Source organism: Perognathus longimembris, chromosome 12, assembly GCF_023159225.1.
Source record: "Perognathus longimembris pacificus isolate PPM17 chromosome 12, ASM2315922v1, whole genome shotgun sequence".
NCBI classification, from domain to species: Eukaryota; Metazoa; Chordata; class Mammalia; order Rodentia; family Heteromyidae; genus Perognathus; species Perognathus longimembris.
This window is the reverse complement of record NC_063172.1, coordinates 49116678-49181021: the sequence shown is the minus strand read 5'-3', so window position 1 is coordinate 49181021 and position 64344 is coordinate 49116678. Positions and strand designations below refer to the sequence as shown.

The 64344-nt window shown below is 37.6% G+C and overlaps 1 protein-coding gene across 2 annotated transcripts; it reads left to right on the top strand.

Annotated features, from left to right (window-relative positions):
- Positions 1-3624: 3624 nt before the first annotated feature.
- On the top strand, positions 3625-16196 carry Gdap1 (ganglioside induced differentiation associated protein 1). 2 transcript variants are annotated; one of them, XM_048358784.1, is made up of 6 exons: positions 3625-3741; positions 4412-4604; positions 10785-10958; positions 12216-12310; positions 13248-13362; positions 14982-16196. In XM_048358784.1, exons 1-6 carry the CDS (start codon positions 3625-3627, stop codon positions 15362-15364), a joined length of 1077 nt encoding a protein of 358 aa, XP_048214741.1. In that variant the 3' UTR covers positions 15365-16196. The 2 variants fall into 2 exon arrangements, with proteins under 2 accessions (XP_048214741.1, XP_048214742.1); XM_048358785.1 differs by lacking the exon at positions 10785-10958.
- Positions 16197-64344: the final 48148 nt, after the last annotated feature.

Genomic DNA, 64344 nt, shown 5'->3' with positions numbered 1-64344 from the left:
AACCAGTGGTTAGGCATCATGGGGTTTTGCCTATGTAATTTGTACAGGTGTTTCTAAAACATTTATTTACTATTTTTTCCAGTTTAAAAGACACTATTAAGTCAGTCTTTTGACTGTCGAACAATATTCTTTTCAACAAAATTTATAGATGGGGCCAAGCATCTGTGGTTTATGAATGTAATCCTACTTCCCAGGAAGCTGAGATCTGAAGATTTCAGTCTGAAGCCAGTCTGATCAGACAATCTATGAGAGTCTTATCATGAATTATTCCCCCCCCATTCCAGAAATGGTGGTATGACTCAAGTAGTAGAGTATTAGCTTTGAAAAAACCTAAGAGATGGCATCCAGAGCCTGAGTATCAGCACACGAATTAATTATACATGGGGAACTAAAAGTCTGAAGATTGTTAGTCAATTAAACTTTCTGTGTACTGATGCAACCTGAAGGGTTTATTGGACCACCACTCCAAGAGCTAATGATTTAGTAGAATCTGCAAGTCTAATAGGGGACACACCCTGAGAACCATTATGGTAAACTGAATATGGAAGACACATTGATTGAAGGTTTGATAAACAACTTAGTAGACTCAAAAACCATCTTTCATCTCATTCAAATGACAGCTTTGTAACTACATGAGAATATAAACAAGAGCTGTGTTTGTATTCAAGGTAAAAAAATTAAGAATAATTTGTAAATAAGAATCCCTTGTTCTTGGAAGTGCACAGTATCTCTTCATTCCCATAAGTCTTGGTCTCCACTATGGGTCACAGAATCCTTTTGGCAGAGGATACCTTTTCTAACACTAAGCTTTGGGGAACAGCTACCTTGTTCACAGCAGACCTGTGTTTTTAGCATATCTTGATCACAGTACACTTATTTTTCAGATTTATGAGAGGGTGAAGTCATAAAGAGGGTGAACTCACCCTCTTCCTTCTGATGTGAATCCTATTTACAAATCTTGTGTAATTCACATAGATTAGATTACTAGCATATGCCAGGAGAGAGTGGGCAAACCAGTTCCTGGGTGTGTAGTTAGTATTAACATAGCTACTATTAGGGGAAACTGGAGATAATTCTATCTTTCTATGTGTATAAAAAGATATATATTGTTTATATTTTGTAAAATATGCTGTTGAACTTGCTTACTTCATTAAGTATCACCATTTTGTGCCCCGCCCCTCCTCAATTTGTCAAGGAAGAAAAATAACAGGGGACAGTTTTCTTAAAAAATAGAGACCTCTTGTGGTCATTCATAGAAGTACTTTGAAAAGAGAACTTTCTGCTTTGTTAGATTTCAAGATTTCTGACATGTAAGAGAAAAGACTGACTCTTCAATAAATGGTACTGGGAAAGTTTTATGTTCACATGTAGAGGACAGAAACTAACTACACCACTACTTTCTCTATCTGTACAAAAATCAATTCAAAATGGATCAAAGATCTTACTGTAAGACCAGAAATCTTGAAACTACTAAAGACTCCAGAAGATATAGCAATAGGCATTATTTTTTGAATAGGATTTCATTTTCTCAGGAAATAAGAACAAAAATTGACAAAAAATTTAAAAATCTACAAAATTAAAAAAATCTTAAAGCAACCACAAAAACCCTGGCAAAAACAACTTTATCTGAAAAATAACTAAAGCAAAGAAAGGGCCAGAGATACGGCTCAAGTGCTGGAGTGCTTGGCTAACAAATGTGAGGCCCTGTGTTGAAATCCCGGTACTACCAAAATAAGAATGAATGAATGCATGAATATTTAATCTCTCTCTCTCTCTCTCTCTCTCTCTCTCTCTCTCTCTCTCTCTCTCTGTCTGTCTGTGTGTGTGTGTGTGTGTGTGTGTGTGTGTGTGTGTGTGTGTGTATCCCCATATGGCAGCTTAAATTCAGGGCCTAGATACTGTCCCTTAGCTTTTCAACCAAGGTTGACACTCTACCACTTGAGCTACACTGCCACTTCTAGCATTTTTGGTGGTTATTTGGAGATAAGAGTTACATGGACTTTCTGGCCTAGGCTGGCTTTGAATCATTGTCCTTAAATCTCAGCTATCTGAATAGCTAGGATCACAAGTATAAACCATGGGTGTTTAGCTAAAACACTTAGAAAATTACAAACAGGAGTAGGCACCTTGTAAGGTTTTGTGTCTTCCAGGAATCCCCTCTACTTGGACTGGTTATTATTCCATCCTTTCTCATAGTATATCTTATGTTGGCTCCAAGACAATTCTGTTATGGACAGCTGTCTATTTACTCTGCTATCTCTGCCACAGCACTTACATCTTGGTTTCCCTGCACATTTTTGTATTTCAAGGATGCACCAAACTATCTGGTAGATAGATATTCAGATATTTGCTGAATGAATTATGAGAGCATTTATCTGATGTACACACACACTTTTACTAAAATAAATTTTTATCAGTTTGTTATTATGTCAAATTTTCAGAGGTATATATGATAGTATCTAAATTTTGTATGAAATTATGATCCTGACAATGCTTGTAGACTGTTTTAAAGAAACTGAGCTTGTCACTGACATTGACTGCTGCAATGGGATAGCTGTTTTGAATGTTTAATATTTTATTTGTGTAATCAGTTCTTACAAAAACCTTATGAGGCCAGGTGCTGATGGCTTACATCTGTAATCCTTGCTATTCAGGGGCTGAGATTGAGGATCAGGGCTTGAAGCCAGCCTGGAGAGGAAAACATGGCGAGACTTCTAGCTTCAATTAACCAGCAAAAGTCCAGAAGTGGAGCTGTGACCCAAATGGTAGAGCACCAACCTTGAGCAAACAAGCAAAGAGACAGTGCCCAGGCCCTAAGTTCAAACCCTAGTACAGGAACAAAAGAAAAACCGTATCCCTAATATATGAATAAAATTATTTCTACTTTTAAAGTAGAGAGAAATGGAAAACCCAGAGCAGAACCTAGATATTTCTGCTATACAATTCTTTAACAACTAGGCCGTTTTACACCGCCAGCGTTTATTGGTTATTTATTAGATCTATTTTTTTCTCCAGTACTCATTGGTCCTTATCCAATTACTCTGCCCACCAGAAGTTCCTTTCCTTTTCCTTCCTTCCTTCCTTCCTTCCTTCCTTCCTTCCTTCCTTCCTTCCTTCCTTCCTTCCTTCCTTCCTTCCTTCCTTCCTTCCTTCCTTCCTTCCTTCCTTCCTCCCTTCCTCCCTTCCTCCCTTCCTCCCTTCCTCCCTCCTTCCCTCCCTCCCTCCCCTCCCCTCCCCTCCTCTCCTCTTCTCTTCCCCCAAAGACCTGATCATCGTGGGAAATTCTTTCCTTTAGATCCAAGCAACTTCCACAGCTTATGGGTACTTTGCTACGATTACCTTTCCCCACCACAATAACTGGACACACTAATTTCTAGATTATTTGAACTTCAGAGCGCACAGCACCACCACGCCGCCCCGCCCAGTTCTTTGCAGCCTGCCTCCCTCCGCAGCTTTGTCACCGGTGGAACTACACTTCCCAGAGGCCCGTTTGCCCGCCGATCCCGTCTCTCCCTCCGCGGGTGGCGTGGGGTACCACCCCAGGACGCTGGCGGAGTGGTTAGCGGGGACGCGCAGGGCACGCAGGGCGCACAGGTGAGACCTCCCGCGCCCGGGCATCCCGACATGGCGGGCCTGCAGGACGAGCAGAGAGCCGGCACGCCCTTGATGGCGGAAGGCAAGGCTGATGGCGAAGTTAAGCTCATTCTGTATCACTGGACGCATTCCTTCAGCTCTCAAAAGGTAAAGGCCTCGGCCGGAAGTGTGGGCTGGGGAGGTGGGGTGGGATTGGGAGGAGGGTGGGGTCGGATTTCAGCACCAGGACAGCTCCTAGGACTCTTCCAAGGCGACGCCAGGCCTCCTGCGGACTAACCTGGATCCTCCCTCCTTCCAGGGCCAGGGATGCCACCAGATGGGGAGCAGAGATACTCCTCAGTCTGAGATGGAAGGACTGTGACCCCCCTGGCACTGCCACTAGGGATTGCGACCCCCCCCACCCCAAAAAAGAGCACCACTCTCAGCTTTTTGGCCTACTTGCCCACTAGAGACCTGGAAGTTCAAGCACCTTCGTTTGAACACCTGATCTGTGTTCCTTTTGCTCACGTTCGTTCTCTCCGACAGGGCCCAGTGTCCCTGTCCATTAGGCTCTTGTCTAGGCAGTACCCATGATTAGCTCGCAGACACAAAGACAGTAGTGAAAATGGGGGAGGGTGACCGTGTAATGAATGTGCCCAGAATTATCTTCATTACTTCCTTTGTGTTCCTCTTTCAAGGAAGGAGACATACAAATATATCCTACTTATTTGTTACCGTAGGGACAGGAATCATTGAAAAGGATGTTCAAAACATTCATCACCCACCCCATTTGACTGAAAGCTTTCCTGCGCTGAGTAACCCGTGTGAACTCTTCCAGGTTCGCTTGGTAATTGCTGAAAAGGCATTGAAGTGCGAGGAGCATGATGTAAGTCTGCCACTGAGTGAGCACAATGAGCCTTGGTTTATGCGTTTGAACTCAACTGGAGAAGTGCCTGTCCTTATCCACGGGGAAAACATAATTTGTGAGGCTACTCAGATCATTGATTATCTTGAACAGACTTTCCTGGATGGTAATGTTAAGGCTATTTGTCATTTATTGGACTTACTTTCAACATAAATATTCCTGCTCTCTCACTTTCTCTCTCCTCATTCCCAGTTTTTCCTCTGTGTGCCCCCCCTCTCTTTCCTTTTTTAATGGTTTTAAGATGGTGACTTTAGTGCTTTGAAAATCTTTTCCATTTCCATAAGCACACAGGTATAAGTCAGTAACATAAATTTTACATAAGCTATTATAATTCTGCTTAAAAGAATTTTATGTGAAGTACAAATGTTAATGGTGAAACTAACCTCAATTCACTTGCAAAAAGTTCTGAAAGTTTGTGTAGTGATGATTTGTTAGTTTTAAAAATTAAATTCATGACATTGATTCTAAATCTATGCCAAAATTAATTTAATCTAACAGGTCCGAAGGTTTCATTTTAAAAACAGCAACGACATAAAAAGAGAAATAAATCTTAGACAGGGAAGATAGTGTTAGTGTGACTTCTTTGCCCTAGTTACTTTTATATAGTTTGGAGTTTTGAATTTTTCTATGGAATTATAGGGATTAATGTTTATCAGTAACTTATGTGTCAGGCATTTTATAATTTCAGTTCCAGTCAGGCCTTAAAAGAACTCATTTGAAACAAGTATGGTAGACAAGTGTTCCTGTTCTGTATATGCAGAAAGAAAACTAGAGGGTTGTCCAAGGTAACATGACTATTTAATGGTAGCATCTTTGATATCCAAAACCATACACTACATCAACTGTTTTGTATGACAACACCTTTAGGTGAACTGTAGTAGTAGTGAACTGGCCAAGTTCACACAACTTATCACTGATAAACTTTACGGGAGCTCACAAGCCTTCTGGCTTTCACTTGAGTCCTTTTCCAAAAAGGAGGCCACATGAGATCCAGTTACTTTTCTTCTGTCACTATGTGCTAACATTCAGTTGAAGGTTGAAACCAGAATACAACCCCACAAAGGAGGAAGCCAAGGAAGGAAATTACTAGTCCAAAAATTACCTGAAGTTCCTAGAAAGAGAAGAAAGTATATTAGCAACCGCTATTCTTTATGGGAACATGCCACTATTCTTACTCTAAGTGTTAGTGCCCTAGAAGTGTGGATTTTGATTGGAAATATTAACTAAAGCTGGCCTTGGCCTAAACCAAATGGCATATGAAATTAGCCTTCACCACTACTTGTTCTCCCTCAAGTTTACATGTGAGCACTAGACTGAAAATGGCAGCTTATTGATTCAAAATAATTTTTCTCAATCTTGAACTTTTGGAAATGGATAAGTCTGTTAATAATCATCTGTGTTGGGATAAGTGATTTTAATAATATGAACAAAAAGTAATTGTGAAAAAATCATATTCAAAGTGGAAATCATATTTAAGTCATCTGGTGCATTGCTTGGGTGAATTCTGTCTTTGTTGCTCTTCTAGTCTACCTTCTCCTTTTCTCCTTACTCTGTTTTACATTTTAAAAATTTAACAATAATTAATTAAAAAATTCAGCAATAGGGCTGGGAATGTGACTTAGTGGTAGAGTGCTTACCTAGCATGCAGCAAGCCCTGGGTTCAATTCCTCAGCACCACATAAACAGAAAAAAGCCAGAAGTGGCACTGTGGCTCAAGAGGTAGAGTGCTAACCTTGAGCAAAAAGAAGCCAGGGACAGTGCTCAGGCCCTGAGTTCAAGTCCCAGGACTGGCAAAAAAATAAATAAATTCAGCAATATAAAGTAATGTTTTGCAATAGATAATGCTACTGATGATTAGATTTTCTTAGGCTTTCTCTAAAGTACATTCAGTTTATTAAATGTCATATTTAAACAACTGGACTAAATATTTTCTTAAGTTACTGTTGATTGAATTAGAGGACAAGTCATTGTGGCTAAGTGATAGAATGGAAATATAGAAATGGGAAAAAATCAATAAAAATCAATAAAAAATCAATCAAGAATCCTATCTATTAATCTACAGCCACTACCTGTTGAATACCTTGGGTGATTACATTTCTCTATTTGTCTTTTGGGTTAGGTGATTAAGTTTTATTTGTTGTAGAGATAAAACACATCAAACCAGCTCATATTTCATTTTTTCTCAAGGAAGTAATTATCCAATTGGAAAGGAATAAAAAAATTAAGAATAAGGGACCTGTAGTTTATGGTAGATATGAAGATGGCTAGAGAATGTCATATAAATTAAGGGCAGTCAAGTATATAGGTCAAGATAAAGTTTTCCTCAGAGCACTGAAATAAAAAAAAAAGCCAAAAGTATTACCACAATTATAATTCAGATAGTTAATTTTTATCCTTAAGAACCCATGGGCAGCTGGGTGCTGGTGGCTCATGCTTGTTATCCTAGCCATTCAGGCAGCTGAGACCGGAGACTCCAAGTTAGAAGTTAGCCCAAGCAGGAAAGTCCAAGAGACTCTTATCTCCAACCAATCACCAAAATAGCTGTCTCAAGTTGTAGAATGCTATCTTCAAGCAAAAAGCTCAAGGGATAGCACCCAGGCCCTGAGTTCAAGCCCCAAGACTGGCACAAAAAATATAAAATAAAATAAGAAAAAGAACTTGTGGGCAGCCAGGCGCCAGTGGTGCATGCTTGTAATTCAAGCTACTCAGGAGGATGATATCTAAGGATTGTAATTTGAAGCCAACTTGGGCAAGAAAGTTTGTGAAACTCTTACTTCCAACAAACCCCCAAAATGCTGGAAGTGGAGCTGTGGCTTAAGTAGTAGAGCAGTAGTCTTGAGCAGAAAAGCTCAGGGACAGTACTTAGGCCCTCAGTTCAAGTCCCAGATTAGTACACACACAAACACACACACACACACACGCACACACACACACACACACACCCCACCACCACCACCATCAATAACAACAACAACAACAAAACAAAATCAATCAACCAAACTAAAAACAACCTCATGGACTGTATGAGCCAGAGTCATACAAGAGCTAGACAAATGTGATTGTCAAAGAAGGGGAAAGACAAATCCCCCTAAGTCCTTGCTGTCTGAAGTGTGCCTCCTCTCCAGCAGCATTGGCACCACCTGCAAGTGTGTTGCAAATGCAGAACTTTAGACCCCACAACAAAAATAGTGAGAGTCTTTGTTTCAGTAAGGGCTATAAGTGATTTATATGTACATTATACTTTGAAGATATGAAGAATATGCTATAAACTACGATGTTTAAGCATTGCTATAAATTACTATCTTTGAGTCTGGCAGAATTCTAGAATGGATTACCAATTTAATTTTAAAAATCCTTTCCAACTGGAGAAATAATCTTAAGTGAAAGAAGAAAGAATGAAATATAATAAGAAGACTTGGTTGAATTTGTCTTTGCAACTCATAAAATTTGCCAAGGGTTTTGTGTATATATATATATGTATATATATATACATTCATTAGAAAGAAACACAATATTTTTATTGTTGAAGAATGCTATATACATGGGTGTATGAGTATAAATATATACAAATCTGTCTGTTTATGTATCAGCCATAGATCTAGGTATAGTGTATCTTGACTTAAGTAGAACATTTGAGATTGTTTTACCTGATACCTTTGTGAAATAAAGGAGCAAATATGGCTAGAAAATAGTAATGTGTATTGGAGATGAATGCATTACCATAATAAAGAATATTTATTTATAGATTTCTTATTGCGCCTGTAGCCATAGTCTGTCTTTTACATGTAATAATTTTAGCATACTCCAATGTGGGAATTTTGTGTTACAGATTCAGCTAGATTAAGAACAGCGAGGGACCTGACAGAAAGTTACCAATAATAAATGAAAGCTTGTGTGATCTAAAGTTGTTTTACAAGCATCAGTTCTATTCAGGAGTAGTTCTAGACCTCTGCATTCTAAGCTAGTCAGAACTTTTAGCATTTTGTCTGGCAATGGATGGAATTTTAAGGAATGTTGCCAATTTAGAATGATAGTGGATGGGTTTAAGGATATGAAATGTTGCTCACAGTTATGGTCCTTCCTTCCTTCCTTCCTTCCTTCCTTCCTTCCTTCCTTCCTTCCTTCCTTCCTTCCTTCCTTCCTTCCTTCCTTCCTTCCTTCCTTCCTTTCCTTTCCACCTTCTTCTTTCTTTTTCTCCCTCCTTCTCTTCTTCTCTCCCTCCCTCCTTTCCTTTCTTTTCTCTCTCTGTCTCTGTCTCTGTCCCCCCCACCCCCCTCTCTCATGCAGGTACTGGGGCTTGAATTCAGGTCTTTGAGCTCTCAGTCAAGGCTGGCATTCTATCATTTGAACCACACTTCCACTTTTGACTTTTGGATGATTAATTGGAACTAAGAGTTTCTTGGCTTTTTCTGCCTAGGCTGGCTTCGAGCCATGATCCTCAGATCTCAGCCTCTTGAGTAGCTAGCATGACAAGTATGAACTATAGGTGCCCAGCTATGATAGTATTTTCTAGTCTAAAATTATTTTGATCATTATTTTAATATACTTTCCTTTGCAATTTTTTATGCTTTTAAGGAGATTATTATTTTGAGAGGAGGTCAGTGGCACACACAGGGTAAGCATTTAGAATTTCAGAGCTTCAGGTCTGTTCTCATGGAAATGATTACTGTGAATTGCTTGGGGCCTTGGTGGTAGTGTAGTATTGAGGCCCTACAAAGTCTGTCTAAGCTGCCAGTTAAGACCTGTGATGGAAAGAGGCTGGGTTTGACCTGTTTAGATTTCATGTGGGTCTGAAATGAAATGTGCTTGGCAGAGGAGCAGTGTTGCTGATGCTTGTTCTGACAGTGTTCAGCCTTGGACTCTCCAGCAGAGAATGAGACATATGCCTACTAGTTTGAGGAGTTAATTCATTTTCTTCTTTCTTTGAGAGTCAGAAATAGCCTGCTGGCTTACAAATCTTGTTCTTGGTCTGGCCTGAGAAGATCTTGCATAAATGCTCTGCAAATGGCATCCAATTCTCAGTTGTCAATGTTTACGAATAAGTCTGGGGTGCCCCAAAGGATTCTGAATTATATAAATCACTTCAGCTAAGGAATAAATGAATAAAGAATGTTAAGTTTGTTCCTTTAAAAAAAATAAGGCAGTTGGCACTTTTCAGGAATGGTTTCAGGGCCAGAGTGGGGAATGATTTGGAGAGGATATAACCTTAACCTCTGGGTCTTGTTTTTCACTCATTCTTTTGAACAGTTTCTGAAATGTAAATCCTTGAAGATGTTTTGGGGGTGCAAGAAAACAGAGCATTACATTAGGAGTCAGGTGACTTAGTTCTGGTGCTGCCTCTAATTAGCTGTGGGATCTTGGGAGAATCTTTTAGCCTCCATATTGTCATATGTCATTAAGTACTACAGAGCTTCTCCAGCTCATGTATTCTGTAACTGGAAATTTGGAGATTAATTCTGAGCTATTGAACACCTACTATATATCAATCATTGTATTAAGCCAAGTACAATGTAGAGCCCTTTGCCTATGAGGAATTTACAGTCTTGATTTTATCTAATAAGTGAGTTACTTAGCTAAAACTTATTTTCTGGAGATAAATTATTAGAAATACCTAGAGAAAATAAAACTGTAGTATTTTGGCTTTGAACCCTGATCCTCAGATATCATCAACTTGAGGGGGAAAATAAAACCTGTAGTATTTGAGCAGAGGCATTCCATAGTCTATATAAATTGTGTTTTCATATGAGGTAAGGTTATCCTCCATGTTGGAAGGCACATAGAAAAGAGTCATCCCTGATTGTCTCCCCATAATGAGTATCCACTTAACCTTTATTGAAAGCACAAAATAAGTAACCATTGCTCCTTGTCCTGAACATGTATGTGAGGAAACAAAGATGCAGCTGTTTGCAAGGTCATAGGGGTGAAAGCAGGGTAGGTACAGTGTATTATCACATAGGGAGGAGGCACACCTGAGACTTCAAGTGTTGGCAGTGTAGGAGGTCAGGGTGTGTATAAGGAGGAAATGAGATAAAGAACTGGACATCGAGGGTTGAACAGAATTTCTAAGTGAAGTGAGAAGCTGTTGGTGGGATCATGATTTATGCTCTAGTCTGGTGCGTCAGGCCACATTCCGAATGGTGGTCAGTGTCTAGGTTGGTCAAGCAGGTATGTTTTAAATATACCGATAGAATGGTTAATGGTGAGTGCTTAGGGTTTTTCCTCTGGCATGTTAACATCTCAGTTGTAACTTTTTATCCAATGTTTGTGTTTGTGTTTGTTATTTTAGAAAGAACACCCAGGTTAATGCCTGATAAAGAAAGCATGTATTACCCACGAGTGCAGCATTACCGGGAGCTGCTTGACTCTTTGCCCATGGATGCCTATACACATGGCTGCATTTTACATCCTGAGCTGACAGTGGATTCCATGATCCCAGCTTATGCAACCACAAGGATTCGCAGTATGTAAACATGTTGAAGGTGGCAGTTCTATCTGAGGCACCTTTCAATTCATTCTTGAAAACTAACATGTTTGTTTCTTTTTTCTTTCTTCCTCTTTCTTTCTTTCTCTCTCTCTTTCTTTCTCTCTTTCTCTCTTCTCTTTCTCGCTTTCTCTTTCTCTCTCTTGTTCTCTCGTTCTCTTTCTCCCTCTTTCTCTCTCTCTCTCTTTCTCTGTTTCTCTTTCTCTCTTTCTCTCTCTCTTTCTCTCTTTCTTTCTTTCTTTCTTTTCTTTCTTTCTTTCTTTCTTTCTTTCTTTCTTTCTTTCTTTCTTTCTTTCTTTCTTTCTTTCTTTCTTTCTTTCTTTCTTTCTTTCTTTCTTTCTTTCTTTCTTTCTTTTCTTTCTTTCTTTCTTTGTGCTGGGGCTTGAACTCAGAGCCTGGGCACTGTCCTTGAGCTTCTTTTGCTCAAGCTAGCATTCTACCACTTGAGCCATATCACTACTTCTGGCTTTTTCTGTTTATGTGGTACTAAGAATTTGAACTCGGGGCTTCATACATGCACTCTACCACTAAGCCACATTCCCAGCCCGAGAACTAGCATATTTCAAGATCATTGAGAGAAGACAGGGAATTGAGTTATGGAGTTCTCTCCATGGGTGTATGTGTTGGCAGTCAGATGAATCTGCACTTCAGTCATTCAGTAGGACATCAGTTTAATTTATCAGCTCTTGCATTGGAGGACAAAGTGTAGAGAAAATGAGAAGGGTGGTCTGTGGCAGAGAACATGATCTGCTCTCATGACAGAGAGCCAGAAAAATTAGAATCTGCTTGGGATTATGGACAACTGAGTTCACTTTTCTGGTCCTTAATTGTTGTTTCCTTTTATGAGGGAGATGGATGAGGGGGTGTTTAGCCATCACCTCTGCATTAGTGAAGAAGATTTATTGAGAATGAGTAGAGACACCTGGCGTTTCCCCTCCTTCTCAAGATGACAATATGCTAGGGTCAACACCTGAGAAATGCAGCAGAAGGAGGTGTCTTTGTAGTGCAGGTGTGTGGGGCTGTGAAGTCTAGAGAAGGTGACAGTGGTTAGACTCTGGGGTGTTTGAGTAGATACACCCAATCTCAAGATGCATTGATCAAGATGCAACTGCTCAAGATGCATTTTATTCATAAACTTCCCTGTTATACCACAAAGCCTTTGTACAACTAAGGATAAAAAATAAAAATAAAAAGGGACAGAGTACTATCCCATTTCAAATATGTTTTTATTATCAGGTCAAATTGGTAATACAGAGTCTGAACTGAAGAAACTTGCTGAAGAAAACCCTGATTTACAAGAGGCATACATTGCCAAACAGAAACGGCTTAAAGTAAGTGACCAGGGTGTCCTCAACTGACATCCACTATTATTAAATGCGATTAAATGCTGTTTTTGTAAAACAAGAATGTGTTTATAGGAAATCTTCTATTAAATGTTGCATTTCACCAGCGCATATTACCTTCGGCTTATGATACTCTGTTTTTAGAAAGAATTTCCTTTATTATATTTGGTAGCCAAACCTAGTGATGATTGCCTGAGAAGTAGATTGAGTGTGATAGTTGCCATGGAAAGTGATAAAATGCAAGAGGGAATCAATGAAATGTTTTAAGAATCTGTCATATTAGCTAGTCCATCATTGTAAAGCCTCATTTGGCCTGTGTCCCTTATGTATTATTCTGACTTGATCTTTTTAATATGGAGCAATGGTTATAGTTTGCCTTTGGCTTTTGTTGACTTCTTTCTTCATAGCCAGATAACACACAAGAGCTTCTCCCATATCACAGGGAGCTAACAGAAACACTCCAACCTTCTTTCCATTTCCATCTCCTTTTACCTCTTCTTAGCTAAGTGAACGCCTCAGAAGAAATGCCTGCATACAGCCATTTTCCCCACTCTCAACTCTCTTCCTTCCAACCTCTATCTTGCTCCCTACTTTTAAGTTATTTACTAAATTAATGCTACTCAAATACCTTTCACAAAAGGAGCTATTTCATGTCCCTCATGTTCTTTGCCCTTCTTGGTCATTTGCTTTTCTGGGAGTTGCTGCCGAGCATTGGGTCTGCTACTGGGATGTTTTTACAGCTGGATATTTCCCCTTATCTTGCTCTGAGTTTACCAAGTTATTCTGTTTGTTTCAATGTTCTCAAATTAGGAAGCTCCAATTGTAGAAGAATTTGTATGTTTTGTGCTAAGTAGATTGTTGTAATAGGGATAAGTATATATTTAGCTTTTTTCTTCTTTTTTTTCTTTTTGGTGTGGTTAATTAGTCGAAGCTCCTGGATCACGACAATGTCAAATATTTGAAGAAAATTCTAGATGAGTTGGAGAAGGTCTTGGATCAGGTTGAAACTGAGTTGCAAAGAAGAAATGAGGAAACTCCAGGTAGATTCTTATTCTGAATCCTTGCTGATTTCAACAATAGAAGTGTTCAGAACATTCTTAGATCTCACCAAACATGCTCTGTAATTTTTTTTAAAATTGTTGTTTTTATTCATGGATGGTTCTAATTATGATAGCAATGGTGCTACTGAACTCAGGACAACTCAGATGTTGAGTTGTCACTCAGTTTGCATCTTTGTAAAATATAACATTTTTTTTTAACTGCACCATTTAAATGATGACTGGGACATACCTACCTAACCTGTGTTACAAATGTGCAATCATAGTAGTTTGGCTGAATAACCTGAGTATTTTCTCGACTGCTTTCCTTAGTTTTCCTAACAAAGACAAGCTGCAGTATACAATGGCGACCTGCATGTGTTATGTAGGTTGGCTGGTGAGCGTTGGTATATTGCACTTGTAGCCTTCAGGATAAAGCCAGGTGTTTACACTGGACCATTTGTTCTCTGGTAACAGAGCTGAAGATCCTGTTACACATGCTTCGCAGTAGGAACTTCCTTCTGCTTTAAGTAGGTATAACCAGCCCTCAGTTTCCATGAGCAATGGGTTTCAGGAGCCCCTGAGGATACCAACAACCATGGATGCTCAAGTCCTTTATGTAAATAGTGTATAGTATTTCCATGGAACCCATATATGTCCTCCTGTTTCTTGAACTTATCTCTAGATGACTTATGTGTAAAATAGGTGCTATACAATAGTTGTTACACTGTACTGGCAAGAAATAATCTTTGCATGCTCAGCAGAAATGCTTTTTCCCCCCCTAATATTTTTGCTCCATGGATACAGGACGTGTGCGGGTGGGGGTGGGCTTACTATAACTGTGACATAGCCACTGAGGGACGTTTCAGGCTTAATTTCATGCATTTGCCTAAGGCTTATCTGTTACTTACCTAAATTAACAGGTATTACTTACTGATCTGTTAACTCCTTTGCCTACAAGAGGCTTTCCTCTTCTGAATCCTTCACACAATGATAGAAAGGATTTGAGGCCAAGTGATGTTGATTTCATATGAGGGCTTATGTGATTGACAAGTGTTCCTTAGCCCAGAACACATTTGCTTGGACTTGGGTTGTGTGTGTCTGTGTATGTGTGTGTGTGGTTATTGGAGCTTGAAGTCAGAGCCTGGTCACTGTCTCTTAGCTTTTTTTGCTCTGGTGCCACATGAGCCACAGCTCCAGTTTTGGCTTTTTGATGGTTAATTGGAGTCTCACAGACTTCCTCGTCTGGGCTGGCTTTGAACTGTGATCATCAGATCTCAGCATCCTGAGTAGCTAGGGTTACAGGCAAGAACCACTAGCACCTGGCCCTGGACTTTGGTTTTTATATTTTATTTATTTTTATTGTAAAGGTGATGTACAGAGGGGTTACATTTCTATAGGGCAGGTAATAAGTACTGTACATTTCTTTTTTGAACAGTGTCATGGACTTTTTCTTTTAAAGCATAAAGTTACTCAGCAAGTGTGTATAATAAGTGTTAAGAGCATGGACTTCATCTTTCCCTCCAATCACACTTGCTCTTTAGTCTGAGACTACAGATCCCAGTTGGAGTCTGTCTTTGTAGTCCTTGCCCCTAATTCTCTGTGTCCTTTTCTCCGATTAGAAGAGGGCAGGCAGCCTTGGCTCTGTGGAGAATCGTTCACACTGGCAGATGTCTCACTTGCTGTCACACTGCATCGACTGAAGTTCCTTGGGTTTGCGAGGAGAAATTGGGGAAATGGAAAACGACCGAACTTGGAAACCTATTATGAGCGTGTCTTGAAGAGAAAAACGTTTAACAAGGTTCTAGGACATGTCAACAATATATTAATCTCAGCAGTGCTGCCAACAGCATTCCGGGTGGCCAAAAAAAGGGCCCCAAAAGTTCTTGGCACCACCCTTGTGGTTGGTTTGCTTGCGGGAATGGGATATCTTGCTTTTGTGCTGTTCAGAAAGAGACTGGGCAGCATGCTTTTAGCACTTAGACCTAGACGACATTATTTCTAGGCTTGCTGGCATTTGGCGGTGGCAGCCCATCCAGTCATGTAGCTTCACTGTGTCTACTCCTCCTGACCTCATGAAGAATGATCCTGGGCAATAAGTGGAAAGCATAATTTACTTTACTCTCTGGATAGTTTATGTGAGAAGAGGAGATTATGAAATGGTTTTGTGGGCTGGTCAGATAACTTATTTATAAGCCTGAACTAATCCATCCTTAAAACGTGTAAACTCAAGAAATGTCAATACTGACAGGTAGAGAATAGACCTTTAGCCCAAATGTTGGTTAAGGTTAGTTAACTTATTATTTTTTTGACAGAGGCCCATTATGATTAGGCAGTAGTAATGTGACTGCCTAGAGCTCCTCACCTGAGACTCCCTGGAAGTACTGAGGGCGAGTAGGGATAGTGTTTTCCCTGGGAGCCCAGAAGTCATCTTTGTGGTGTTTGGGTAGCAACAGGACATAGCACTGCTTCGTTTTACCACTCCCAGTGGATCGGAAAGTTGCTGAGGGCAGGCTTCTCACACACAGCATTGTATTTGACCTTAAGTACTTGTGAATCTCACTCACTGATTTAGTAAGATTACATGATTACACACTTGAGCATGAGATGCCCATTGGAACATGTCTGTCTGGCATTTATGTGTATATCTTATGTGACATTAAGATTGTCCCTCACAGTCCCCAATTTGATGGCACCCGTGAGCTATTATTCCTGTGGACCGCCATGTTCAGTCTGGGGACCTTGGCTTCTGCAGCCTTCTTAGGCACAAAAATGACATGTGGAGGAATGTCCTAGGTGATTAGCTGGGCTGGTGTATGTTTTGATTTTATTTTTTATTTGGGGAGACTGGTGCATTCACACACACACACACACACACACACACACACACACACACATACACACACACACACACACACACACTGTTGTGCAGGCCTTGTGCCTATTTATCATCCACAAAAGCCTTAAGTCAAAGAGGAACAGAAAGCTTTAACCTTAGTCCTGAGCCATTAATTTGGGGTTGATGGTGGATGAAACACTTGTAGTTAATGATGTCCATTTGCAATCATCCATGTATGTGCAGATGTTTTGGGAGGAGTGCCACATGCTGTCAGGTAGAGTTAGTCTTAGTGTTTCCTAGGAGTAGCCATGGGACCACAATGTATGATCTGTTCTCAGGAAAATGCCTTGTGTTAAGAGGGAGGCAGTTTCTCTGGAGCTAGCTGTCAAGGCACTGAGTGCTAGCACAGAAATGATGAGCTGAGATGCTGGGTATAACCTAAGGTGGCCTAGACTCTTACATATGGGCTGTGCTGATAGACAAAGAATGTACTGACTGTTTGTGAAAAGAAAACATCTTTAAGTAGTTGTGCAAAGGAGTTGCATTTTAACAAAGCGGGTTTATGAATACACTGCATCTTGACCAATGCCACCTTTTCAATATTCTCACCCAAACCTCCCAAACCACCCCCCCCCACTTTTCTTAATTTTGCAGGATACACATTGAATTCTTGACCACATTCCCCCATCCTTCTTTCCTTCTTTCATCTACTACTTTCCCCTTGTCCTCACCCCACCCCTTTCAAGTACCTGTTTCCTGGTGTTTATTTTATTGAATTTTGATTTTGCTTTTAAAATGAATTAAACTATTTGCGTTCTCCCTTAAATCTACTGCATTTCAGTTAATAGGTTTGCATGCAACCCAAAATATTATATAGTTATTACTAGAAATAGTTACACCTAGGAAACATGATCTTTTTAATGGTAAAACAATTCTATAAGAACATCTTGATTCTGTCATTCCATCTCATAACCTAGTTGTATTAGAAAATCTTGATGAGCTTGTGTGCTAAAATTTAGTAATACCCCAAGAACTGATGCCAACAATAGTGAATATACTTTCATATTTTTATCATGTCTGAATTTTAACATCAGTGTATCATTAAACCTAGTGTCTGACCTGCTTCTTGCTGGGATATTTCACATCCATGAATTCTGAAAAGATCCACAAAATTGATCACTCAGTAGTTTTATGGTGTTTCAGAATTTCTTATGTTGCTCTTTAAAGATAAGAACTGAAGAGAGATGCGCAGACACAAAATTTGGATTTTTAAATAAAAATCTACAAAGTATATTTACCAGTGACAAGAATACCGATTGGCTTTTCTTTCAGTATGTATTACTGAAGTCACAGAGAAATATCTGTGCTATTCTTGTGCAGTTTCATTGGAGATAGACTTGTGTCAACCTAAAAAATTTCATAACTTGTATTTATTGCTCCTTAAAATGTGTGTCACTCTAGGGACATAATAACCACTAGATGTCGCTGCTCACCCAGAGGTCTGAGATTTGGTGTCAGGTTTGGCAAGCCTGAAATGTTTCAAGTAAAGGAAAACATGAATGACCTTAGCTTCTGTATCAAGGGCATCTGCATAGAGGTTATCCATGTGTGAAAAAGCCTGAGGGAAATGTGATATTGATTGCTAATGTGTTCTAATTGGTAATTGCACCCTTGATGTCAAGAGCTGAACAAACACCAGTAGGTAAATAACCACTTTTATGTATTTTCTTTTTTGCAATTATTAGTGACTGTCAATGTACTACTCATTTTTACAAAGTTTGTATAAATATAACAGTTAGAATATGCCTGAAGAACTAATATTAGCCATGCTGGCTATGTATGTTTTAACTTATACTTTATTTTTACTGTGATATATGCCCTTTGAATCTCAAATAATTATAAATCATCTGCTTGGTGTTTAGTAATTATTGCTATTGATACTGAGTTGTAGATTTTTGGTGTTACTGAATATCACAGGGAGATCAAGATGCTATTCTGTCTGTAAGATCAATAAAAGTTATTGAAAAATGAATAATGAACCATAAGACAGAGTACTGATTTTGTCCCATTTTTTGAAAGATGCACATATGTTATTTAAAACCAAAGTATCTTGTGGTAATCAGAAAGGATAAAATAAGCAGAACTTTGGAACTGAAGAAACACAGTTATAGCACGTGTATTTTACTTGTATTTAAGTTACTGACTTAGCTCATTTAAATATGCACCATTTTATGATTAAAATGAATGACAGCCTAAAGAATAACATTGATCCTGGCTACGAATGGAGGTCTTCTGCAGACAGTAAGTGAGAACATGTACATAAACACTAGGAATAGCATCTGTGCAATCATTTTATTACATGTTTATATAACATTTCATATGTTACTCTTTCTGTTGCTTCAACTCCACTGTGTCTTGTGCTCTTGTTTGGCTTTTTCCCTCAAGGCTGCTGTTCTCACTTGAACCTGATCTCCTCCTCTGGCTTTTTGTTGGTTAATTGAAGAGAAGAGTTTTTTGGACTTTTCTGTCCTGGTCTGGCTTTGAACCTAGATCCTCAGATCTCAGCCTCCTGAGTAGCTAGGATTATGGGTGGGAGCCACCTGTGACTAGCCATATATGATTCCTCTCCTCTCCTCTTATCTCCTCTTTCTCTTCCTCCTCCTCCTCTCTCTCCTTTTGTCTCCCTCCCTTCCTTCTTTTCTTCTTTATTCTTTCTTTCATAGTACTAGAGTTTGAATATGGCCTTGCACTTGATAGGAAATCATTCTACCCCTTGAGTCATGCCCTCAGACTGCCTTTGTTTTTGTAACTTTTCAAATAGACCTAGGATTTTTGCACTGGCTGATCTCGACTGCAAGCCTCCTATTTATATTCTGCATAGCTAGGATGACAGGTGCATGCCACTATGCCCTGCTTTTTATTGGTTTAGATAGGGTCTTGCAAGCATTTCCCTAGGCTGTCCTTGAACTTTGAACCTCTCCACCTCCTACTCCCCAGAAAGTAGCATTACAGATAGGAGCTACCACACTTAGCTTGTTTTTGCTTTTGCTTTTCAGGCAGGGTTGTGCTATGTTGCCAAGGCTGGCCACATAATCCTTGTGCCTCAGTCTCCTGAAAGCTGGGATTACAGTCATGCAGAACCATGTCTGGCTCATTTATATTTTGACACAGCTAGCATCCTTTTATAAATATGCTATTTGTGTTTGCAGCTTTTGTAATACTAACCATCATTCTAATTACCAAAGAAGCAGTATGTTATTTTTGTTTTACCCTGAACTATGCAAAGTAAATGGAAGTCTAATTGACCTAGACTCCCCTGTGTTTTCAAACAAAACAGACAAGAATACTTAATGCCTGTGGAAAATCAAATGAATATATAACTTTAGTTTCTTAGGGGAAAGAAGTTCCCACTGTGGTAAAGACATAAAGGTCAAATTAATACAATAAATAAATCATTATTTAGACACAACCTTAAATGTAATGTCAAGTATTTTCTTATCTCAACTTCGATTGGAATGCTTTATTTTTCTCACACTTCAAAATGTTATGTTTCACTAGATAGTAAAGGAGATTTCAAGCTAAGAGAGGAAATGTAATTTCTAGTGTGAGGATGATGGTTTGGTTTTAATCATTCATAACATTATGAAAATGAAGGGAGAGGGAGAAAACTGATTCTATGGACAAGAAAGCAGTGCACTGATGAAAGCTATATCCTTTATTCCTTACAAATGGGCCGACGTTTGGACTTTTTTCTCAGGAGCAAGAAAGGACTGGGAGATAGAAGAGAAAGTAATGAGGTAAGGCAGGCTTCCAGGTACAGAACAACAAAGCCACAAAGAGATTTGGACAAAGCACACCTATGATGGGCCTTGATGAACTCTTTAATTTCAACAGGATGGCGCATCTCATCCAGGTATCTTTCATAAAGCTCTTTGGTGAGAGTTACACATATCCTTCTGCTTTTTTACTTTCTTCATTACTTATACATTGGATCCCTGATACACACACACACACACACACACACACACACACACACACACACGCTGCTATTGAGCTGCCTTCATGCAAGAAAACAATAGTAAGGGTGAAAATATACAGAAGTTAGAGAAAGAGAATACAAAGTGTTGAGTTTCCATGCCAACAGCAGTACCCACATCTATATACAACTTTTGTTTCTTGATTATGATTTTTAAGGTGTATGTCCAGCACCTATACATAATTCTTTTTGCATCTATAGATTAAACTATGCTTTGAGTTTAGTTCTCCGATAGTCAATGTAATTACTTCCAAATCATTAAATACACAGCATAACAAAAGGATATATTTTCAGAGATTCTACATTTATTAAGTTCAGTGCATAAAAGTTTGCATTAAGAAAATAATATTGAACAAGGAGTTTTCAGTACTAATTGCTAAAGCCCAACTGGTGACAGGATGAAAAAGGCCATGCACATTCTTCTCATTATTCCATCCATTCTCTTGCAATATGGTGTTGGAAACCTTGCCTTCAAGAAATGGCAACTGTAGAGTACATAGTATAGCCATAGGAGGCTTCCCAGAGAGCAATTGCTGGAGCAGTTAGATATCCAGTAGTGCTGGAATCATTGGGGGTGCACTCAGACAGAATGGAGTGCCTGGACACCTTGTCATTCTCCAGGCAGAAGAATGCCAAATGCCACTTGTAGAGAAATCCTCTGTAGCTGAAGACCATTGCAGAATCACAACAAACCTTAAAATGAAGCCTTGCCCAGCTCTGCAGAGAAGACCTATTTAGAAGCCCATTCCTGAAATGTAAGAGGTGAGTGGGAAGCATCTTGGAGCAGAGAAATAAAAACGACTAAAGAGACCAGAAGGAGCTGATGCAGTGGCTCTATGATGCCAGCATTTGGGAGGAAGAGGTAAAAGGGTAGCAAGTGTCATTCACTGGACACTAAGTTGAAAATGAATTATACAACTTGTAAGTAGGGATGGGAGGGAAAAACAGGGAGAGAGTGAGGGAAGCGGGTGACATTGTCCAAAAAGAAAATTACTCTTTAACTGACTCAGGTAACTGTGATTCCTCTGTACATTATAATAACAATAAAAAGTTAACTAAAAAAGCATGGGTTGGGAGTGTGGCTTAGTGGTAGAGTGCTTGCCTAGCATACATGAAGCCCTGGGTTTGATTCCTCAGCACCACATAAACAGAAAAAGCCAGAAGTGGTGCTGTGGCCCAAGTGGTAGGTTAGCCTTGAGCAAAAAGAACCCGGGGGCAGTGCTCAGGCCATGAGTTCAAGCCCCAGGACTGGCAAAATTTTTTTTTAAAAAAAGAAATCAATAGAAGACAGAGGAATAAAATGCCATTGAAAAAGGTTGCAGAACCATGAAGCAGGACACATGGAAAACACATAGCAGATTACCAGAAAACATTATACCAACTAATTTCATGTGAATGAAATGCAAATAAAATTGAATAGAAAATGCCTTAATTGTAGGTCAAAGAGCAAAAGATTAAATCAAAATAGAAAACAAAGTATATTCTGTCTAAGAAATTCCCTCTAAAGTTAAAAATTTGTATTACTTGAACATAAAAGTAGGGAAAGTAACATGCTAGGCACATGGCACTAGAAAGCTTGGGTGGCTATGTTAATTTTAGAAAAAGTACGTTTTAACACTGAGATAAAGTGGAACACTTACCAATTGCAAAAGGAGCAAGTCATTAGGATGACTAGCAATCATAAATGTATATTCATATGATAGCAAAACATTAAAATTTATGTTATCAGAACTGATAACTGATGGAAAATGTAGCTGCAGATCTTAGCACCAATTTCTCAGTAACAGAACAAGTAGACAAAGTTCAGTTTGGATACAGAATATGTGAGAATACTAACAACTAGCTTGAACTAATGAACATCTATAAATCATTATACAGTCTTTTCTAGTACATAGAATTATCATCATGGTAGACATACTAAACCATAAAACAAATTGCAGCATACGTCCAAAGATTTTTTAATATAAAAGACTATACTATATAGCCAAAGCAGAGTACAGTTAAAAATCATGAATGAAAACACTGAAAAATATTTCCAGATACTTGGAGGTTCAGTAATACATGTCTAGCACAGAGTTAAAAGAAGAAATTATGAGGAAATAAAATATTTATTTGAGTTATAATGAAAACACAGCATTTCAAATTTATAGGATATGGCAAAGCAGTACCTAGAGGAAAATATACACCTTTAAATGCTTGTATAAGAAAGAAAGGAAGGCTTACAACTTAAAATAGACAATATACTTCTGGGGTACAATATGATAATTTGATGCATAAATTCAGTATGTAATGACATTTTTAATGAACGATTCCACTTTAAGAGATGCAGCTACTCTTTAAGCTACTCTTAAATCCCAAGAGAATGTAAGGAAGAGATAAATTCGTGTAGAAATCCACAATTCAGAAAGAAAAACTAGCAAAGCTCAAAATATGTTCTTTAAAAGTTAATTAAAACCAGTAGCCCTAACAGCACAAATAAAGACATAGAGAAATATAGGCTACCAAGATCACAAATAAAGGAAGGAATATTATTTTCTAATGTACAAAAAAGTTAAAATGTGCAAATTTATTTTTGAAAACCACAAGGTTTCAAAAATAATTCATAAAATGAGAAATTGGGATAGTCAAATTCTCTTAAAGAAATGGAAACTGTAATAAAGCTTTATAAAGAAAACAAAAAAACAAACCTCAGAAAATGTAAGGCTCAGATGCTTTCTTTCAATAATTCCTATCAGAGTGAACTAAAAAATAATATAGTAAACTTGTTCAGGACTGGGGCTGGGCATAGACTTGTGATAAAGCACAGGCTTAGTATGCATGAGGCCTTGGAACAAAACAAAACAAAAAGAAAGAACATAAAAGAAGGAAGTGCTTCCAAAATGATTTTCTGAGACCAGTGTAACTCTGATCACAAAATCTAAAAAAGGTTTACAAGAAAACAAAACAGAGACCAACGATCTCTCAGAAGTACAGCTTTGAATATGGAAAATTTAAAGTACTGATGTATTAAACGAATATACCATACGTTATGATTGAACACATTTTTTGAAGGAATATGAGCTTGATTGTACATCTTAAAGTCACATAATTAGTCACACTGAATAGAGATTGAACACATGTAACTCTCTCTGTAAATGCAGAAATTTATTTATTTATTTATTTATTTATTTGTTTGTTTGTTTGTTTCTGTTGGTTGTGGTGCTTAAACTCAAGGCGTGGGTCCTGGACCTCTATATGCTCAAGGCTAGCACCCTAACACTTGAGCCACAGCACCACTTGCGGTTTTTGAGTGGTTAATTGGAGATAAGAGTCTCACTGGGACTTTTCTGCCTGGGCTGGCTTGGAACGCGATCCTCAGATCTCAGCCTCCTGAGTAGCTAGGATTACAGGTGTGAGCCACCAGTGCCTGGCACATAGTTGTCTTTTTTAAAGGTAGTACTGGGGTTTGAACTTGAGGCCTTTTTCTTATTAGGCAGGCACTCTATCACTTGAGCTACTGTTTCCAGCCCTTTTGGCTTTCATTATTTTTTAGTTAGAGTCTCATGGTTTTACTTGGGGCTGACCTCAAACCTAGATCGCTTTGCTTGTGGCCTCCTTCATAGCTGGATGACAGGCATGTCTGTCACTAATAAAGGGTCTCGCTGAGTTTTTGCCTAGTCTAGCCTGAAATCGTGATCCTACCAATCTTTGCCTCCTAAGCGATTATAGATTACAGGTATGAGCTACCATACTCAGCTAGAATTTTTTTTTTTATAAAACTCAACAGATATTCATACTGAAAGATCAACATATTAGGAATAGAGGAAAACTTCTTTAATAAACACATACATAAACATTCAAAAGTAGTATACTTAGTGGCAAAAACCTGAGCCTTTTCCTGTATAGGTCAGAAATAAAGCCAAGATATCTTCTGTCATCACTTCTGTTCATTTTTCCATGGGACCAATAACTAGTACATGAAGCAACTAAAAGATAAAAGGCCTGGAATTGAAAAGAGAAATGAAAATCTTTTCATTTATAATTCACACTATTGTCCATATACAGCCTTTATGATTCTTCTAAAAAACACTTAGAAATATTCAGTGAAGTTTGCAAGGCCACAGAATACAAGATTAATATTCAAGACTCAATTAGATTACTATAGAACAGTAACATACAATTGAAAACAAATTAATAATTTCTTTCATAGTACATCAAAGAAGATAAAATATCTAGCATTCATCAGTGCCAGACAGCTTAACTGAAAGTTTATATTACTTAATAAGAAGCCAAGTTCTGGCTAATTATAGCTACTTAGGAGCCTGAGATGTGAGGATTGCAGTTTAAAGTCAACCTGGGCAGGAAAGATGGCGACTATTGAATTAGCCACCAAAAAAAGCCAGAGGAGCTGTGGCTTAATTGGTAGAGCAACAGTTTTGAGTGAAAAGGCCTAAGGGACAGCAGCCAGGCCTTGAATTCAAGCCCTAGCATTGTTGTGTGCAGTGCACATGCACTCATACACACACACACAAACACACACACACAAACTACTCAATAAGAGGTCTTAGAAAGATTGAAATAGAGAGACATCAATCTTACAAGTTAAAAGTATACTCATTTGTGAGCTAAGAATTTCACTCTCCATTATTTATCTGGAAGAAATGATGACCTACATTCACATTTATGTGCAGATTGTTTACATAATATGAATAGCAGCTTTAGTAATAACAGCCAATAATTGGAAAAAATGTAAATGTGCCTTATACAGAAATGATCAAAGCTATCATTGTATCATGAAATACAATTCAGGAGTATAAGACACTTGAACCCTGTATCCATGGTTCATGCCTGTAATCCTAGCTACTCAGGAAGCTGAGATCTGAGGAATGCGGTTCAAAGCCACCCTTGGCAGGAAAGTCTTTGAGAATCTTATCTCCGATTAACCACCAAGACAAGCCAGAAGTAGAGCTGTGGCTCAAGTGCTAGCTTTGAGCAAAAAAAAAAAAAAAAAAGTTCTGGACAGAGTTCAAGCCCTAGGACCACACACACACACACACACACACACACACACACACACACACACACACACACACACAGAGAGAAGAAAGAATGAATGAAAGAAAGAAATAAAGGAAGGAAGGAAGGAAAGAAAAGCTTGAGGGAGATGGGGGAGAATGATGAAAGGGATCCCTTGCATTCATAAACTGACATGTTGAATTGAAACCCTTCTGTACAGCTTCTTAAAAGGAACCACTGATGTTGAGGAATTAAAAAAAGGTTACATAAAAGAAGCAAGGCTGTAACCTAACTGTACAACTTGGCTGGGGGGTGGGGTCTGAAGAGGAGGGAAGGTGGGAGAAAAAATGAGGGAGGAGGTAACAAGTTTGACAAGAAATGTAATCACTACCTTATGTATGTAACTGTAACCTCTCTGTACATCACCTTGACAATAAAATTAAAATTAAAAAAAGAGGTAATATGCTCACACATACATATGACTCAAAGCCAAGGGTGACCATCAATGTCCCAGAAGTCTTAACTTTTCCTGTATCTGACATGAGGGAGAGTCATGGATAATCAACACACAACATTCTGGCAGAGTAATGTAATGTGATCATGTGAAAAAACTGTACTGCAGCTCAGTGGGGACGAATTGGTTCCAGGCCACTCCTGAGCTGGACCCAAATATGGGACACCTGGACAGCTTAGGTACGGTTTGGAAGTTCCCCAGCCACCTGGGCATGCAGAGGCTTGATGAGCGAAATAGAGCCAGAGGCCATGAAGAAACAGATGTGAGCTCAAGTTCTCTAGATGGCCTTGCTGGCCCAGGTCAGTCCTTAGCACCTGAAAGGGGATTTAGAAAGTGGTGGAGAAATTCCACGAATACAGGAATTGCAGGTTTCTCTGGGGGTGTGGATGTGGCCCATGTGGAATTTGAAAAGTTCAGTGCTGGCCTTCCTTGCTTGATCAGTGCTGAGAAAGGAAGATACTATAAATCCAACTAGTACTAATGTCATCAAGCAGTATCCATTCTAAGAGGTTCTAGCAGCGCTTAATTGATGAGGTAAAGGTTGTGGGCATAATACCAAACTAAGAAACCAAAGGTAGAGTCATAGCCAGGGGGACATTGGGCCACTGCACTACTGCTAACTGACCACCTGCTCCCAGGAAGCAGTGTGTGGCAGTCCATCAGCATTGGTCATGATTCCCATTCAGTTTCTAGAGCTAGAAACTTTCAGGGACCCAGACTCTCTTCCCTGAAGGGAGTTTTTTTTTTTTTTTTGAGACAAAAACTTAGTTTCAAGAATATTAAACAGATATTTCTCCAAAATATTCTATGGGACTCAAGGTAATTATATAAATATCATGCCTCCCTGCAAAGTCATTCCTCTTTTCTTTCTCCCTGGGGCCTTCACTTACATGCATATGCCCCAGTCTTCAGCTAGGAACTTCCAACACACCTACCAACCAACTTCCTCTTGGCTACGTCTTGGGTTTTCGGTATTTACAGTAGCAGCAAGGTCCTCTATTTTTGTGTGTATATGTCTGTGTGTCTGTGTGGCCCAGGGGTTGAAACTGAAAGTTTTAAGCTCCAGGGGTAGTGGTGGACACTTGAGATCCAGCCTTCCTGGGGGGCAGTGGTAGGGGACAGGGGGTGATGACTTTGAGTCCAACTTGGGATACACAGGAAGTCTCTGTCTCTCTGTCTCTCTTTTCCCCCCAATTACACACACACACACACATACACACGTGTGTGCGGGCACACACACACATACACATACAAACACTCCACACCCATATACATACATACATACATACATATATATACAAGATGGGTGTTATCAAAATGTCAAATGATAGCAAAGTGTTTGCTTTTAATAAATTATACTTCAATAAATCTGTTAAATATATATATATGTTCAACCAGTAGTTTAACCTTTAAAACTATTTAAAATAATTACTTTCATATAAAAACATAGAAATAAAGATTTGCATTGTGGCTGACTTTGTAACAAAAACATGGGAAATAATGTTGTTGATCAGGAAAAAGCTATTAAATTATGATACAGTCATAATATAAAGAGTAAGTGGAAAGATCACCAAGCACATTGTGGAGGTTCATATGTTTGTATTTTATTGCTTAAATTTTCTTTTATGTAGAGAAATATGCAAATACTTATGAAAATGAACACTAACCTTTTAATAGTGATTGACTTTTGAAAGTTAATTTGAATTCTTCAGGAATAGGGGAGGGAGAGGAATTGACTTGCACATAAACTTTATCTTGCATATTTTGCATCAGTATTTGGTTTATCATTGCTTTTTCTTCCTTGTCCTCTGGGGTTGTCTGCTGTGCTGGGGTACATTAACAAATACAAGTGAGGCCCTTTTCTATTATTTGCTAATTTTAACAATAATGCCTTGCTTCTCCAGTATATCCAAGGCAACCATTAGTGGAAGTAATATGAACTCAGATTTCACCACATTTCATGTTTCAATCTATTGTCTTCGTTACATTACTGGTGCTCAAACTGTCCTTGTTCTGACCACTAAACATCTATCTAAGTTGGCTCCTAGATTCAGTTCTTTATATATTTAAAAAAATTATCTATAACTAGTTGTACCAAAGAGGTGCCATTTAGCAAAGCAGCTTTATGAGTACAATGCATCTTGATCTGTGTCATGCTTTTAATGTAATCGCTTCTTTGACTTGGGGCATGACAAGGTACTTGAAGATTGTGTTTTACATTTCCTGCTCCAGTCTTGAAATCACCTCCCACAAAGAGCTCTGATTCCTGTTAGTGAGAAACTGGTGTGATGGTTGCTCATGGCTATTGGATTGATCTTTTGTTTTATTCCTTTAGGTTTTTCTCACTGGGTAAAGCATGCCATGTTCTAAATATTTAAAAAGCATGAAGCCATCATAGGTCTTCTTTTAGTTAACATATTGTAGGACAGATTGGCTATGAAGAAAGGATATAAGAAGTGTTGTTATATATCTTCAGTAAATCTACAATTTTCATTAGAGTTTATTGATTTTTTCCTAAGGGCAAGACATATTGAGTTACATGTTATGAATGAATCCCCCATCCCATTATGGTTTTTCTCTTTGATGGATGCTACAGCACTTGAATTCTCTATCAGTGCTGGGTTCAGATGATTATACCAAAGAAAATATTAGAACTTTAATGTCTTTGGAAAAATAATTAATGCGAAGCAAATAGCAGACTAGAGCTTTTATTGTCATCTATAATCTAGGAAAACTAGTTATGTATTTTCTCTTTTTGGTGTACTTTTTTTGTAACTTGGAAGCATGAATTATCAGGGAGGGAATTTTTGGGCTCTTCTGTTTACCTTTTATTTTAATTCATCTATATTTGGAATCTTCTATTTCAAGAGTTTTACGCTTTTTGCCCTAAGTTGTTGAATCAAAATTTTTGAATTCATGGAATCTGAGTGACCTTTAAACTAAGACAAAAGAAAACAAATGTCTCCCTTAATTTGCTTACAAATCAGTCAGCTTACAAAATGTTTGTAAAACTTTCCAACACGTTTTAGAGAGCTGGGTCAAGTCTGGGTCTTTTGAGGATGTAACATTCAACTTAACCAAAGTTCCACGAAACATGACATTTTGTTTCCCTTGGTGTTTGCATACAAACTTATTTAAGCAACCACAAATTGACAATGACTTAGCCAGCCCCTGGGAAGTTGGGTTTGGGGAAATCTTAATTCAAATTAGTTTGAGTTGCTAAATTAGCGCAAGTTGTTAAATTTCACCTGTGTGCAGATTTGGGATTTTTTTTAAACCTCAATCCAGGTTAGTTTGAAATCTGGACCACACTGGCTCTAGGTCCTTAGATCCACCCAACCTTGTTCCAGAAGTGCATTCTAGAGCCAGTCCTGCTTAGTCCAAAATTCATCTCTAGAAATTTTATTCTTCTTTCTTTTGGGAGAAAAGAATCTGGCTGTATTATAAGTGGTAGAACTGGTTTCAGATGTTTTAGATTTAATGATCTGTTTTTGAATTTCTATAAATGTTTTTATCTTTAACTTAAAAATGTTTTTATTTTTTTCTCTAGCAAAGATCCTTTCATGGAACATAAGCCATGATGGAAATCCCATTTTCAAATCTTTCTCATCGTTTTCTCTTGGCTTAGGGCTTAAATTTCCTCTTTAGCTACACCCCTGACATTCATGATCTATACTTCTTTTCCACATGCCTGCACCCCATCCCCCACAGATGGAATAAGTGATTTTTCTCATAGTTTGCCAGTTAACAAGTTTTCTTTCTTCCTTTAAAAAAAACTTTGGTTACCTTTTGTACAGACTCATTTCTTCCATGAAATCTTCCAATCAAAATTTATGAAATGCCAGAAAGGAAAGAAAACATAAGCTTATAAATATAATAGATTTTCTTTAGCTTTTGTGTATCAGCCCTACTAACGGTTGGTGTGGGAGAGTAAGTATTAATTAAATAAGCTGTAAGACCCGAATTGTCAAATACCACACAAAATTTAGTCCTTAACATCCCGTGGCAGATTTCCTGCTTCTGAAATCCTAAGAACAATGATTTTATTATTTACCTTTGAAGGAACTTTGTATTAGGAATGCAGTCAGCTGAATTCAGACAATGCTCTGATAACCAACAGTTTGCCTTTTAAAAACATTGTGTTGTTTATTTTTAAAAGCAAAGTTTGTTGAATTTAGTTCAGGAGCATAAGACAGACCAGAGGTTAACATCTTCTTGAAGATGACTTAGTTTCCACACTTCTCCTATCTTCTGGGAATTCAATGGGAAGACTATGAACCCATAGGAGCACAGTATGTTGCAGTTGTTTAAATTCCTCTCAATCTTTTTTTTTTTTTTAATCAACCACTGAGCTTTGCTTCCAGAGACCACGCATGAACCATGTTTGTTTGTTTTTAATTTTTTAAATATTATATAATTTCCCAAAGTCAAAGCTGTTTTATCAGGTCTTTTCTTTCCACTAGGAAGTCATGTTTTCCTGTGACTAGAAATTAAACCCTGATTGTTCAGTTCTAAATTCGAAGCCTACAGAGTTTGGTCTAAAATAAACAAAAGACACTTATTTTCTTGTTCCTAATTGCTTGAAATTCTATCCAGATTTTCCAAAACTTGATTAAATCTTACTAGCATTTTCTATGAACCACACATGGATTTTGAGTTTATAGAGAAAAGCCTCAAACCTCTAGAAATAAACCCCACATCAAGAAAATTTCATTTGGTTTCAGATTTCACTACAAAAATGCAATATAATTTTATTAGAGAGCTGTAAGCAACCCTGGAAGAAGACAGTCTGCTGCCAAGGAAATGCCATGTCTATGTATCAGTGCAGAACCAGGAAAATTTGCATCTTTAGAGTCTTGAATGAAGTCTATTCTGTGCTCTGTAGCTATGCACAGTTAATGTACAGAGTTTTAACTAACTTTACATCTTATAATCACACAAAGTAGACATGGCTCTGTGCTGAACTACCGGTGAATGATGTGGCATTGAAACAGAATTTGGGGGCAGTGAATGTGGCTCAAGCAGTAGAACAACTTCCTAGCAAGCATGACACCCTTAAAGTACATGCTGAAAAAATACAAAGAAGAAATGAAATGAAATAAAATAAAGCAAAACATATAAATCTCTAATTGTATAAAGAACAGTTTAATACATGTGTCAGTGTTGTGGAATTTCAAATGGGTTAAAGCCAAAAGAAGTGGATTCTAGTTGATTAAATAGACAAAGTTAATCTATTAAAACATTCAACATGAGGGACAAGGCAACAAACAGTACAAGAAATGTATCCAATGCCCAACGTATGATACTGTAACCTCTCTGTACATCAGTTTGATAATAAAAATTTGAGAAAAAAAAGAGAAAAAAAAAGAAAAAATAAAACATTCAACATTATTCTATTACTTCTCAAAGATCTAGAATTATAGAATTTGGAAAGAGATAAGGAATTTTTTACATTGGTATTTCTTCTGCAGTAGAAATTAGATATTGTCAAGTCAAAGTCACTTATTTTGTGGATAAAGGGTTAGGTGCTATGTATATATATTTCCTGCTGAGAGAGTTGAATAGTAATTTATAGTTAATATTGATATTACTTGTTAATTTTAGTGATATCTGTGATATGGACTTAATAATATGTGTACATGGCAAAACAGATGAAAGAACATTTGTCCTAGTCACATTGATTGACTTCAGGTGCAGGGATGATAAGATGGTTATGTTTTTTAAATAATTGATAATTTCAAATGGCAGATATTATTGTAGAATCATCACCAGTTGGTTTGATTCATTGTCTGCCAGTTTGTGACTTTCCTTTATCAATACAATGAAGATTCAAGGGTTCACTGAAGCACTTGTCAGTTTTCTTAATGTAGAATTCAAAAAATTCCATATCAACAAATACATCTTATTCCCACAAATTTAATTAGAAAAGTAACAATTTTTAATGTCAGCAATTAAAAGGAAAACTAAAAAAATGAGAGAAGAAAGTGCAATCTAAATGGATAGTTTCTGTAGCTCATATGAAGATAAAGCAGCACTTAAGGTCACTATGGAACTCAGTGGAAAATGTTTTCTAGCTTACCATGAGATAAGAGAAAGCAACACTCTAGGTTTATAGCTTAAAGACTATGTAGTCTTGAATGCTGGTTATCCACCAACATTCATGTCCTCCCCCCACCCCTCCTTCACGGGGAAAACATGACTTCCTAGATACAGAATCAGGAACTACATTTCCCAGCTCCCTTTGTACCTAAGTGTGGTCTTATGATAAGTTCTTGCCAGGGAAACAAGAGCACAGTGATTTCTGCCATTAAGAGACTAGGAAGGAGATACAGGTGTTCTGCAGTCCTTCCCATGCACTTTGATTCTTCTGGAGCAGTTACTGATGCCAGATCTCAGGGAATGACCCGAAGGGCAGTAGGAGCTGTAGGACGAAGGGAATTTGTTGCTACCCAAGAGCACTAAAACTAAATTTACTCTAATAGGAAAGATCAATAGGGCTTAGAACTATGTAACAGAATTTACTGCCTTTTACTAATGTAAAATGGAATTCATTTCCTTGTTTTTTTGTTATTTATTTGTCAGAATAAAAACATTCAGGCTGTAAAAAGAACAAGTGAATATGGATCAAGTTTATTCAGCAGTTTCTTTTTTTTTTTCTTTTGGCCAGTCCTAGGCCTTGAACTCAGGGCCTGAGCACTGTCCCTGGCTTCTTTTTGCTCAAGGCTAGCATAGCACTCTGCCACTTGAGCTACAGCGCCACTTCTGGCCGTTTTCTGTATATGTGGTGCTGGGGAATTGAACCCAGGGTCTCATGTATACAAGGCAAGCACTCTTGCCACTAGGCCATATCCCCAGCCCTATTCAGCAGTTTCTTGGAACTGTATCATATGGGTAATATTTTTAGTAGCGAGAATTTCTTAGAACACCTACACCTTTTGATTCCCCTGTCAAGCGAACACACATGATTCCTTTCTAGTAAAGCATTTGACAAAAACATAAAATGGGTTTGGTCACTTCTGGCTTTACCTCCTGAGTAGCTGTGATTCCATGTGGTTATAGGTGTGATGATGTGTGCTGCTACACCTGATGACATTTTTTTTGTGGTACTATTTTTTTTTTTTTTTTGCCAGTCCTGTGCGTTGAACTCAGTGCCTGAGCACTGTCCCTGGGCTTCTTTTTGCTCAAGGCCAGCACTCTGCCACTTGAGCCACAGCGCCCCTTCTGGCCTTTTCTATATGTGGTGCTGAGGAATCGAACCTAGGGCTTCACGTATTCGAGGCAAGCACTCTACCACTAGGCCATATTCCCAGCCCCCTTGTGGTACTATTAACAGAACTCAGGACTTAATACATGTTAGACAGGCACTCTATTGCACTCCCATCCCCTTTTCTCTTGATTTATTATGAGTAGGGTCTTGAATTTTTGCCTGGGGCCAGCCTCGGTCTTTGATGCTTCTACTATGCCTTCCAAATAGCTGGGACTATAGGCAAGAGCCACTGTGTTCAACGTGTGCAGAAACCTTTTAGTTTGATGCAACTCCATTTGTCAATTCCTGTTATTATGTGCTGAGCTCTTAAAGTTCTACCCAGAAAGTTATTGTCTATCTTGAAGAGTTTCCCTATACTTTTCTGAAAAAAATTTAGTTATCTGTCTTTCCATGTATGTTTTCTGTTAATTTGTGGAGTACACAGTTCCAGCTCCATCTGCAATGCCCTTCTCCTAAGCTTCAACAGGCAGGTGAGGTAGGCTCTTGAGCTTCTCCAGCAGCCACTCATCCTCTGTTTCTGGCTTCTATTTACCCTCCTACACTGGATGCTGACAGGGACCAGGTAACTCAGGTTAAAGCTGTGATTCAGGGGATGTGAAGATGTAGACAGGGAGTTAGCTCTTGACCGGGGAGCAAAGAACCTAGAAATTAGGCAGTGAAAAGGGAAACCCAAAGGAGGCTCAAATTCATGGGGAGCTATTCTGGCAATGGGGTTAGGTTAGGAAGTTAAATTTTTATCCAAGAGTGATGGTGAATGCCTAGAATCCCCGCACTTGGGAAATGGAGGCAGGAGGATTACAAATTTAGATCAGCCTGGGTTACATAGTGAGATCCTATAACAATAACAACAACAACATAGGAAGTAGAATTGCTAATCCCACAGTTGAAAAAACAGGTTAAGTTTAATCAATTGTATATAAAAAATGTGTAACTGAGGCCCATATATTGTGCTTTCTTTTGCTTCATCTGTTTTTGGATTACATCTGGCCACTTGGGGCAGCTTCTGTATTTGATTCCCCTCAACTCCCAGTGCTTCATTTAGTTTCAGTTATCATTAGGACTGCCCTATCTATCTGCACAAGATATCTTTAGGATTGCTCCTTGGGGAATCTATCTGGATATCAGTCCAGCAGGCATCATTTACCCCCTGGGGTTGATAAAGCCTTTCTCTTTGTCCTTTTGTTGCTTGACAGGATCTTGCTATGTAGCCCAGGTTGGCCTTGGACTCTAGCCATCCTCTTGCCTCAGACTTTCTAGTGCTGGAATTACATGTGTGAATCACCACATCTGGCTTGATCAAAACTATTATTGTTAGTGAGTATGGTTACAACTTTGACTATACTTTAGTTTGAATGTGGTATAATTTAGAGTTTACCAATCATATTTTTAAGTCTAGAGACTTTATTGTGTCCAATAACTAAATATTGTATGTGAGTGATAAGTAAAAACTCCAATATGGATGGATCAGTCATGGATTATAGACATAGAAAACAGGAATATTAATTTAATGTTCTTTTTTCTTAGAAAGCAAAGGAAGACCTGGATGAAGAGAAATGATTAATTCCTATTGTACCCAAGACAGTTTCACTAAACCCGTGTTGCAGGAAGCATGGGTGGCCTACTTTGAGGTTAAACTTAGGTACACACACTCCTGCTTTCATGTGAAAGATGCCAGCACATTGTAAATGTCTTGTTTAGGACAGCATGTGGGCAATGCTCTTAACTATTTACTGGCATCTTCAAGAACAAAGCGAACCTTCACCATTCCTATATCTGTATCTCTAGCCATTCAGGTGTTGTCTTAATAGATCTTCCTTCATTCCCTTAGTCTCTAATATAAGTAATACAATAAATCTTTTTATTAGGATGGAAAAACAAGTTAAAAGAACTGAAATATGCAGCCAAGATGTAAAACAGTGTTTTCAGTTAGTGTTCACAACACACTAATGGGTGGTGAAGTTTCAAAGGTAAGAGAGGAAGCAGTGCAGAAGAGAAGAGTAAACTGGAAACTGCTTCTCCTGTATTAAGGGGAAGACGTCTGGGCATTGCTTTCCATAATACACTTATATACTGGGGCTTGATGTAAAATGTATTCCTTCCTTGTTTTATGGAGTTCTTTTTAAAAAAATAATTACTTATTTATTGTCAAAGTGATGTACGGAGGGGTTACGGTTTCATATGTAAGGCAGTGGGTACATTTCTTGTAATATTTGTTACCAATACTGCGACTTATGTTATAATCTTTTGAGAACTAGAAGTCCTCCCCTAATTAGGATTTTAGTTTAGAAGTTTCTGAGGTAGCATTTAAAAGAAACAGAAACACTGAAACAAAAATTCATGCAACTATTGCTTTTAATATACCCAAAGAAGTGTCATTTCATAAAAATAAAAAAAAAACCCAGATTTTTTGGACTAAAAGAGAAAATACTTTTTCCCTAAATATTAGCAGAACTAGTTATTAACCTCTGTGAAGCTAAGGCATGTAGATATCTTGTTTGTTTCATTCATTTAGCTATGTTAATTTTGGTCTACTCGTTGCATATGAACATACACATTTACTGCTACCATTGATCTTTATATTAGCTCTTTTCATCATTTTTTTGTTTTTATATATATTTATTATCAAACTGAAATACAGAGAGGTTACAGTTTCATACATTAGGCATTGGATACATTTCTTCTATTGTTTGTTACCTCATCCCTCATTCCTCCTTCCCCCCTCCCCCTTTCCCTTCTCAGCCCCCATGAGTTGTTCAGTTGTTCAGTTCTTTTTCACCAGTTTGTAAGTATTGCTTTTGTAGTTGTTTGTCTTTTTTTACTCTGTGTCTCTCGAGTTTCGTAATCCCTTCCAATTTCCTGGTTCTAATACCAGTATACCCAGTTTCCAATATACTCAGATAAGATAGAGAGATAGTGTAGGTACAACCACAGGAAGATGATACAGGAATATCATCAATAATAGAGGCTACAGTTACATATGGCACATTGAAAGTAGTTACAACAGTGATATAACAATCGTTTCCATAACATGGAGTTCATTTCACTTAGCATCATCTTATGTGTTCATAAGGGTATAGCTATTGGGCTCCTGTGATCCTCTGCTGTGACTTGCCTAAACCTGTGCTAATTATTCCCTATAAGGGAGACCATAGAGTCCATGTTTCTTTGCGTCTGGCTCACTCAACTTAGTATAATTTTTTCCAAGTCCTTCCATTTCCTTACAAATGGGGCAATGTCATTCTTTCTGATAGAGGCATAAAATTCCATTGTGTACATGTACCACATTTTCCTGATCCACTCATCTACTGAGGGGCATCTGGGTTGGTTCCAGACTCTAGCTATGACAAATTGTGCTGCTCATCATTCAAAATTTTATCTATTCATTTATTGAGTATTTTTATTATCTTTAATAGTTGTACAAAGGAGTTGCCATTTGACAAAGCAGTTTATGAATACAGTGCCTGTTGATCAATGTTCCCCCTTTCAACCTTCTTTACTCACCCCTCCCACTCCACCCCTTTCTTCATTTTTCTTTAGGTATTGTATTGAATTTTTTTTTGCTATTTAACAAAGCAATTTATGTATACATTGCATCTTGATCTGTATCATCCCCTCAACACCTTCACCCTCTTTCCATCCACCCTTTCCCTAATTTTTCTCAACTTTGTGTATGTGTGTAATAGAACATACATACATATGCATATATATATATATATAAATACACACACATATATTGTATTCTTGCTTGCATTCTATTCCCTTCCACATGCAGAAAATGGAAAATAGATTCTCTTGTATCTCCTAGGACCAGCGTCAATTCAAAATGAATCAAAGACCTCAATGTAAGACTGGAAACCATGGAACTTTTACAGGAAAGGACAGGGAAAATGCTGAGGTTCCTGGACACAGGCCAAACTTTCTAAGTAAAAATCCAGAAACACAACAAATCACAGAAGGAATCGATAAATAGGATTACAGCAACCTTAAAAGTATCTATATGGCAAAGAACATAGTTAACAAGCTAAACAGAAAGCTTTCAGAATGGGAGAAGCTTTTTGCCAGATAGACATTAGCTCTTTTTAAGCATTAGGACCTTGCACAGTTGCTTTTGGTTAGATAGTGATTTATATGGAGACAACTATTAAGCGTTTGAGCTCTAAAAGTAAATAAATATGAACAGGTTACCTTTTCATATATGAAAAATATGGAAGTTAATTTGGAAAACTTCCAATTAAAGAGAAATTAATTAACCCATAAAATGACTTGTCAAGATAAATTATTGGCTTTCCTCATGTTTTGCTATTGTTGTTGAGCTTGTGCTACATAAAGAAAATTTTAGACATTCTTCAACAGGTAATAGGCAAAAACATTTAGGAAATGAAGAAAGCGCTGTGAATAGAAACCCTCTATAACATAGTAATGTACATTTGTATGAGAGACACATTGTTAGCTCTAGTGGCCTAAGAAACTGGCATCTCAGTTCATCTAATGACACTGATGGTTTACCTTGATTATTTATTACCTTGATTATTTATTATTTATACATTACAATGTTGACTATATTTTCTCATCTCATTTAAATGAAGATTTAGAAGAAAGGAATACCAGAAGAAGTGAGAATTAAAGACAGATGAAAAGTTTACTTTTTTTTTGCACCATCCAGTCAAAAAAAATCCAGGACATATTTATATGTTTTATTTGGGTGTCTTCCTGAGGTTATGCATTCTACATGGGAGATGGCTAGAAGAGCAAATGAACCCATATGGTGGAATTTTCCTGTCTCAACAAATTGGCCAACTATTTATAAGTTTTACATGCTTACATTGTAGTTTTTGCTGATGGAGTGTATCTACTGGATTTCAGTAGAAGTTCCAGTAAAAGTAGATGGGTTTTGGTTAGCAGCACTTGGGTAAGAAATCTGGGCAAACCTCTCAGGTCCACACTGTGTTGGTGGTATATGCTTCAGTTACTTTTACAGGCCACTTGTACAGAAGGCTGACATAATCACTGAAATGGTACCATGACTGAGGCTTGACAGACCTGAACTTTTTGTTTAGACTTAAGTGAGCTTTTAAAATTCAATCCTCCAAGTCTTGAAAGTATAAGATACCCAGAAAATGCTCTTTACAATTCTCTGTATTGAAAAAGATGTGTGATGCTCAACCTTTAAACAGGGACACTTAATAAAAGAGAATAGTGTTTTGAGTTTATTCAGTACAAATGTCTCAGAATGTTATAAATACATATAATAATAAGGTTATAAAAGATCATGAGAGTTAATTTGTGATTAATAAAAATTATGTTTTGTCATAATTTATTAGTTTCTGGAGTGCTCCCAAGTGCACCAAAAATATTGATATATATATATATATATATATATATAATTTACACAATACTTTCAATTGATTACTTAGTGAGAGTTGTTTAATTTCTTATGTATTAGCTAAAAGAATTACCTATCTTAGACTTACCAATAATTTCATTCTAATAATAATGACCATTTTCTAGAGGATTATTTTCTTCTGGGAAATTTGTATAAATTAGCTTAGTCATGAGAACAATTCTTTAAGACATACATTGTTATGGTATCTAGATATGTATTTAATGTACATGATTAAATGATTTTCATTTTAAAGTGTGATCACTCTGAGACGTAGAAAGGTTAAAGCACTCTATATAGAAAACACAGCTACTAAGTTGGAAGAAAGAACCTATTTAGCCAGTCTGTCTGACTTTGGAGGTGAGATTCATAACCACTACACTTCAGCACCTCTCAAAGCTCACTATTACTCTGAAGTAAGTCCCTGCCTACTGATGTTGTCAAGTGATCTTTAAGGAGAACTTGCCCTTTGCACCTATGTCAGAATTCTCCCTCTGCCATAGCATTCTTTCACCTATTGATGATTTGTTTTGGGGGAAGGTGAGAGTACAGAGTCAGTGTTTGTTAAGTTAAACCAAACTAAAGTTTATCATCACCCATGTTAAATGGTGACATGTTTTTTTCTTGAACTTATACATACTCTTTTTAAGTGAGTAAAGAGTCACAGTTTCAAAATTACTAAGGTAGTCTTGAGATAGAGTTGAAGCATTATAGTGTCATGACACTGAGCACAGGGGAGAGATTGAGGAATAAACACAAGAATGAGTGTCTAGAGGGCAAAATCTGTCCAAAGGAATAGAGTTTCAATACTTTAACACTGGGGCTAGTTGTTTATGTAACATGAAGAACATTAAGTAAGGCAAACTGTTTGGGTACCAAGTGGTGTGTTCTGGCAAAGAATAGACATCGGAGGAGGCATTTTGAATTGTAAAAGTTTCCACATGGGACATTTTTCAAGGAGCCAAAAATATATTGGAATCAATAAATGTCAGTAGCTTGTGTAGACTTTTAAACCATTTTAATGTAGGTACACAAAGCCCCTGGCGTAAACAAACCTCAGCACTCAGCCAGCTCTACAGGCCTTGGGTCATCTTAGACACTCACCTGACTTGTCTTAGTTTAAGTTCTGTTTTCAATCACTGCTGAACTATAATTCTTAGATGCTGAAAGGTAGATGAGGCAAAAATTTGTGGTACACATGCCTTTTCAGCAACATGGCAAGATGTTGGAGAATATTTGTGGCTCAAATTAAAGTCTAGGACAGTCAGTACCATTTAATGAATTCTAAGTTAGCAATGATAAATAAATAGTGACTCAGAACACTGTTTATTTTCTGTGCTTGAGACTTTACTTTGGAGCTAGCCCTATAAACACATATGCCCTCCTCAAAGGACTGGAATTAATGTAACACTTTATGATACCAAGAAAATCTGATTCAAAACATGGGCTCTGTCTGAATGGACAGCCTCTCTTAGTTATCAAGTTGTATTTACAGTGACAGTCTTACATTTAAAAAGCTTTCCTACTGGGGACAGTTTTGAGGCCACTTATCAGAGCATTCAGCAGTTTTATTAATGATTCATTTGTTTTGTTTTTCTCTTATAATTTTTTCCTTGCTTGATGATGTTTATTGATGATGGTGAAGCTTATGTAATAATTCAATACCATGATTCTTTTTCTTTCTACTATGGATCCCAACAGTGGGTGGCTTGTGACAAGTAATTGTTCAAGTTGACACTACTGAAGTACTATACATTATTTGATCATGAGATAATTTAGTGTCCAAAGCTAGAGTAAAGTGTCCAACTAACTCTTAACTGAAGGTGACTTAGAGCAATGGCTGCTAATCACACCACAGAAGAACATTTTAGCTGCCTCTTTTTATAATCACCATAATATAATTTTGTCTTCTGACATAATACTTTCTTGTGATAGACATCCTTGAACTTCTCTGGGATCTAGGTTAACAATGATAAATAATCACTTGTGTTGTGATATCTTGGGGCTTTTATTTATAGAAAATACAAGGAAAATGTGTGTGTGTATACCATGAATTGAAAGGAATTGTGACTCTCAGAGAGGAGTATCAATTTCTGGAACAAGACACTTTGGAAATTAGAGGCCTGATTCTATCTTTCCTTCCTTTGTTGTCTTCTTTTCTGCTGGAAAACTGAACTAAACTGCCAACTAAACTTATTAATAGCCAGCTATTAATAAGTGTTATGTGGACACTTTAGCTTTGGAAACGAAATATCTCATGATCAGATAACATATAGGATTTCACTAGTGTCAACTTGAACAATTACTTGTCATAAGTCAGTGGCCATTGTTGGGATTCATAGTAGAAAGAAAAAGAATCATGGTATTGATTTATTACATAAACTTCACTGTCATCAATAAACATCATCAAGCAAAGAAATACTTATTTTATTACCTTTTCTCTTAAAATCAAACTCTGAGAACAACCCTAAAGTGTTTCATTTCCATCCTGGACTTCACTCTCATTCTAGCCTAAACTTTTCAGCATCATGTAGATTTCCTGAACAGAAATCCTCAAATTGCCCAAATTACGCTTCTATCTATACACAGCTGGTGATTCAGACTTTATAATCCTTTTCCACTTCCTGACAACTAAAATCTCCCAGGCTTAATTCTCACAGTTGATGCTTGTGATGGTTTCAAAATAGACGTGAGGAAGAGAGGGAGCTAGCATCATTTCTTTCTCTTCTCTGATGACAGATTAAAAAAAAATTCTTCCTTTTAACTCAACAAGGTTATTTTTGCAGGTTTGTGGTGGTCTTCTATGCAGGTGTTTTTCTCCAGTGGAGTCTGAGTGGTTGTGTCTCCCCAACATTCACAAGCTGGAAATTAATTCCCCAAATGATGGTACAGGGAAGTGGAGCCTTTTGGGAGATGATTAGGGCATGAGGATGGAACCTTCACAAATAGTTATTAGTACCCTTATAAAAGGGCCCACAGCTGGGTGCTATGGTTCATGTCTGTAATACCAGAGCCTTAAGAAATGGAGATTGGAAACATGATGATTCAGCCCAGCCCAGGCAAAATGTGAGAGAGATCCAACATAAAAAACAAGTTCAGCATGGTTGTATACACTCATAACCCAAGCTATGTGGGAATCCAAAGTGTGGATCCAAGACTGGCCATAGCAACGGATGTGAGATCCTGTATGAAAAATTACTAATGCCAAAAGGAATGGAAGTATGGCTCAGGTATTAGTGTGCCTGCTTAGCAAATGAAAGGCCCTGAACTCAAACCCCAATATTTCTCTGCCTGCCAAAGGGAGGCCCCAAGAACTACCTTGTCCCTTCTACTATGTGAGAGGGACTTGAGTGAGGAGGCACCACCGGTAAACTGGGAAATAGGTCTTCTCAGACACTGGGTCTATTGATACCTTGATGTTAGACTTTCATGCCCCAGAATAGTGAGAAATAAAATTCTGTTGTTTATAAGCCACACAGTCTATCATATTTTGGTTGTAGCCTGTGTTAGTCAGCTATCACTGTAACAAAATACCAAATAATTAACTTAAAAAGAGAAAAGGTTTATTTTGATTCAGTTTTGAGATCTAGTCCATGGTTGTTGGTCTCTTCTGGCCTGTGGTAAGGTAGCATCTTTTAAAAATAGATAAAAGTTGGTATATATTTTAAAGTAATACTATTCAGACTTTTTGAAGACCCAAACCTATAGAACATAGTTTACAATATCAATTATATAATAAAACAATTAGGTATGTGTGAGATTCAGATTCATTGGATGGATTAAAGCATAGGCAGTAGTTAGTCAAAGGGAAAATTATTCATGTAAAATATATTGAAAGAATTTTGCGATAACACAGATAACTGTTTTCTATAAACATGTCTCCTTTGGATCCTTTATGACTCATGTGATATTAGATTACAGATTTTTTATTAACAATTTCATTGATAATGTATTACTTTTACACTACTATTGCTAGAGCTTCATCTTTTTTATTAGCACATATTAGTTGTACATAGGGGTTTATTATGGTATTTCCATACACACATATAATGTACTATGCTCAAGTTTATCCTCTCTATTACTCTTTCTCCTTAAAGATCTGTGAAAGGTGGATTAGGGAAATTCATCACACTAAAGTCACATAGTAATTCCAGATAGGAGAGCGTGAATGGATGGAGCATGAGTGACATTTGGAAAGCTATGCCTTGAGAGTTTCAGAAATCACGAAATTCATTAGTTCTCAAATTCAGAAAGTCAAAGAGATACTAAGATTTTTTTTTTTTGCCAGTCCTAGGGCTTGGACTCAGGGCCTGAGCACTGTCCCTGGCTTCTTTTTGCTCAAGGCTAGCACTCTACCTCTTGAGCCACAGTACCACTTCTAGCTTTTTCTGTTTATGTGGTGCTGAGGAATCAAACCCAGGGCTTCCTGCATGCTAGGTAAGCACTCTACCACGAAGCCACATTCCCAGCCCAAGAGACTAAGATTTAAAGGTCACAAGAGAAAAAGAGCACTTAGTGAGTAAGACAATTATAGTAGTTCCTCTTCATCTTTGGCTGGTCTGTTTCAAGATTTCCAGTGGATGCCTGAAACTGCATACAGTATCAAACTCTCTATGGACTGGTTTTAATCTACACAGGCATACCTATGAAAACATTTATTTTTAGGCACAGCAGGAGATTAACAACAATTACAAATAATAAAATAGGACCATTGCAACAATGTGTTGTAACAAAAGTTATGTAAATGTGATCTCCCTTTCTCTCAAAATACTGTATTACATGGGACTCAGCCTTCTTTTTGATAGTGTGCAGTGATGTGTGACCTGCATGAAGTGAGAAGAATGATGAAGCCATCAAGGTAGCTTTTGAGTCCTACAAAATGATTACCTGAACACTATCCCAAGGATATGGTGGCAGTCATCCTGAAAGCTCATAAGGCTACTCAGTGGCTAATAGGCAGGTAGGATATGTAGCCTGGATGTGCTGAACAAAGAGCTAAGAAAGATGGCTTGAGATTTCATCCTTCTGCCCAGATAACTCACCATATAAAACTTAGGAATGGACTGATTTTGGCCTGCAGATAACTGAAAGTGCAGAATTTGAAGTAGATTATGAAGGACTCCTGTTTTGTGAACTTGAATTTCTCTCCTATTAGGAGAAACATTTTTTAAAATTTTATTTTATTGTAAAGGTGATATACAGAGGGGTTACAGTTATATAAGGTAATGCATACATTTCTTTTTCAACAGTGTTATCCCCTCCCTCTCCTCCAAGTTGGATGAACAGTTTTTGTGTGTGTGCTGGTATTGGGGCTTGAACAGGGCTTTGCAATCTCACCTGGCTTTTTGCTCAAGGCTGGCCCTCCACCACTTGACTCACATCTCTACTTCCAGATTTGGGGTGGTTAAGTGGAGTCTCATGAGTTTCTGTGCCTGGGCTAGCTTTGAACCTTGACCCTCAGATTTCAACCTCCTGAGTAGCCAAGACTACAGATGTAGGGCAATAGCACCTGACTTTCAGTGACTCCTCTTCAGGGGACAGAAGCACTGTGCTAAAGCTCTAATTTATCCTACTGCTGGTACAGAGGAGAGGCAGGAGGAAAAAAACTGTAGGCTAAAAATGTAAAATAAAATAGTTTTATCTCCCAGCTTGACATGGGAAAATATTTGAAATGACTTAATGCTTTACATTATTGAACACTGGTTATAATAAGGTATTTCTTTTTAAAAAATTATTCTTAGTTTTTCTTTCTTAGATTTATATTTTTTTCTTATGGAATATCTGCTTCCTTCTGAACTGAGATTAAGCAAACTGGAAGGGAAACTAAAGAGGAAGCAACCAGGGAAACAGAATCTTGTCTCCTACCTCAACTCTTCAGACAAGGAATGAGTACTTGTCACTACGGTGATGAATATCAAGAAAGTTGTTTTCTCCTGTTTCAAAAAAACGTATTTGACATGAAAAGCTAAGATTCCTGACCAGGAGTGAGCAGTGAAGTTGATGGTAACCACGTTGGACAAGCTCTCCTTGGAGCCAGCTGCCCAGGTCAACCTCAGCCTTCAGGGTCTCATGTTGTAAGAGGTCACTGTGGTAAGTCCAGTGAGTGCTGTCATTCCTCAAGGGGATATGATGTGTCTCAGTTCTCTGCTGGGAAATGACGGCAGGGCGATTGGTTCTACCTTGGCCAGTCAGCTTGGCTATGAGATATGACAATTGATAGGCTCTTTGGCAAGTAACTTGTAGACAATATTTGCTTTTTACCAGATTAGGCACTATGACTTTATTTTCATTTAAACATGGCTCTTCTGGACATCTATGACTCATAGGATAGCAGACCACAGACGTTTTTTCATTTTATTATGAATATATTGATTTTAAACTGCTCTTGCTAAGTCTTTAAAAAAGAAGTGTATATTAACTGTTCGTAAAGGGTTCATTATGATAGTTCCATATATATGCGGTACTCAGGAATAGAACCCAGGGCTTCATGTACGCTAGGCAAGCACTCTATGGCTAAGCCACATTCCCAGCCCCAGAATACTCTTTTAAACATGTAAAATGAAATACATTTAATTACAAAGAAAACTAGTTATATTACAATTCAGTGTAGTTTGATCAAAATCATACCCTCTATTATTTTCTCATTCTCTCTCCTTTTTATGTATGTTATAATGGGTTTCATTCTGCCTATATACATGCATATGAAGTATGTTGATCATATTTACTCCTCTTCACGTTCCTTTCACTTTTCCCCCTTCAAGTGGTCCCTCCTCAAAACAGTTCCCCCTTTGCATTCATATTACTCATTTTGGGTGTAATATATTTAACTTCACCACTAAATTTGTGATGTTCTAATCCAACATCCAGCCACAGTTTAATACAAGTCTTCATGAGGGAAAGGGTAGAAAAAATGAAAAACGTAGAATCCAATTAAGGAGCTAGGTTAAACATAAATAAATATATCAATGGCAACAGAAGATGACCAAAGGTATTAGCCTTTGTTTTATATCCGTGTGTGTGTGTGTGTGTGTGTGTGTGTGTGTGTGTGCGTGCGTGCATGCGCGAGTGCACATGCGTCCTTGTCCTGGACTTGAGCTTAGAGCCTAGGCAATGTCTGAGCTTTGATTGCTTGAGGCTAGTTCTCTAATACTTGAACCGCAGCCCCACTTTCTGCCTTTTTAGGGCAGTTAATTGGAGATAAGAGTTTCGTGGACTTTCCTGTCTAGACTGGCCTTGAAACATTACCCTCAGATTTCAGCCTCCTAGGTAGCTAGGGGTGCCTGGCTATTTTTGTAGTTTTGCATAGCCCTGTTAATTCAAATATGTGTAAACTATTTTCTTGAGTATGGATCTTTACACACTTTGCTAATGCATATTCCCCCCAAGCCTTTGTGTAGTTGGCTGGTTTACCTCATGTGTTGAAGGAAAGAGTTCTCTTCACTCCCCTCCAGCCATGTTTTTGCTCTGACCCTGTTATTCTCTAGTTCATTAAAGAAATCAATACCATCTCTACACTAGATATCTACCATGGGTTTTCGTCTCATTGCTTACTTCCTCGATGCACTAAACTTATGAGAGTTTCAAAAGACAGTGATCATATTTATTTTATTTATGCATACAATAAAAATTGATGATATCACCGTTGATAGATTCCACTTTGCTTTTTCTAAGTCCTCCTGTTTTAACAAACTTAGTGCAAATTTAGCAACTTTTCATGTATAGGCTTGTTTATATTATCCTGGATGCAAATATATTTTTTTCCCAATAAGACAGACTGACTATTGGGGACAGTAATAAGCACATTGGTTCCTATCTTGCAGTTCTTCCCCCTTCTTTAGTAATATGATGAAACCCTATGTTCTGTCTGTAAGCATAAAAGAATTTATTTCATCATAGAAGATGAACCCTAAATTGTAAGTATGGAAGCTTATACACACATTGTCCTCTGTGCATCAGAAAGAAGAATAGGAACCAGACTTCTTTAGTGTAGACATTGTAGACAGTGTCCCTGGATTGTTACCCTGTGCAATAGAAGTCATGTTTTTATATCTGGTGTGGGCAGTAATATGGACCACTTTGGGTTATACCCCTGAAATGTTTCCTTGGTGCCTCTCTGTGAAATGTAGATCTATCTATCTATCTATCTATCTATCTATCTATCTATCTATCTATTATCTATCCACCTACCTATCATCTATCTATCATGTATCTACCTATTTAAACAACTACTTTCCTAAATATGTTTGCTATTTAATAAGTCATCCTTTGGCTTTCTAGAATTGTTCTTTAATTTAGGTGCCCACAAAATCTACTCAGAATGGTCTAGCTGTGCAGAGACATGACACATTAACCTTCTGACAAGTATTTATAGTTATCCAATACCATTTATGCCCTTCAGTATGGTTATTTGCTCTAGTACCAGATCTTGTTATTTATTTATTTTTTTGGTCATGGGCTTGTAACTCTGGGCCTAGATGCTGTCCCTGAGCTCTTCAGCTCAAGGCTAGTGCTCTACCATTTGAGCCACAGTACCTCTTACAGTTTTCTGGTGGTTAGTTGGAGATAAGAATCTCACAGACTTTCCTGCCTGGGCTGGCTTTGAACCACAGTCCTTGGATCTCAGCCTCCTGAGTAGCTAGGATTACAGGTGTGAGCCACGGGCCCCCAGCTTATTTAATGTTTTGTAAAGGAATACATGCATGACTATATTATATTTAAATATTGTACACACTGAATTGTAATATAACTAGTTTTCTTTGTAATTAAATGTATTTCATTTTTCATGTTTAAAAGAGTATTCTGGTTCTGGGAATGTGGCTTAACCATAAAGTGCTTGCCTAGTACACATGAAACCCTGGGTTCTATTCCTGAGTACCGCAAAAACAGAAAAAGCTCTAAGTGGCACTGTGGCTCAAGTGGCAGAGCGCTAGCCTTGAGCAAAAGGAGCTCAGGGACAATGCCCAGGCCCTGAGTTCAAGCACCAGGACTGGCAAAAACAAACAAACAAACAAACAAAAAGAGTATTCAGAGGACTTGTTCATTGACTTTGTCAAACTGTCCAAGGCTCCATGCCTTAAGGGTTAAGTTTCTGGTCTGAATATTAGAAATTATGTCTGTAGATTCTGCTTATCAGTTTATATTTCACATATCCAAGATCATACTAAGTTTTCAGACTAATGTAGGTTTACTAACTAGTATTTAAAATCTTTAAACTTCCCTCCTATGTTGTGTTATATTCCCAAGAACTCTTCGTGGTATATGGGGAGAGGGCTCACACACTGGATTCTTGTGTCCCTGGACATTTTACTTATATCAGCTGCAGCAGCCGCATGCATCAGCTGAATAAGGACAGGTGCTTTCAGTCGGTTTGAAATCTCCAGACGTGTTCTCTGCTTTGTAAATGACCTGGACAATGCCCACTTTAACCTTCAAAGTTACTACACAGTTCATTGCAAGATCTGTCTTCTTATTTGCTTTGGGTTCTAGTTTCTGACATCTCTGAATGGTGTTGTTGATTAGAGCCACTTGTCACATCAGTTAAAATATCATTCTTCTTTTAGATGGTACTGAAAATACAATTCACATTAGCCTTCTTCAAATATTATAATGTCCTTGGTTTAATTAGTAAATTGGTATTCAACTGAAATATTCTATAGTAACATGTAATAAACTACCAAACATCTCTAACGCTATCATCTTTGTTTGTTTGTTTGTTTGTTTCTTTCTTTCTGCCTATCTATCATCTATCTATTTGATCCATCAATCAGAAGGGTGTTAGTATACGATTGCTAAAGTTTGGATTTGAAATAAATATCCCTGAAAAAAATCCATGTGGTAAAGGCTTAGTTCCCAGCTAATGGAACTAATAGAAGATGGTGGAACATTAAAAAAAGTAAGGCCTTAATTTGTCTACTGAGGGGCATCTTGGTTGATTACATATCTTATTTTTGCTAAACAATGCTGCCGTGAATATGGTGGTGCTGGTAGCTTTCGTGTGTGGCCTTGTTTGTAGTCTATTGAATAAACGACCAGGAGTAGGATTGCTGGCTCATAGGGAAGCTCTATGTTCAGTCTTTTGAGGAACTTCCATAATGCTTTACAGAGTGGTTGAACAAGTTTACATTCCTACCAACAGTGTAGTATCATTCCATTTTGGCCACATCCCCTCCAGCATCTGTTATTGTTAATTTTCTTGCTAATGGCATTCTAACTGGGGTAAGGTAGAATGTCAATGTGGGCGTGATTTGCATTTCTTTTTTAAAATAAAAAATTTATTGCCAATGTGATGTACAGAGGGATTACAGTTAAATACATAAGGTAGTGGTACATTTCTTGTCAAACTTGTTACCTCCTCACTCATTTTTCTCCCACCTTCTCTCCTCCCCAACCCCCACCCCATGAGTTGTACAGTTAGTTTACAAAATATTGTCTTGTAAGTATTGCTGTTGCATTGGTTCACCTTCTATCCTTTGTTTCACCATTTTGATGTTCCCTTTCCTTTCCCTAATTCAGACAGACAGACACACACACACACACACACACACACACACACACACACACACACACACAATACCCAGGATACCAAAATCAAATTCAGTGACAACGGGGGCTAAACCATAGGGAAGATAAACAAAAGAAATAATTTCATATAAAATGTTAAAATCAATGTTGAACATTTCTTTATGTATCTGTTGGCCATTCTTACTTCTTCTGAGAAGCCTCTCTTTAAGTCATTAGCCCATTTATTAATTGGGTTTGAGGGTTTATTTTTGGAGTTGTTTTTTTTTAGCTCTTAGTATATTTTAGATATAGGGCCTTGTCTGATGCATATCTGTAAAAATCTTCTCCCATTCTGTGGGTTTTCTATTTATCGTGCTAGTTATATCCTTTGCCAGAAACTCTCCAGTTTGATGCAATCCCATTTATCCAGTCTTTGATTTGTTGTGATCCTGGATCTTAGGAAGTTTCAACTCATGCCTGCATCAAGAAAATGTGGTATATATACAGAGTGGAATTCTACACTTCCATCAGAAAGAATGATATTATGCCATTTGTAAGGAAATGGAAAGAAAGACTTGGAAAAAAATTATATTAAGTGAAGAAAGCCAGACCTAAAGAAACATAGGCTGCATGTTTTCCCTCATTTGTTCTAACTAGTATATGTCTATAAATCTATAAGCAAACACACTGGATAATAAAAAACAAAAAATTACACTTGGACATAATAAATTATACAAAACTCTAAACAGTCACACAGTGAGACAAAAGGAGGATATTCTTAGGAGAATGTACATATGATCATATGAAATGCTGATCAAAACGAACTCTAAGAAATGAAACAAGGTTTTCTTTTGTTATTTTGCCTTTTGTTTGTTTGTTTTCTTTTTTGCTGCTGTTTTTTATATTTCTGTACCATTTGTCTTGTATGTAAGTTTATCTGTTTTGGAGAGGAAAAGAGGGAGCGCAGAAATGGTATGAACAAATGCAGCAGTGTTACTCACTAGACACTATGGTGAAAATTAAACAAATTGTGTGTGGGAGGTGTTGGGAGAGAAAAACTGGGAGAAAACCAGGGAAGTGGTGTACTCATTACCTGATTTAAGTAACTGTAACCCCTTGCACATCACCTTACAATAACAATAAAATATATTTTAAAAAGCAAATTAAAAAAGTAGGGCCTAATGGGAGAAGTTTCATCATTCTGAGAGTGTCCTTGATAAGAATTTTGTAACTTATTTCCCCTTTTGCTTCTAGCTACTCTGAAGTGAATGGGTCTCATCCACAACGCACTCGTTTAGTGATGTGTTGTGTCATCACAGGCTAAAAGCAACAAGGATTGTGTAATGATGAAACTGCAAATTACAATAAGCCTCTTTTCTTCATGAAATGAATCACATAAGATATTTTGTTACGATGACAGAGAGTTGATTTAACACAGGGAAAATGTAGAAAGAGAAAGTAGATTTAAGGATACATAGAATAAAGCATTTACCTTGGAAACTTATCTCATGCCAAGAATGGGAGAATGTCATTTGAACAGTAGCAGTTGGAGTATCAGTTGGTGATTTAGATGAAAAAAAAAAGTCCACTTCAGATTTTGATTAATAATGGAATTCCATTTCAGCCTTTGAACAGAGTAATAGAATCTTTACTATGTGAAAGATATTACCCCTCATACAACAAAATATATCCTATTCATAGCAGTTACATTAGTCAAGGGTTAGCTAACAATTCCTAGCTCTAGGATATTGGTAATGGCTTTAGGTAAGAGCCTCTATCTGTCTGTGAAGCCTCCTATTTTATTCTCCTCTTTCTTAACTTTATAATTTAGTGTCTTTCTAGTAAGTGACTCCAGACTGAACTTGAAGATCCTCTCTTTTCAGTCCTTTAGTCTAACTTGCGTTCTATATGGTTCTTCCTTGGTTGGTCTCTGCTCCAAAAGTTAATATGTTAATTGTGTAATATTCTTAGGGCTTGCAGTTGCTTTTAGTCTTTTTGGTTCACATATAAATCTATGTCTAATACAGTTTACTGACTACATATATGTATTTCATAACACAAGTTTAAAATGATACTATATTTCTGGAAGAGTGCAAAGACAGTACAGTTTTTACACCCCTTTCACCCAGCCTCCCTAGTGTTAAATTTTTCCATAACCAGTACAAACTAGGACAAACTGAGAAAAATCAACATTTGTGTAATACCAATAACTAGTCTATAGATTTTCTCTGACTTGTACATTGCCACTGAGTAGACTGGAAGGTTGACTATTTTAGACTTAATTTTGTTCAAAGTGAAGATTCATTTGAGCCTTTGTGTGAAGCATTTCTGTTTTAGGATTCAAGCCAGGATGACACATTACCCTTAGACCAACTCTATCTTGAATGTTCTTGCTAGCAATATTTTAAATTCCGTGTATTATAGTCATACTTGGAAATGTAACACTCTTGAATGACTGTTTTGTATTACTCTTCTTGAAACCAATTGCTGTTTTCCTGGAAGAGGTCTTAGATTCAGGGATGGGAAGGTATTTGTGGATAGTGGATGGGAGAGACTTTCCTAATACTTGGATCTCTTATGATTATTATTTTTCTCCTCAAGCAGATAACTCTTTGATTGCTTTCAATACAGAGCTGTCACATTGTCAGGAACTTATTTCAACTTTTGCTTATAAATTCTTATAAAAATAACTGCCTCAGCATTTTTTCTGTTACTTGTACTTATTTTACTTAGCTATCTGGATGACATTTTGCTTCTCTTGTGCTTAGCTCCTCTGTGGCACACTGTTATAGAAATGACCACCTATAAAGTATGTTTCTCTACATTTATTCTTGTGTGTGGGCCTTTCCTATACAGATTATGAACTTGAAATGTGATGTGATTTGGCCAATGGGACTCAACAAATGTGCTACAAACAGAGGCTAGGAAAATGCTTATACAAAAGGCCTTTTCCTCTTGCACTGTCACTGCCTGGTAAAGAAGATTGTGGTGACTTGATGGAGACTGTGGTCCCTCCCACAGCCAGGAGAATCTCCCAGAAAGTGAACGAGGCCATTTTATACCAGGCAGAAAAATCATAGCAACTCCATCAGAAAAACTAGCCTAGAAAATGATTAAGAGAGCCCAGCCTACCCCCTCCATGGTTACTGAGCCATAGAATGATGATAAATAAAAGTTTTGGCTTTAAAGTTGTAAAGACTTGAGGGGTGGTTTGAGATACAACAACTGATAGCTCATATGTCCTATGAGCGCTTTGGACACATGGCTCAATGGAATATATATGGGTATTTTCTAAGCTTTTATTTTCCTTGGTAATGCAACAACATAAAAATACTTCATTTGGGGCTGGGGATATAGCCTAGTTGCAAGAGTGCCTGCCTCGGATACACGAGGCCCTAGGTTCGATTCCCCAGCACCACATATACAGAAAACGGCCAGAAGCGGCGCTGTGGCTCAAGTGGCGGAGTGCTAGCCTTGAGCGGGAAGAAGCCAGGGACAGTGCTCAGGCCCTGAGTCCAAGGCCCAGGACTGGCCAAAAAAAAAAAAAAAAAAAAAAAAAAAAATACTTCATTTGTTCCAGTCCTAACTGGATCAGTTTGTGACCTGTTCTAATTCCATTTGTCAGTGCTTGCCCTTAAAGAAAGAGCAGTTATTCCAGTTAATTGTTCCAAGACCTAGGATGGTTTGCCACTTCTGATTACAAAATCCCACGGTAGCTTCTAGGTCTGGAAGATTAGCCTACAATGCCCAAACTCACCGATTTATTTATTTAGCCAATACTGGCCTTGAACTCTAGGCTTGGGCACTGTCCCTGAGCTTCTTTTGCTCAAGGCTTGAGCCACAGCCCCACTTCTGGCTTTTAGGAGTAGTTTTTCAGAGATAAAAGTCTCACGAAGTTTCCTGCCCAGACCGGCTTCAAACTACAATCCTGTTTTCAGCCTCTTGAGTAGCTAGGATTAAAGGCGTGTGCTATTAAAAGGTTCCAGTTAACTTGTAGTTTATCATCTAGGTAGAAACCATTTAGTTCCTTGGTCCGATGTTGCTATGCTGTTCTCTGGGTTTATTGGTATTCTCCTTGATCATGTCACTTAAGTACATGCCACCAAGGCTTCCTAAATTGAACTCTAGTGAATGGGATGTGCTCTGTGCTCATTGTTATTATTCCTCATAGTAGGGTATCACAGTAGCAGTTCATTAAACTCTGATAACTCTACCTGCTTTCATCAGTAAAAATGCTCATTGGACTGGGCTGTGGGACTGTTCATACGAAATAAATAAACACTATCAGTATTTATTCAACAAAGAAAGTGAAGTAATAAATTGAATGCCACCCTTTGCTAAAATCTGCTTATTTGTTTTGTTTTTGTTGCCAGACCTGGGGCGTGGACTCAGGGCCTGAGCACTGTCCCTGGCTTCTTTTTGCTCAAGGCTAGCACTCTACCTCTTGAGCCACAATGCCACTTCTGGCTTTTTTCTATAAATGTGGTGCTGAAGAACTGAATCCAGGGCTTCATGTATACAAGGCGAGCACTTTACCACTAGACCATATTCCTAGCCCCCTAAAATCTGTTGTATAGAAGAAAAATTTGTTATGGGACATAGAATAGCATAGAAAACATGAGTTTTCATTTCTTTTGCTCTTTATCAGACATGCATACAATCCCAAAACCCTTTTAGAGTCTACTATTCCTTGAGAGTCAGACTGATAAAATGGCTTATGCTCCGTCTTTCCAATGGTAAGTGCATTTTCACAATTTATTCTTGTTCTTTCTATTGTATCTTGATAGATCTTCTGGCTTTAGTTGAGTTAGCAAGAGATGGTTAAGTGACTTTGTCGAGAAGTTTAAGATGACTTCACATAAAAGTAAAGTGCTTATCTTGCAACAGAATTAGAAATAAACCAATTTTCTAAATTCTTGGTGTTATAATGCATATAATTTTTGTCTATGTTTATATTTTAGTTTTTATCCATTTAAAAAATTTCAAGCTCAGCGATTTGGTAAGCTTCCCTTAAATTAAATGCTTTAAAAGTACATCTCACATCTATTAAATAACAGTTCTTTTTGAATAATTCCACTCCGATTTTACAAACGTGAAAATAGTTTGAGTCACAAGTTCTTGAAAATAAAATAAATGGGGAAGGAGCTGATGTCTCATCCATATAATCCTAGCTACTCAGGAGGGTGATATCTGAAAATCATGATTCAAAGCCAACCTGGAAAGTCCTAGAGACTTTTATCTCCTCCAATTAATCACCAGAAAGCCAGAAGTAGAGCTGTTGACCCAGTAGTAGAGCTTTAGATTTGAGCATAAAAGCACAAGGACAGTGCCCAGGCCCTGAATTCATGCCCCAGGACTGGGCTTCTTAGAAATCTCTTTCAAAGAATTATGATATTGCATTGAACCCAAGATACTGAGGGATAATAAAAAGGTAAGGGATTTTTCACTCTCAAGCATAAGAATAGGGTGACAAAAGATATCATAAATATGATTCTTTAGGTATATTTACACTCATGAGCCAACTGGACTTTTTCCAAAGAGGTCTGGAAAAACATTCCATTGGAAAACAGGTGTATCTATTTATTATCAATTCAGAGTCAGAAAGACAGTGATGAAAGAACTGAAATCATTTCCAAAAGAAGTCTATGCCTGTCTCAGCTTCTAACTATCCAATTCAAATGAAAATCCTGAATCATAAAATGAATAATTTACACACTTGTAAAAATTCCTGGAAAACATCTGAATTTTAAATCATGCAGCTAATGTAGATTGTATGGCTATGTGGATAGAGCCATGCAAAACAGATGAATTATCTTGGGTCTTTAGGCAGCTCAGCAAGTTCATTAACTTCTAATCTAGGAATAAGAATCTTCCATGGCATGGAAATGTTGAACTTGGTTGTAATGTTGAGTCTTGAAAACAGATGCTTAGAGACAATCCAACTTTGCAGCTCCCAAATATAGTCGATCAATGCTTTGATTCCTCTGCATATTGCCATCAATTTGTTAGGCTATAATTTAAAAGTTTATAGTAACCTTTAAAAGTAGATTGAAACAAGTGTTTGTAGTTCTTGAATGTTGCCAGTGGTTTATGAGACTAGTGAGAGAAAAATGCTCCAATTTGTGGTTCAGTATTATGCACATAAATATTAATGAGTTCAAATCACCCCTTGGATGTCAAGAATCAGAGAAATATTTGGGAATATTTTCAAAATACATCCGATTATGCTGATTCTAAAGGGGGAAATTCTCTAAACTGTTAATGAAAAGCAGGCAAATACTGTCTCCTCATCTGACCTATGTCACAGATAGATTGCTTATAGAAGACTTATTTTAGAGTTTATAACTTGTACTAAATTATTGCTTTCTGGAAAGTAGACTTGAAATTTAGGGGTAGGCTCTCCTCCTATGACTTTTTTTTTCCTGTACATCATGGCTTTATATGTATGGATAGAACTGAAAGTAACTATTTGACTTAGTATGAATAAATTTTTTTTTCTTTTATTTGTGCTAGTTCTTGGGCTCAAGGCCTGGGCACTTCCCTGAGCTTTTTATTTACTTAAAGCTATTGCTCTGCCACTTGAGCCATAGCTCTGTTTCTGGTTTTTGTAGTTAATTACAGACAAGAGTCTCATAGACTTTCTTTCCAGGGCAGGTTTCCAACCATGATCCTCAGAGCTCAGCCTCCTGAGCAGCTAGTATTATAGGTATGAACCACAGTCACTTGGCTCTTGGGGTTGAGTTTTGCAAGAAGTAGAGCTCTTTAGTAGAAAGCAAATAAAACTTTAATGCAAAAATCCTTGAAACCTTTCCTTCCCAAATTACCCCTTTCTTTACTTCCAAGAAATATTTAGAATCTCTTCAAGGATTGATATCTTCCTGGTCTTTACAAACCATAAATCAGATAGAACCAGCTCCCATTTCTTGAAATAAGAGAAGCTAAAAATTAAACACTGATTAAATTGTAACTCAAAGGCTATAGGAAAGTAAATATTCCTTGCAGAATAGTAGAAGATGGATCTTTGCTGGCTGGACATAGCTGTTGTTCTGTTGCTATTGAAGCAGGAAAGAGAGGTCATTTTCTGCCATCAAATAGGTCAAATACTTAAATGGGACTACAACCTGTAGTCAGAATACAGATGATGATGACAGGACATTTGACACAATAATGGCTACCCAACTTGGGAGGAGGAAACTAGGAGAGAATGAGAGAGGGGAGACAGTGTTCAAAAGGAAATGTACTCATTACCTGACATGTTACTGTAACTCCTCTGTACATCACCTTTACAATAAAAAAATAATGGCTACAAACTCAGAGATGAACAGGTGGATATAATAAGAAGTTGTATAATATCATCTGAATAACAGTTCATGCCTTCAGTTTCACATTTTATATTATATAAATGAAATTTTCAAAAAGAGATTTTTATATGTTTTTATCACACACTTGTGAGGTGATGGAGATGTTAATTTCCTTGACAACGGCTATTACTTTTACCATATACACATATTCATATTTTACCATTTAAATATATACAGTTTTTATGTATTAACCATACATCAGCAAACCTGGAGAAAAATTTCCCATTCTATCCAAACAAAGACAATGTATTTACCTTCCTTTAAAGCATTCATTACCTTTATATCTATGGTGAGAAGCATTCAATTTCAACAAAGGTTAAAAGTGAAATGACTAGACAATTCCTTCCTTCCCTTCCTTCCTTCCTTCCTTCCTTCCTTCCTTCCTTCCTTCCTTCCTTCCTTCCTTCTTTTCTTTCTTTCTTTCTTTCTTTCTTTCTTTCTTTCTTTCTTTCTTTCTTTCTTTCTTTCTTTCTTTCTTTCTTTCTTTCTTTCTTTCTTTCTTTCTTTCTTTCTTTCTCTTCCTTCTTTCCTTCTTCTCTTCCCTCCCTCCCTCCCTCCCTCCCTTTCTCTCTCTCTCTCTTTTTGTGCTGGTCCTGGGGCTTGAACTCAGGGTCTTGGTGCTGCCTTTGAGTTTCTTTAGTTCAAGGTTAGTGCTCTACCACTTGAGCCACAACTCTACTTCTGAGGGATTTTTTTTTTTGTGACTAATTAGAGATAAGAGCCTCATGGATGTTTCTGGTCAGGCTGGCTTTGAACTGTGATCTTTAGATCTCAGTCTTCTGAGTAGGTAGGATTACAGGTGTGAGCCATTGGCGCCCCAGCACAATTTCATGTCTTTACACATACATGGTGGTAATGTCCATTGAAAATGCTGTCCTTAGCATCAGCAAGTGTTTTTTATACTCACCTGGAATAGCCCTTTAATAGTGAGTGAGCCAATTCTCTTAGATATTAAATGAAGAAACTAAAGTCTAAGTAATTGAGTTATTCAAAGGAGGAGTAGGCCTCGTCTTGATCAAGCTTAAATATCCTATGTTTGGGAAAAGGGATCTTAAAGTCTGTCTCTGTCTCTCCCTCTCCCCTTTCTCCCTCATATATTTACCATATTGCTTCCAACACGAATGTCTGGTCAAGTGAAGGTTAGTTAACCATAGAGAGAACATATAACAATAGAGCACAGTACAATCTGCATAAACTGCCAGATAGTTTCTTTTTTCTTTTTTTTGCTACTTGAGCCACAGCGCCCCTTCTGGCCGTTTTCCATACATATGTGGTGCTGGGGAATTGAACAGAAAGCTTCATGTGTAGGAGGCAAGCGCTCTTGCCACTAGGCCATATTCCCAGCCCCCCAGATAGTTTCTTGAGATTAAGAAAGATGGGATGAGTTCTCAAGGAAGTCCCAGGAGGTGAGGGCGATGTCTCATCCCAGCCTCAGCCTCAGCCTCAGCCTCAGGAAGTAGCGCTGCTCCCAGCCTTCCACCGAGCCTCCCCAAATGCAGGCCTGCCCAGACTCACCCAGAGGGTTTCCAGCGACTCCTGTCCATGTCGGTCCTTGGGAAATAGGCTTGGGAGGCTCGGGGTACCTCGGACTCTCTGAGGTCCTCCCCTGAGGTCTAAGGCACTCACCTATGAGGGGGTTCCCAGGGGACCCAGGCCCGATGCCATCCAGATGGATTATCTGGTTGAGGCCTCAAGATGAAATGACCTCAGACTGGAGAAATCCACGAAGGCATGGTCAAAGGACCTTCAGTTGAAGACATTCTTGAGAATCCTTTGATAACAGACTTGGTTGCAGAAGAACAAAGAAAAAAATCTTGGGAGGAAAGGGCGATGATAAGAACAGCCTGAAAAGTCGCAGGATTCCAGCCTGGTATTGAGTGAATTGAAGCTAAAGGAAATGCAATTACAGGAGCGAGAGCAAGCCCTCAAGGCCCGAGAGGAATGGCTGGAGCAGAAGGAACATGAGCTTTGCATCTGGGATATACTCGCTGCAGAAAGCCTGGTGAAGAACGGCAGCGTGCGGAAGGAGCAGAAGTTCCCGTCTCTGGCAAGCAGTCCAGAGCTTCTTGATCTTCCATCCCAGGTACTGAAGAAGATTTTGGTGGGGAAAGTAAGGAGAACATGAGGCTTTGGAGAGTCAGCTCTCCCACGTCCAAATGCAAGGACCTATCTGAAGAAGCAGCTCCATGCTGCCCAGCCGCGGGTTCAAGCCCTGTCAGATATGGAGAAAGTTTACCAGTTAAATGGCAGATGGATTCTGGACGTTCGCTAGCCCAGCCCAGAGCCCAGAGCCCAAAGCCAAGAGCCCAGCATCGAATATTCATTTTGCCAAGCTGCTCTAGCTTTATATACTTGGTTCTATGAGCATAATCAATCACCTCTTTTGTATAGCCAGTGACATTTTGGAATGGTTTTTGCTCTTTTCAGCAACAGTTGTACAAGATGTTCACATCTTTAATCTCTCTCTCTCTCTCTCTCTCTCTCTCTCTCTCTCTCTCTCTCTCTCTCTCTCTCTCTCTCTCCTCCTCTCCCTCCTTCCCTCCCTCCCTCGTTCCCTCCCTCCCCTGCCCCTCTGGAAGAGTAATATTGTCTTTGGTGGTTGGGCTTCGAATCTTGTGATAACTGCTAGGAATGACATACATTCTAGATCCTGGGGGAAAATAATGTTAGAAGAAGAAAATACCCATGAGCAGCACTTGCTGACATGTTGTAAATGACTGAGCAATGTGCTTTCAGATGTCATGTCCAGTTTTCAATTGTATGTCTGATTTAAAATGTAACTGAACTTAGAACATTTTAACTGGTTATAAATTGGTCATTAGTACCAAGACATCTTATTTATATGTATTTCGTTGTGGGACATATCTATTGTCTTTCTGGAAATTTATTGCTGTGATGTCCATATTGTTTCATTCCTTTTAAATTCTATTTAATAGTATACAAACTTGCTGTCATTAACCTCTTACCCAACAAATAAAACAATTCTTTAGTTTTCCTAAAAAGTGTCTACATGAAAACTCTGGACTTTCCATGCTTGTGGAACTCCTTGTTTGTGTAGTGTAGTAGGGTATTGCAAGTTCAGAAGGAGCTATTAGTGAGCCAACACTAACAGCTGTGGTCAGCGAATAGGGTAAGAATTTAACAGAGAAATTAGAAAATTATGGCTATACAACTAAATAACTTCAAGCTTGATTTTTGCTCACATTTATTTCAATTAAAGATCTGCAAATTTTCCAGTTCTACATAATGTAAGTAAAAGTCGGCCAAAACTGAAGGGGAGGGGGAATGTGAAACAAAACATATGTTGGCTTATGGTTTTGTGCCAGAGACTTTGAAATCATAAGTGTTAAGCAGTCTATTTTAAATGAATTAGGATTCTTTTTTAACACCTAAAGTAGGAATATACTTAAATGATACTACAAACTGTGTTAGGGCTAGGATCTCATGTCTCTGAAAACATCTAAAGTACAAGTGTATATTTCATTGCTTGTTTCTTAAGAAATTAGGTATATTATTTTTATCTTCAGGTAGTTATAGAAAAGGATTTGAATTCAGCATATCATTTTGTAAGTCATGATCAGTGTCATTCCTTCCATTGTTCCCTTCACCTCTCCCAACCCAGTCCTTCTGCTCAATTTATGTGGTTCCATTTTCACATATGTACATTCATTATGACTGTTTTCACCTACCCCTTTCTCTCCATTTGTCTGCTCCTCTCTCTTTGACCTCTCATGCCACTTGATAACTGGTATTATTTTGTTAAATCGGTATTTATTTTGTTAAACTAGGAGTTAGTTGTTGGAGGAAGTTATGACTTTGGAATCCTCCCATTCATATACCATACTTTAGACAATATGTTTATGTATGGAAACATGGTCCTATAAAAATGTTCTCATATATGTCTATAAATTGGACCTAACATATGTGACAACATGTACTTTTTGTCTCTCTGAGCCTGACTTACTTCACTTAACATAATTTTTCCTGTGAATGACTAATATTAGTCTTCTGAGTAAAATTCCATGCTATCTATCTATCTATCTACTTATCTATCTATCTATCTATCTATCTATCTATCTATCTATCTATCTATCAATCAAATTTTCTTGATCCATTCCTCCATGTGGGATGTTCTTGTATCTTAACTATGGTGGATAGGGCAGCAATATACATGGGTTTGAAGCCTCTGTTTTCTTTTAAAAGCTTCTATTTACCTACACATCAGAAAGCACAATTCTCTATTCAAGAAAATGCTTAACCTTTCAACCTAATTCAGGGGTTCCAGATTTTCCAGAAAAGTGAGATATGTTGCCAGATCTCTTCAGTGTCATAACACATTTTCTTTTGAGTGTGTGTGTGTGTGTGTGTGTGTATTTTGGTGGTGTCAAGTTCAGTGACTTAGTCAATAAGCATGTCTTTTGGGGATCCACACCGAGCTGCAATGAATCACAGGATCCTTCACTGGAGGACCATCTAAAAGTAATCGAATCCTATCTTCTCCTTCCAGGCAAGATATCTGGATCATGCGTCTTCTTGTTTATAAAATTAAAAACAAGGATATAGAATACTCTCGAAGGCAGTAACTAAATACTTATACAGCTAAGTGTTGAAACTATATCTGTTGTAACTTTTTTACTGGATTGAGATCTATAGGTAAATTTAGGTAAAGTTGTTTGTTTTTTGTTTTTTAGAAAGTATGTAATTCTACTTTAGAACTGCTATGTTATGTTGGAAGCAAGGAGTGCCTGCCTGGAAAGTGTGAGGCCTTGAGTACAATTCCCAGTACCATAAAAAAAAAAAAGGATAAGATAAGATAAAGTAGAGTTCTGGGGTAGAGCTCCGTGGTAGGGTGCTTGCTTAGCATGCAGAGGAACCTGAGTTCCTGGGTTCAGTTCTCAACACTGCACCAGAAATTCCCACTACTGTATTTAGCAGCTCCTTTCACAATGTCTTAGTATGATAGCTAGCCAGTCCTAGAAAACTAAAAAAAAATACATTTATATTTCTGTGATTGAGTAGCTCATACTTTTACTATATATGACCATATTCTCTTTGGAATATTTCTTTCTGGTACTAATCCTGATACATTTTCTAATTTGTATGCTACTTAAAGCAAGGCTAATCATGCTTTCTTGATTATTCTAGACAATCAAGAGTTTGATTTAACTTGTACTATTAATTTTACTTTTTCATAAATTAATTGAAAAAATGGTAGCACAGGAAAACACATCATTAAATATAATTGCTAAGAATCATTATGCAAATTGATTTAAATACTTTATTATCTCTACAGACGGATGCTTGTAAAGATGTCAAACCAGACACAACTGTGAATCAAAGATAATCTTAGCACATGAATAGGGGAAGGAGCGGTAAATGCAGTCAAGAACTCATGGTATGTAGCACAAAATTAAGAAAAGTAAGGGAAAGAAAAGGTTGAAGGGGGGTGAGAATGGTGAAGGGGGTGACTGATCAAAATGCATTATATTAATTGTATTCATAAATGGCTTTGTTAAATGGCAACTCCTTTGTACAACTACTTAAAGATAATAACAAAACAAACAAAACAAAATGATAACAAATACAGTCTTAGATGCTAAGGTTCTCCTTAATGTGGCATGTCAATATGTGGTACAATGATTCAAGTGGAAGTATTAGGAAAGAGTATAAAGGGGGGTTTTCAAGTGGTTATCCTTTATAGGAAAAGTGCTTATGTTTAGGTTCAAGAAAACTTCCCATTTGAATAACAGTGTCCAACAAAATGGCAAACACTCGTGTGACTCAGCTGATTGGAATAGAAGGTTGTGGTGTGTTTTCTACCCTGTAGGTCCCAGTTCCTATCACAAGACCACAATCTAGGCTGTGGCTTAAGAGACAATTGCAACACAAATAGCCTGGAGTCTTTCAAGAAATGAATTTCTTTTTCCTTTATACTTGAGCATGTAAGTACCACACACAAAAAAGCTCACATCAGAATTTCCTGAGGTAACATGATCAGTAGAGAATAATAAAGCAATGGAAAATAATTTTTTTTCTTTTATTATTGTGATGCCCATTTGGCTGTTCAGAAAGTGGAGAGATCTGGAATTTGTAAAGTAGTCATGCTGAAGTATCTGTGATGGGTTCTGAAAACCAATCCAGAGAGCATTAAGTATCTCTTTCTTCAGACCACAAAACATCTCTTGAAAGAAGGCATGACAAGCCTTGTTCTTTTGGCAACAATTTATCTTGTAATACAAAACTTCCTGAAATTGCCATTTCAGCACCTGCTTTACAGATTAAAGTGGGATTTGGCATTGTAAAGTTATAGTTTGGAAAAGCTTAAAAACTATGCTTTACTTAAAAAATGGGGTGAAATCTAGTTCAGCAATTATTTTGTGTTGGGTTCATACATTTGAGACATGGCATATCCATTCAGTGGAGTAGTATTCAGCCGTAAGGAGCATATAGTTGTTACGTATGTTTTTGTATGGATAAACATTGAAGGCATTATGTTAAGTAAAAGAATGTAGACCCCAACAACCACATATTACGCGATTCCATTTAAATAAAATGTCCAGAATAGGCAAACCCATAGTAAAAGTATAGTGATTGGATGGGGCTGAGAGGAGGGAAAAATGAGGAATGACTACAATTGGCTACTGCATTTGGGAGTGGGGAGGATGATAGAAATGTTCTAGAGTTAGTGGTGATGGTAGCAAAGCCTTGGAAATAGACCAGAATCTGCTGAATTAACTCTTGAAAGTACAGCAGGGCTGAGGATGTAGCTCAGAGATAGAGTGCTTGCTTAGCATGAGTCAGGCTCTGGTTCAATCCCCAGGGTAGGTAAAATCAAACAACAGCAACACAAAAACATCATATCTACATAAAAAAAGGTAACCTTTCCACATGGCACTTCTTTCATCTTCTTGAAAAAGAGATCAGCTAGTGTTAAAAAATTATTCTATTTAGGTGAATTATACATAAATTAATAGTTTAACATGGTAGACAGAAGTAATGGTCACACATCAAAATTCTATCACACTTTCTTTGAGGCCTTTCAATTGCCTTTAATTCAATTAGTAATTTTGTATCAGATGCTAATGTATCTTTCTTATTAACAGAACTACTTCAGGAAGGTGGCATAAAGCTTGGTAATTATCAAAGCTGAGTGATGGCTATTGTTCTTACTTCTATATATGAATGAAAATTTCCGTAATACTAAAATGAACATTTTACATGGTTGAGGAAAGCACTGTTTACTTGAATAAATTGGAAGTTTTTCTGCATTTTAAATAAGGGAGGTAATAATTTATTTCAGTGTTATGTACAGAAGTTAACAGAATGATTCAATGAGTTTTTTTTTAGAAAATAAAACAATATATTTTTTACTTTAAATGTGTTCTTTGCAAATTAATTAATTTATTTATTATCAAAGTGATGTACAGAGGGATATACAGTTTTATATGCAAGATTCAATGATTTTTGACAAGTGTAAATTTTCTCCTGACACAAAGCCATTTCCTCACCTTAGAATTTCTCAGTGATTACTTTTCTTAGGCAACCACTGTTACAATTTCAGAAACTATAAATTTATTTTTCTATTTGTGAATGTCACAAATTGATGCATTATTTATATTATATTTATATATCTATAATCATCTACACATTATATATTCTATGTTATACATTTATATTATATTTTATATGTTCATATATTGTATTACATATTATTTTTAGTATTATTATTTTTTTGCCAGTCCTGGGGCTTGGATTCAGGGCCTGAGCACTGTCCCTGGCTTCTTTTTGCTCAAGGCTAGCACTCTACCTTTTGAGCTACAGCACCACTTCTGGCTTTTTCTATATATGTGGTGCTGAGGAATCGAACCCAGGGCTTTATGTATGTGAGGCAAGCACTCTACCACTAGGCCATATTCCCAGCCCCTGACATGTTATTTTATATTATGTTACATTCTACTTTATATATTTACATTATATTATAGTATATATTATATATTGTATTACATATCATATTATATTTTATGTCTGGTTTATCTTATTCTGCATAATATTTTGAGCTCTGCCTATGTTGGTATGTTTATTCTTTTTTATTG

Excerpts from the sequence above, each read along its gene's own strand:
- Gdap1 (XM_048358784.1), top strand. The coding sequence starts at position 3,625 with ATGGCGGGCCTGCAGGACGAGCAGAGAGCCGGCACGCCCTTGATGGCG. Across the intron at positions 3,742-4,411 it reads ATTCCTTCAGCTCTCAAAAG|GTTCGCTTGGTAATTGCTGA; the intron begins GTAAAGGCCTCG and ends GAACTCTTCCAG. Across the intron at positions 4,605-10,784 it reads TGAACAGACTTTCCTGGATG|AAAGAACACCCAGGTTAATG; the intron begins GTAATGTTAAGG and ends TTGTTATTTTAG.